The sequence below is a fragment of the Scomber japonicus genome, chromosome 17 (genome assembly GCF_027409825.1).
Source record: "Scomber japonicus isolate fScoJap1 chromosome 17, fScoJap1.pri, whole genome shotgun sequence".
Taxonomy (NCBI): Eukaryota; Metazoa; Chordata; class Actinopteri; order Scombriformes; family Scombridae; genus Scomber; species Scomber japonicus.
The window spans coordinates 779,320-851,408 of record NC_070594.1 but is presented as its reverse complement, the minus strand read 5'-3'; the positions used below and the strand labels follow the sequence as shown (position 1 = coordinate 851,408).

Here is a 72,089-nt window from a genome sequence, read left to right as displayed (position 1 = left end):
AAATGAATCTGAATCTGAATCTTCATCACATCTGAGCTCAGCTGCTCTGACCTGTAGATGATCACATGGTTCGTTACCACCATCTAGTGGACAGATAGCACAACTACATGTGATGTGTGATTTCTGACATGAACTTTATATATTTAATAACTTTATATATTTAATATAATAACTTTATATATTTAATAACTTTATATATATATAATATAATAACTTTATATATTTAATAACTTTATATATTTAATACAATAACTTTATAAGGAAGGAAGGAAGGAAAGGAGGGAGTGTGGGAAGGAAGGAGAGAAGGAGGGAGTGAAGGGAGGTGGGAGGGAGGAAGGAAGGAAGGAAGGGAGAAACTAGTCTCATGCATTGCTCAGACACAAACAGTCTTCAAAGGTTCTGTGGAAGGTAGGAGGGAGGGAGGAAGGAAGGAAGGAAGGAAGGAGGGTGGAGGAAGGAAGGGAGAAAGAAGGAAGGAAAGGAGGGAACGAAGGAAGGAAGGAAGGAGGGAGGGTGGTAGGGAAGGAAGGAAGGCAGAAAAAAGGAGGGAAGGAAGGAGGGAGGGTGGGAGGGAAGGAAGGAAGGTAGGTGGGAGTGAAGGAAGGAAGGAAGGAAGGGAGAAAGAAGGAAGGAAAGGAAGGAAGGAAGGAAGGAGTGAAGGAAGGAGCTTCTTCTATGAACTCTGACCTTTAGAGGAGGAAATGCTCTCATATGGGGGGGTTAGGGAGGGAGGATGGAAGGAAGGTAGGAACATGGTGAGGAAGGATTACACAGAGGAAACGCTCTCATATGTTGTTTTTATTTCACTCTCTTCTTCACAGCACCACGGGCGAGGGTGGGGGGGGGGGTTAGGGAGGAAGGAAGGAAGGAAGGAAGGAAGGGAGGGAGAAAGAAGGAAGGAAGGAAAGGAGGGAAAGAAGGAAGGAAGGAAGGAGGGAGGGTGGTAGGGAAGGAAGGAAGGGAGAAAAAAGGAGGGAAGGAAGGAAGGAGGGAGGGAAGGAAGGAAGGAAGGAAGGAGGGTGGGAGGGAAGGAAGGAAGGTAGGAGGGAGAGAGGAGGAAGGAAGGAAGGAGGGAGGGTGGGAGGGAAGGAAGGAAGGTAGGAGCGAGAGAGGAGGAAAGAAGGAAGGAGGGAGTGTGGGAAGGAAGGAAGGAGAGAAGGAGGGAGTGAAGGAAGGAAGGAATGAGGGTGGAGGAAGGAAGGAAGGAAGGAGGGATGAGGAAGGAAGGGAAGGAAGGAAGGAAAGGAAGGAGGGAAGGAAGGAAGGAAGGAAGGAAGGAAGGAAGGAGCTTGCACACAGAGAGCAAACTTTGTGATCCAGCTGATAAAGATTTGTAACGTAAGCAACAGTTTCATCATGTTTGTGTCAGCAGCTGTTAAAATGATCTGATAACAGTACAGATGGAAGTTATACTGATGACTTATGTTCATTTCTTAACTGTATTCTTAAAAAGTCTCCAATCATCTGAATTTTATGCTTTAAAATGCTTGAAACACGATTTTTCGACAAATTGATTCAATTATAAAGAAAACGTTACTATAAAGTACTATAAAGTTATTTTAAGTTCAATTTCTCTTTTAAATTTATGACGCAGGTACAAAACACAGCAAATAATTCTCTCATCAGAAGTGACAGTTAGGAAGAGGAAGTGAACAAGAAGACATGACTCCATATGTGGTGGTGAAACGTGTCTGCAGACAGTGATACGTGACTTTACATCAATGTGTACGTGACAGGCTGAACTCTTGTGGTAGCTGCTGTTTGTGGAGACTGAAAGTATGAAATGTTTGTGTGAGCTGTTTCCAGACTGCAGGACAGAAAAGAGTCTTAACTGGCTCCAGCAGTCTGCAACCTGCTTCCATTTTAAGCTTTGTAATGTTTTTATGAATATAATTTAAATATGAAATCTCCATTGTTTGATAATGACTTCCTGTCCTGATCCACAGTTCTGTTCTCAGCAGTGTAACTCATCTAGACTAGAGCAGCAGGCTGTTTGTGACTTCATCAGCAGGTCAGGTGGTTCAGAGATGCTCAGAGTTGATCAGTGTACAGCCAGCCAGTGTGTCTCAGTTCAGGAGTCACAGCCTCCAAAAACTGTGAGGTGTTCATGTTTTTTTGTCCCTTTGTCCTCCAGCTGCTGATCAACACTCTGTTAAACACATGATAGAAATAACAGGCTGACTCTGATAGTAAATACATCATCCTTCATTATTTAGAGTAAAATAAGTCTGCATTCAAAATAAAATAAAGTGGATGGATCATATTGGGCTCTTAGATGGTTCCTGTTTTCTGAGCCAAACTGTTTGTGCACTCTTGACCTTATGTATGTTTTATAGGCTGTAAGCACATTGTTCTGGTTTAAGTCAGATGTCTCACTAAGTTCAGAATAAACATGATGAGTTTAATAAGTGGTTGTTAGAAGGAGGAACTGAATGTGAGAACAGAAAGCTGAACAGAGACACATGACTCTGTATGTGGAGGTGAAACGTGTCTGCAGACAGTGATACATGACTTTACATCAATGTGTATGTGACAGGTTAAACTCTTGTGGTAGCTGCTGTTTGTGGAGACTGAAAGTATGAAATGTTTGTGTGAGCTGTTTCCAGACTGCAGAACAGAAAAGAGTCTTAACTGGCTCCAAAGGGACCAAAGGAGGTCCAGGTTGTTGGTGCTTTGGTCTGTGGCTTTAAAGATTCCCTCCAGATCAGATTTAAGAGGTATGTAAAATACTTAGAATAAGAATTTTGTGTCTGATGTGATTTTTATACAAAACAAAGTTAAATCATCTTATTGAAATCATTAAAATAACATCTAGTCATTCTCCATCAGTAAAAACTCTAAAATCTATCAATATGTACATTTCTCCATTTCATTAGTTTAACAGCTGGACTCAGTGAAGTAGGAGATGAGACAAACAGATAACATCACTTTTATAAAGTTATTTTAACTTCAGTTTCTCTTTTAAATGTGTTTTTGAAATATTTGTATGACGCAGAAACAAAAGTAGAAAACCTGATAAACTTGTCATCATCCAGCTGAGCATATTTCTTCAGACTATATCAATGATCATTTATTATACTAACATTGTAATGTCTGAGCTGTGCATTAAAATGCTCCTTGATGTGAGATAATGTGTTCATGCTTCTGGCATCAAATTCTCCAAGGACTTTTTTTTAAATATGTTGTTGTTGTTATTATTATTATCTATAATACAGCATGTAGATAAAATGTCCCCATTGAAACCCATTATTACTTCATTTTTGACCCTCCAGCCAAGAAATGAGTCTCTCATACATTCCTGTGTTCTGGTCATTTTAGAGACAGATATCATGATTTAACTGTAATCTACAGTGCTGTGTTCCTCAGTCCTGCTCGTCCTATTTCATGAAGCACAGGATCTGAGAGGAAGTTGTTTTTCAATGTGACACTGCACAAAAAATAATGATAAATTATAATAAATAATAATTATACACATCACATTGTGATGTGTTTTAAGGATGTTTCATTTATATATAAATTGTTTGTCCTTGTTCAAATTTTGTATGTTAATCCTATATATATATCTGTGTAGCTGTTGCATGCAGTACACTGTGGTTGCCCAACGAGAGAAGACAGTGATGAGTAAAGGAGGCAGTGATGAGTAAAGGAGACAGTGATGAGTAAAGGAGGCAGTGATGAGTAAAGGAGGCAGTGATGAGTAAAGGAGGCAGTGATGAGTAAAGGAGGCAGTGAGGGGCTTTCTCAGCAGTGACAGTGAAATGTTTCTGAAAGCTAACTGATGATGGTCCGACTGGGTTTTCACCCTCGTGTGCAATGGTTGGTTAATTGTGGGTATGAAGACCCACAGAGGAGGAATTATATGATGTTGTAAAAGGTTCATTCTGGTAAAAAGTTAAGGAACAGAGAGTATGTGCAGTAATACACCTAAGAACAGGACATCACATGGGCGTAGCGTGGGAGTGCAGGACATGGAGGACAGGTTTGGGAGCGTATGCTAGGTGTGTGGGCTAAAAGCCAAATCAATACACAGTCACAGGTGCAGACGAACTGTGGATCACAGTGCCCTAGTTAATCCAGCCAGGTCAGTTAACCCCAAACCTCACATCAGCAATTTAAACTTTGGGTTATTTAACATCCGTTCGCTGACTAACAAGGGACCTCTGCTATACGATCTCCTGAATGATCGTAAGTTTGATTTCTTTTGTTTGACCGAGACATGGCAGCAGCCTAATGACTTCTCACACCTTAATCAAACTGTTCCTCCTGGGTTTGTCTACACATCACAACCCCGTTTCTCTGGTAGAGGGGGTGGCCTGGCAATACTCTACAGTGAAAAGTGGAAAGTGTCCTCTATTACCGTACCTGTGTACCCTTCATTTGAGTCCATTGCTCTCCAAATCAAGGGCCCTACTCCTACCATCCTCGCCACTATTTATCGTCCACCCAAGCCGAACAAGCCTTCCTGCAGGAATTCTCTGCCTTCTTAACAACCTTATGTTCTGTGTCCCCAAATCTACAATTGCTGGGTGATTTTAATATTCACTTGGATAGCATCAACAATGCTTTTACAAGGGACTTTACTTCATGCCTTGACAGCTTTGAACTAGCTGGCAGCTCATTTGTTCACCTCATCATGTTAGAATCATGTTTGAGTATCAGGTTACTTGTTCCATGGAAACATCATCATATTCTCCACATAGATAATAATCAGAACCAGGATATGGATGATATGTGTCCTCAACTCCATAAAAGAGCCTGATGATAAACAAACATCTACATCCTGAAATTAAAGGGAAATAATGTATTTACTGAGCCAATCAAATCAAAGCATTTTGATGATGTCAGCATTTGAGATTCTGCAAAAATGTTTGTATCATAGTTTTATAAAAAGTTTCAGCCTTATTTTAATAACATAGTGTGAAGTGTTGATGTGAAAACTGTGAAAGACATTTGTTCAGTGTGTGTTCAGTTCTTTGGGGTTCTGTTTCCATCAGACAGACAACAGTGACATTAGTTTGTGGACAGATGAACATGAGTTTCCAGTGAAATCGGTCAGATTGGTTCATGTCCTCACAGAGAGTCTTGACAGGTTCCTCCTCTGTGTTTGGAGCTGAACTCTGCTGCAAGCTTCACTGCTTTAATATCATCTTGATGCTTTTGGACTTTGACTGTGAAGTTATGAGAGTGTGACCGCGTCCTCAGATTGATGATGAAGGACTGATGAAGGAGAATCAGCTGCAGCTTCTCTCTGTGTTTCCTCTACAGGTGAAGGTAGAACCACTCTGTGACCACATGTGGATCTGAATTCACCTGGTGAGTATTTTCTTCTTTCTGACACACAGCTGGATGAAAATAGATGCATGTCATCAGTTTTTAAACACAAGTGAACTATAACTTGCTGCATATGAGCTCTGTAGTGGACAAAAACACAACTGTATGAAAAGGAATCTAGTTAATGCAGTTTCTTCAACATGTATCCACAGTGGAAATCTTACAGTAATGACTGTGGTGCCATCTGGTGGTAGAATAAAGAATGACAGTGTGATAGACAGCAGTGTGTGTGTGATGTGCAGCTGGTTGTAATGAATGAGCATGTTGTTGTGTTTGTGTGAAGGTGTTTCTCTGCTATGGATCAGAGTGAGGACAGAGAGGAGGGAGTCCCTCCCTCTAAAAGCTCTCTGTGTGGGGAACATGACAGCCAGACCAAAGCTCAGAGGTGAGATGAGGATCTCTAACTGTCCATCACTGTTCTCCACTCACATCACTCCACCATCATTATTCACACTCAAAGCTCTGTGTGTGTTGTGTTGAAGGACAGAGAAGCAGCACAGACCAGACTCTGATGAACTCAGCCAGGTGTCTGTCAAGAATCTGCAGTTGATGTTTGAACCTAAGAAGTTCAGTGATGAACATAATTCTGCTGATCAGAGGTAAGAATGTAAAATCTTTGTTTCTGTTAGTTTCCATCACACCTCAGAAAATGTTGAAGTCTTTGTCATGAAGTCATGAACCACTTCTCATTCTTTCTCTGTAGTGTTAAAAACATGAAATACAGCACCACATCATCAGATCTCAGGATGTTTTAAGGTTGATATGATCGTTCTGACTGATTGTCTGACTGCAGGTTTCTTCTTACTGATGTCACTGTGGTCCCACATTTCAGAGTTAATTTAATGAGCCCAGTGTTGTGCTCTCTAAGCTAGTTAGCCAAGCTAACAATGTCAGTTAGTTGTAGCTGTGTGGATCAGTTTCTTACTGCAGGTTTATTTAGAAACACCTGATGTGTCGTAGCTGTCGTCCAACAAAACACACAATCTTCAGGATCAACACTGTAGTTACACTTGTTTTATCTCTTCTCTGTTTCCATCAGGATCCATCAGCAGAGACCAGATTCTCCTGAACCCAGCTGTGTGTCCATTAAGAGTGACTGGTCTAATGATCGAACTGTTAAATTCAAACATGGACATCAGTCAGCTGATCAGAGGTCAGACTGTAAAATGTTTGTCTGTTATTATCCAACTCTCATAAGAAGAAGTGTCATGACATGCGTGTGTGTATTGATTCATAATGTGGTTAACGAGTGGTTTAGAAGAACGGTTCCCAGACTGACTTCTGGGGGCCACCAGGGGTCTTTGAGAGGACTGCACAGGGTTCCCAGCAAAAAGAGATTCATTTAACTTTTATAACTCTAGCTTTCAGTGAATGGGTCTTCTTTGAGGAGATTCTTTCAGGCAAATTCCTCTCAAACACATGTCTGTGGTCTGTTGTGAATCTATTCTAGAGTCCTTGACATGAAAATGTTTGATTCTGCCTGTTTCTCAAAATCACAACAGTGCTGGATAGGGATGCTCGATATTGACTTTTCTGCCGATATCCGATATTCCGATATTCCCCAACTCTCGGGAGCAGGGCCTTCATTGTGGTAGCTCCTACACTGTGGAACTCTCTCCCTCCTAACATTCACCTAGCACCAACTCTGGACAATTTTAAATCATTGTTGAAAAGGCTAAATGTGTGTTTTTGTCTGTGTTTCTTGTTATTGTGAAGCGACCTTGGGTTTCATGAAAGGCGCTTGTTACGACCCCGATTGTGTCTAGGGGTAGGGACGTAACAAATAAAACAACACAACAAAAATATGTACTCAAACACAAGGGATCCAAAACAAAAACTCAATTTATTAACAAGCAAACTAAAGACGAGCTTCCAAAAAACAAGGGAAACCGATCGATGAGTGGCAGACAAACCACACCGCTGGTCAGGAACACCAGGAACACCGGGAACTAGCACACAGCTCAGTTCAGCACACAGCTCAGTTCAGCACACAGCCAGAAGTCAACTGCCAGGGACTGGCATCAGCTCCACAGGGTTCTTAAGGTGTTAGCCTGATGAGCCACAGCTGATGCCAATCACCAATCAGTGGGGAGAAAAGGGGGCGGTACCTGCAGAAAAGGATAAGGAAGCAAGAAACCACAGAAACCACACGGCACGTAACACCCCCACCCATAAAAATCAACCCCACCTCCCATAAAGCAACATCCCACAGGATGCCCTAGCAAAACAACAAACTTGCACGTCTATACCACCACCCACTCTCATCCACGGGACAGCATGTCGGCCACCAGATTCTCAGCCCCCCTCTTATGCCTGATCAAAATGTTGTAACGCTGGGCCAGGAGTGCCCAGCGCATCAACCGCTGGTTGCTGTTGTACATCTGTGCAAGGAAGACAAGTGGGTTATGATCAGTGAAGACAGTTACGGGCATAGAGGTTGAGCCTACATAAACTTCAAAATGCTGTAGGGCAAGTAGCATGGCCAGTGTTTCCTTCTCGATAGTGGAGTAGTTTAACTGGTGTTTTTTAAACTTCACAGAGAAGTAGCACACTGGGTGACACAACGTATCAGCGCCATCCTGGAGCAGCACTGCCCCAGCTCCAAGGGCACTAGCATCCACCTCCAGTTTAAAAGGCTTTGAGAAATTGGGAGCAGCCAGAACTGGAGCGCTGCAGAGCAGAGACTTGGCAGCAGCAAAAGCATGCTCACAATCCTCATTCCAAGTAAAAGGAACAACAGGACTACACAGCTTAGTCAGGGGCGCCACCACTACAGAGAAGTTCCTACAGAAACACCGATAGTAGCCTGCCATTCCCAAGAAACGTCTGAGCTCACGTCTAGTGGTGGGAGTGGGGAGAGTCAACACCGCCTCCACCTTAGCAGTGACAGGGCGGACCTGCCCAAGGCCAACCTGTTTCCCCAGGTACGTGACAGTAGCCTTGCCAAACTCACATTTGGCCACGTTTAACGTCAGCCACGCATCAGCCAGCCGCTGAAACACATCCCTCAGGGTGGACATATGACTCTCCCACTCATCAGAGTAGATGACAACATCATCCAAGTACACACTACAGTTCTCCACATCACCTAGTACATGCTGCATCAGGCGCTGAAACGTGGCGGGGGCATTCCTCATGCCAAAAGCCATAACCGTATACTGCATGAAAGCATCGGGAGTGACGAATGCAGATATATTAGATGCGCAGGGAGTTAAGGGAACCTGCCAGTATCCCTTCAGCAGATCTAGTTTGGTGATACAGGCAGCCGGGCCAACACTGTCAATGCAATCATCCATGCGGGGCAAAGGGAACGAGTCAGGTACCGTGACAGCGTTCACCTTCCGGAAATCTGTGCAGAACCGCGGAGTTCCGTCAGATTTGGGAGCTAACAAACATGGAGAACTCCACGGACTACAGCTAGGCTGGGCAAGACCATGTTCCACCGGGTAGGCAACCTCCCTTTTCATTGCCACCCTCTTTTCCAAAGGACAGCGGTAAGCATGCTGCTTGATGGGAGTAGCACTGCCTACATTAATATCATGCTCCACCACATTGGTGCGGGTTGGCACATCACCAAACAAGGTGGGAAAAACCTCAAGCAGGTTAAGCACATCTTGTCTATGAGCAGGACAAAGGTAAGACAGATGGTGCTCAGCGCTAGACAAAAATACTGAGTTAGACAGCCTGCCACACTGCTGTCCATCAGAGGGCAACATCACATCATCCTCCTCAGATTTCACACACACAAGTGAAGGGGCAATGGCGATTTTCTCCTCTGCAGGTCTCTCAACTGGTTCCTGTTTGGCCTCACGAGTATGGTATGCCTTGAGCATGTTTATATGGCACAAACGTGTCTTTCTCTTGCGCTCAGGGGTACGGACGACATAATCTTACTTAACACTGAGTAGGGACCTGAGAAACGGGCAGTGAGAGCAGAACCGGGCGTAGGTAATAACACCAACACCTGATCGCCTGGCTGGAACTGCCGCTCAACTGCCTTCCTGTCAAACCTCACTTTCATGGTTTCCTGTGAATTAAGGAGCGCCTCTTTCGCCAGCAGGGAAGCACGGTGCAGACGCTCTCTACACTGGGAAACAAAATCCAAGATGTTCTGTCTAGGTGGGGAGCTACCCACCAATTGCTCCTTCAGAGATGTCAACGGGCCACGCACATTGTAGCCAAACACAAGCTCTGCCGGGCTGAAACCAAGAGACTCCTGTTTAGCACCCCGAATAGCAAACACCACAAATGGTACACCCTCATCCCAATCCTGACCACTATCATGACAGAATTTACTCAGCATAGACTTTAGAGTCTGATGCCAACGTTCAAGAGCTCCCTGGGACTCTGGGTGATAAGCACTAGCCATTGAATGAGAGATATTTAGTGACTGTAAGGTCTGGTTAAAGACTCTAGAGAGGAAATTTGTACCCTGGTCAGTCTGCACAACTCTTGGAAGACCAAAGGTGGCAAAAAACTTCAACAATGCCCTGGTGACCGCTGGGGCTGTGATTTTCCGCAGCGGGATAGCCTCTGGAAAACGGGTGGAAACACACATTATGGTTAACAAAAACTGATTACCAGCTTTAGTCCTAGGCAAAGGGCCAACACAGTCCACAATCACATGTTCAAAAGGCTCACCAACAGCAGGGACAGGTTGCAGGGGAGCAGGCGACACAGGCTGATTGGGCTTCCCCACAAGTTGACAGGTGCTACAGGTTCTGCAGAATGACACAACATCAGATTTCAACCCTGGCCAAAAGAAATGCTTGAGGATCCGATGGTAAGTTTTGGTAACCCCTAAGTGACCTGACCACAAGTGCTCATGAGCCAATGCCAGAACATGCTTCCGGCAGTCAACAGGGAGAACCCTCTGATAGACCACACTCCAATCTTCACCTGCATCAGCTGCTGCACTATCCAACTGTGAAACCCACCTGCGCATTAAGACACCCTCATCAAAGAAGAAAGGCTGTTTAACATCACATTTCTCAAGCTTCTCAACAGCAACTGCTCTACACTTAGCTAATGAAGGATCTGCTGCCTGTGCAGCAATGAGCGCCTCACGATTCAGGGGCAAGGGGGTTGCAGAAGTAACCCCAGGCTCAGTCACCTTCTCTGGCTCCTTCAACCTGCAGTTCGCTGAATCGTCACCAGAGGGCAACACATCCTGGGACAGAGCAGACACAAACAATGAGTCCGACAACTCAACCTCCGGTGCCTGCTTGCGGGCCTGAGCTCTAGTTAACACGCTAACTACAAAGACATCAGGGTGCTGTTTACCCACATCATCCGGCTCAGACTCAGGTATCGGTTCACTAACAACCTCAGGCACAGGATAACCTTTACCGCCAGCAATGTCATTTCCCATGATGAAGTCTATGCCATCGATGGGAAAACAGGAGCGGACACCTACAGGGAAGAAACCCGTGGCTAGACCAGATTTTACATGCACCCGATGTAGGGGTGCAGGAACAAAACCCATCGATCCCTCTTACGACCACAGCACTCACCTCAGGCCTGACAGCCGCAGGTAGGACACTGTCAAGAATAAGAGACTGCGAACATGTGTCACGCAAGACTCTAATCAGACGCTGGTCCTCCGGCTTTCCTGTGGCGGACACGTAACAGGAGAAAATAAATGGTCTGAAACAGTCATCGGGTACCCCAGACAGGTTGGAGGTGTTACTGAGGGAGGTTTTAATCAGCCCCACCCCTTTTGGTTTTAATGGTGCTCCCTGATTATGTTTCCAGGCAGTGCAGTTAGCAATTAAGTGACCGGTTTTATGGCAGAAAAAACACTGTCTCTCAGACTTGGAGGAGGTGGAAACCTCAGCACCGGGCACCGGTGAGCTAGGCCTTGGAGACCACTCACGATGGACCGGTTCACGCATAACAAACATGTTCTTATGTGTTAACATGAATTCGTCTGCCAGAGTGGCAGCCTGCTGCAGAGTGGTCACCTTCTGTTCGTTCAAATATATCGCGGTGCGCTCTGAGACACAGTTTTTAAACTCTTCTAGCAGCATTAACTCATGTACTGAAACATTATCATTTGCTTTACATGCAGCACACCACCTGTCAAACAACATCCCCTTCTCTCTGGCAAAGTCAATATGAGTCTGGTTCTGGGCTTTTCTGAGACCGCGGAAACGCTGTCTGTAGGCTTCCGGCACAAGCTCATATGCACGCAGAATAGCGCTTTTAACCTGCTCATAGTCTAGCCCATCTTCCACTGACAAAGAAGAACAAGCCTCCTGAGCCCTGCCTGTCAATTTACACTGCAGCAAAATAGCCCACGCATCTGCTGGCCAGTGTAACGCAGCGGCAATACGCTCAAATGCGCCAAAGTAGGATTCTACTTCTGCTTCGCGAAATGTACGAACTAAGGAAATGTGTTTGCTTACGTCAAAGGTGAAAGTAGGGCCCGATGAAGCTTGGACCTCCGAGGACAGAGCTGCACGGGCCTGCACCTCCACCTGTCGCAGCCTGACAGCAGTGTCTGCCTCCAGCCTCTTCAGCTCTATCTCCCTCCGAAGCTGATACTCGCGCTCACGCTCCTCCTTTTCCAACTGCAGTCGGGCTAGTCGGATTTTTAATCTGGCATCCAATTTGGAGCCAGGGCTAGACTCAGCAGAGAAAGGAACAAAGGTCGGCAACGTCACTGGCTTCACGATAACCTGATCCCCCTTCATGCCCGGAGTAAAACTAACCGGCTGTCTGGCAGTCCCTTCAGTCGGATGACCTGAGCAGACCGCCGCCGAAAGCTCATCCGCTTCCTGGTGACTTACACCCGGGGAAGCTTCTGCCTCGACCGCAACCTGGGACACAACCTGGGACGCAACCTCAGGGGCCGGCAAACTCACCACTCCCCTAGCCAACAAACCCTCCAGAACAACGGCTCTGAGCTCCGCTTTCGGGAGAGACCGTGACACATCAATCTCATAGTAACCTGCAATCTCATGTAAGTCACTCTTCCTGCATTTATCCAACGCAGTCAGAGACGGGTTGGAGACAAACACCTGTATGTCAAAAGTTGCCATGCTTCCCACACAACTTGGGAAAAGCAGGACACACACACAGTAACCACACAGCAACCCACCACCGGAGACAACCACGGCAAATATGACACCGGAGACCAAACAGCAATGGTGCAATAACCAAACCAAACCTCCCCAGAACCTGCCTAACACAAACTTACCTAACTATCTTCTGAGGCGTGCCGGGCTCAAGGCGTCTTACAGGCCTAAACATCAGCGGCCGAAACCCTGACAAGCCAGCCCCCTCTGGAGAATAAAATCCCCGCCCGGAATTAACCCCGAAAATAAAAAAGACAAAACAACAAAAGAGTGCCCGTTGGAAAGGCCGATTACTCAGCCCAGCTGGACACTCACCTGACTTAACTGGGGAAGCCACACACCACACACCACAGGCTGATGGCACTCAGACACCACTACTCACCGTTATACACACCGGACCACTATCCCGGACGAGCCCCCAAATCTGTTACGACCCCGATTGTGTCTAGGGGTAGGGACGTAACAAATAAAACAACACAACAAAAATATGTACTCAAACACAAGGGATCCAAAACAAAAACTCAATTTATTAACTAGCAAACTAAAGACGAGCTTCCAAAAAACAAGGGAAACCGATCGATGAGTGGCAGACAAACCACACCGCTGGTCAGGAACACCAGGAACACCGGGAACTAGCACACAGCTCAGTTCAGCACACAGCTCAGTTCAGCACACAGCTCAGTTCAGCACACAGCTCAGTTCAGCACACAGCCAGAAGTCAACTGCCAGGGACTGGCATCAGCTCCACAGGGTTCTTAAGGTGTTAGCCTGATGAGCCACAGCTGATGCCAATCACCAATCAGTGGGGAGAAAAGGGGACGGTACCTGCAGAAAAGGATAAGGAAGCAAGAAACCACAGAAACCACACGGCATGTAACAGCGCTATACAAAATAAAGTAATTATTATTAACTCTTAATTTCTGATACCAATATCACCCGATACCGATATATGCAGGCTTTTTACACCAAAACTGTTGCGTAACAACATCACATATCTCCTACTGTTGAATTAACATATTACACCTCATTTTATTGTGATGCCCCACTGGAAACACTGTCTGTGCAAAATAAGAGAACAACTTCAACTTAAGTTGTGGGAAAACGTGCCAATATGGTAATATTTACAGTCAATGCAAATTACAAATTTAGTATAGTTCCAAACCACAGACATAAGCCCCGTTTCCAGGAAGTCGTCTCACTCGCTCCTCTCAGCTGTTGCGTCTCCATTAGAGTAGGACCCAGATAGGACCCACCGGACTCTGACGGTGACGTCACAGAGGCAACTGGCCGAAAATATAACAGAGAAAACTACAACGAGGACATAAACCTTGTTTCTGTTTGTGTGTTCATGTACATGGCGTTGGACGCTATGAATTTCTTAGCCACGGTTAGTGACCCGCGAGTCTAGCGTGTTGTTTTACGTCATCAAGTGCGCGCCGGTAAACGTCCCATGCTGCGTTCAGACAGGCTCGTAAATGCTGAAGCCTACAGAACAAACATCGGTTATATAAAAACCTGATACCAATACTTCCCGATATTACATTTTTAAGTAAATCTTGGCCGATAAAATCGGACATCCCTATGCTGGATTTTTTAAGCTTCCATTTTATGTCCATTCTTCATTTTTGCTCCTTTTGAGAAGCAGAGCAAAAAAGTTTTATTATGTTAAATGATGTTATGTTATGTTCCTGGTGTCATTAACTTCTTTGGTTAATACGTTAGTCACCTTCAGTCCAAAATGACAGAGGTGTAGCTCTGCTTTTGTTCACAGATGTTTCAATGGAACAAGCAATTAGCTTTCACTTCTTCTCAATGTGAGTTCTTTGGTGAAAGCAAACATTAAACAAAAAGGCTTCCCACACAGAAAGCATTTCAGTACTACGGTGTCCTGTATGGGACAAACAGCAATATTTGCTGAATTCTTAGACAGCACAACAGTGACACCCTGTGGCTAACGTAGGCTCTGCCTTATATCTGATTCAGATTCAGATGACTTTATTTGTCCCAGAGGACAAACTGATATTTGTAGCATAAAGAAATTGATAAAAACATTGTAAGATATATTGCACAATGACTCCAGCAGCCTTGTAGAAAAGGTAGAAACACAATACAACCCACCATTTTGTTTAAATGATGAACATAAATCTGCTGATCAGAGGTAAGAATGTAAAATCTTTGTTTCTGTTAGTTTCCATCACACCTCAGAAAATGTTGAAGTCTTTGTCATGAAGTCATGAACCACTTCTCATTCTTTCTCTGTAGTGTTAAAAAGATGAAGTACAGCACCACATCATCAGATCTCAGTATGTTTTAAGGTTGATATGATCGTTCTGACTGATTGTCTGACTGCAGGTTTCTTCTTACTGATGTCACTGTGGTCCCACATTTCAGAGTTAATTTAATGAGCCCAGTGTTGTTAGTTCTGATAGAAATGAGACCAAAGTCAGAGATAAGACCAAACTTGTAATAAACTAGAGTTATCCTTGATTTACAAACTACAGAGTCTCACAGGGGTCAATAAGTGGAAGAAGAACATTGAGGAGGAAATCCTCACAAACAGATAAACTGTTCCTGTTTTACACCGAGACATTAAACTTCTGTTCTGGCTCGTCCTGATCTCTGTGATCAAAACTGTGTTTTAACAAAGCTCATCATAGAAGTAAACAAAGGTGTGTGAACTTTGATAGGAGTCTGTTGTAGGACATAAAAATGGTTCAAAAATAGAGATTACCTGGATGTTCCAGCAATGTAAAATATATTCTTACCATCATCAACTGGAATATTTAACTATCTGTTGATGTTTCTGTAAACAGTGTTCATTCTGATATATGCTGAGATTAACAACATTAATATGTTCTGCTTTCTAAAATGGTCCAGCTGACGTCCTGGTCTGAACCAGACGTCTGTTATATGTTTTAAAAACGTGTCACTTTCTAGATCTTCCTGATAATAACCAAACACACAGCAAACACATGAAGTATCTGAATGAATACAAGATTAACAGAAACACACTGAGTCAATACTGATGTGTAACAAAATGTTATTAGGATCAACTAAACAGTAAAAGATGATGATCAGAAGTTCAGCTTCTTGTAAATAATCAGTCTGAATAGTTGAACTCTTAAGTTAGGAAGGCAGCTGTGGAAGACACTGAATCTGGATTGAGTCTCAGGTGGGGACAGTAGTGATAGGTCAGACAGGATCAGGTACCTTTCTTACCTTTAGCTATGACGAGGCCCAGGGCAGGACAGATAGCAGATAGTCCAGGAGAAGCTGCAGGCAGGCATCAATGAGGCTCACAGCAACAGGAAGCAACTCACTAACAGCTGGATGTGATTCTGACACAAAACTACACAGCTAACACAACAAGTCCTCCACATTCAATTAAAGCAGTGTTTTGATCATGTGACTCCAGGTTTCTAATGTGGTGCCTCTATCAGCAGTAATCAGCAGGATGACATCATCATGTGTCTGTTCCTCATCACTGTTAATCAATAATGATGTTTGATGATGTGACAGCGCTGTAGGGATGACAACAGAAGTTGAATTTAGAGTATTTACCACAGAAGAGCCATGAGAATAATTATGACTGGGTTTTTATTTCCATCAGGATCCATCAGCAGAGACCAGATTCTCCTGAACCCAGCTGTGTGTCCATGAAGAGTGACTGGTCTAATGGTGGATTTATTACCTTCAAACATGGACATCAGTCTGCTGATCAGAGGTCAGACTGTAAAATGTTTGTCTGTTATTATCCAACTCTCATAAGAAGAAGTTTGATTGACTGAAACAGTTTTTACACACAATGTCCTCATAAACACAAACACACACACTCCTCCTACAAACACTTTTCTAGAAACCACAAACTTTATGTGTATAATAGTTTTTAAACAGAGGTACAAAGTCTTTACAGAGACAAATGATCAGAGGTCAGACAGAACAGCCGAGTGTTTTACCTGGATCCACTGTGATAGAACACAACACCTTTAACACTGAGTGTCATTATTTATTCTGAGACTTCATCTTTTCTTCACAGAGTTCATCAGCAGAGCTCAGAGGTTCTCAGTGGTCAGTCTGTCCAGCAGCATCAAACACAGCTGGACTCCATATTTATGGTGTGTAAATGTAAAGCACAGCTACTACTGCTAACTACAACAGCCACAGACTAAATACTAAACTACCATTCTGGTCCTAACAGTCTCCATGCTGCACTCTGTAGACCAGCAGCTTTTCAGTCTGTCACTGATCATCTGATGTTGACTTCTACCAGTTACATTTACATTTGATTCTGTTCCAGCTGCTGGAGGAGAACATCAGCAGGTTTGTGAAGAACGAGCTGAAGAAGATGCAGAAGGATCTGAGTCCAGATTACCCAGAATGCTTAGAGAGTCAGAGTGAGGATGAGGAGGTGTTGGATGGTGAGGAGGAAGAGCAGAGGAGGAGCAGCAGAGAGGCATTTCTGAAGATCACAGTGCACTTCCTGAGGAGAATGAAGCAAGAGGAGCTGGCTGAGTGTCTGCAGAGCAGTAAGAGGTTTTTAACAGATTTAACATGATGGAGAGGAAATGGAGGCAACATGGGAGAGGTTTATATTTCAAACACTGCTGTTATTTCAATTAATTTAAATCCAATGCCTTTATTGTCATTGCACAGCAGTACAACTAATTGTGTGTCCCCATAGCTAATACACATATAAACAGCAACAGACAATAAATATAAAAGAACAGACAATAAGACACTATGGATAAAAAAGAGAATATAAAATAGCACTAATAAATATAGAAGCAGTAATTAATAAGAACAGTTGTTACTTAATTGTACACCCGAGGTGCATATGGAGGGTGTTAAGATTTCTGATAGCTTTGGGGGAAAACTTTTGCAGAATCATGTAGAGCTTGTATTTATACTCTGGAGCCTCTGTCAGATGGCAAGGTGGTGAGAAATATTGGATGGGTCCGTTATTTTTGTGGCCTTTCAGATACACCAGTCTGTGTAGATGTCTACTATGTAGAGAAAAGAGACATCTATGATCTTTCCAGCTGCTCTCACTGTTTGGTCAGCAGCTGTACAGTTCCTGTACTACTGTACCAGACAGTGATGCAGTGACTTAAGATGCTCTTGATGGTTCCTCTGTAGAACATTGTCATGATGGATGGAGGGGAGTTCACAGGAAGTGGAGGCACTGCTGGACTTCCTTAGTTAGGGGCCCTAACTTAGGGCTGTGGTGTTGATGGACCAGTTCAGATGGTCTGCCATGTGCACTCCCTGAAACTTGGTGCTGCTGTCTCGTTTGACAGTGGCCCCATTGATGGTCAGCAGGGCCTGGACATGACGGCCTTTTCTGAAATCAACAACCATCTGATTGATTTAATTTGTTGTTTGTTCATTCAGGAACTGCTGAAAAGTGTCAACGTAAACTCAAGTCTAACCTGGAGAAGAAGTTCCAGTGTCTGTTTGAGGGGATCGCTAAAGCAGGAAACCCAACCCTTCTGAATCAGATCTACACACCGCTCTACATCACAGAGGGAGGGACTGCAGAGGTCAATGATGAACATGAGGTCAGACAGATTGAAACAGCATCCAGGAAACCAGACAGACCAGAAACATCAATCAGACATGAAGACATCTTTAAAGTCCCACCTGGAGGAGATAAACCAATCAGAACAGTGATGACAAAGGGAGTGGCTGGCATTGGGAAAACAGTCTTAACACAGAAGTTCACTCTGGACTGGGCTGAAGACAAAGCCAACCAGGACATACACTTCACATTTCCATTCACTTTCAGAGAGCTGAATGTGCTGAAAAAGAAAAAGTACAGCTTGGTGGAACTTGTTCATCACTTCTTTACTGAAACCAAAGAAGCAGGAATCTGCAGGTTTGAAGAGTTCCAGGTTGTGTTCATCTTTGACGGTCTGGATGAGTGTCGACTTCCTCTGGACTTCCACAACACTGAGATCCTGACTGATGTTACAGAGTCCACCTCAGTGGATGTGCTGCTGACAAACCTCATCAGGGGGAAACTGCTTCCCTCTGCTCGCCTCTGGATAACCACACGACCTGCAGCAGCCAATCAGATCCCTCCTGAGTGTGTCGGCATGGTGACAGAGGTCAGAGGGTTCACTGACCCACAGAAGGAGGAGTACTTCAGCAGGAGATTGATAGATGAGGAGCAGGCCAGAACCATCATCTCCCACATCAAGACATCACGAAGCCTCCACATCATGTGCCACATCCCAGTCTTCTGCTGGATCACTGCTACAGTTCTGCAGGATGTGTTTAAAAGAAGAAAGAGAAGAGAGCTGCCCAAGACCCTGACTGAGATGTACATCCACTTCCTGGTGGTTCAGTCCAAACTGAAGAACGTCAAGTATGATGGAGGAGCTGAGACAGATCCACACTGGAGTTCAGAGAGCAGGAAGATGATTGAGTCTCTGGGAAAACTGGCTTTTGAGCAGCTGCAGAAAGGCAACCTGATCTTCTATGAATCAGACCTGACAGAGTGTGGCATCGATATCAGAGCAGCGTCAGTGTACTCAGGAGTGTTCACACAGGTCTTTAAAGAGGAGAGAGGGCTGTACCAGGACAAGGTGTTCTCCTTCGTCCATCTGAGTGTTCAGGAGTTTCTGGCTGCTCTTCATGTCCATCTGACATTCATCAAGTCTGCAGTCAATCTGCTGGCAGTAGAACAAACAACATCCTGGTCTGAAGTGTTCAAAGGCAAATCAACACGTTTCTACCAGAGTGCTGTGGACGAGGCCTTAAAGAGTCCAAATGGACACCTGGACTTGTTCCTCCGCTTCCTCCTCGGTCTTTCACTGAAGACCAATCAGATGCTCATACGAGGTCTGCTGACACAGACAGGAAGTAGCTCACAGACCAATCAGGACGCAGTCGAGTACATCAAGAAGAAGATCAGTGAGAATGTGTCTGCAGAGAGAAGCATCAATCTGTTCCACTGTCTGAATGAACTAAATGATCGTTCTCTAGTGGAGGAGATCCAACAGTACCTGAGATCAGGAAGTCTCTCCACAGATAAATTGTCTCCTGCTCAGTGGTCAGCTCTGGTCCTCATCTTACTGTCATCAGGAAAAGATCTGGACGTGTTTGACCTGAAGAAATACTCTGCTTCAGAGGAGGCTCTTCTGAGGCTGCTGCCTGTGTTCAAAGCTTCAAGTAAAGCTGTGTAAGTGGATGAAACACTGGATATTTGAAGTTCAAAATATGTTTAATTTAAAATATGTTGAATAAAACATTTTGTGTTTGTTACTACTGTAACCCTTTCTTCAGGCTGAGTGGCTGTCACCTCTCAGAGAGAAGCTGTGCAGCTCTGTCCTCAGTTCTCAGCTCCCAGTCCTCTAGTCTGAGAGATTTGGACCTGAGTAACAACAACCTGCAGGATTCAGGAGTGAAGCAGCTTTCTGCTGGACTGGAGAGTCCACACTGTGAACTGAAGACTCTCAGGTCAGGATAGAGCAGCTATAATCCTGATGTACTGAACAATGACAATAAATATTAATGTTAATTATTCTGCATATCTGTAGGATTCTGGTACATATGTGATTAAAAACATTGTGTTATCAACCTTTTATATGTCCAGTCTGTCAAGATGTCTGATCACAGAGGAAGGCTGTGCTTCTCTGGCCTCATCTCTGAGCTGCAACCCCTCCCATCTGAGAGATCTGGACCTGAGTAACAACAACCTGCAGGATTCAGGAGTTAAGCAGCTTTCTGCTGGACTGGAGGGTCCACACTGTGGACTGGAAACTCTCAGGTCAGAATAGAGCAGCTATAATCCTGATGTACTGAACAATGACAATAAATATTAATGTTAATTATTCTGCATATCTGTAGGATTCTGGTACATATGTGATTAAAAACATTGTGTTATCAACCTTTTATATGTCCAGTCTGTCAGGATGTCTGATCACAGAGGAAGGCTGTGCTTCTCTGGCCTCATCTCTGAGCTGCAACCCCTCCCATCTGAGAGATCTGGACCTGAGTAACAACAACCTGCAGGATTCAGGAGTGAAGCAGCTTTCTGCTGGACTGGAGAGTCCAAACTGTGGACTGGAAACTCTCAGGTCAGGATAGAGCATCTATAATTTTGTTCTACTGAACAATGACAAGAAAATTGGTTCTGATTTTTCATACAGTTACTGTTTTACATTAAAATTAAAGACAAATATTCTGCACATCATCTGTAGGATTCTGGTACATATGTGATTATAAACATTGTGTTATCAACCTTTTTATATTTCCAGTGTGTCAGGATGTCTGATCACAGAGGAAGGCTGTGCTTCTCTGGCCTCAGCTCTGAGCTGCAACCCCTCCCATCTGAGAGAGCTGGACCTGAGTGACAACAACCTGCAGGATTCAGGAGTGAAGCAGCTTTCTGCTGGACTGGAGAGTCGAAACTGTGGACTGGAAAGTCTCAGGTCAGAATAGAGCAGCTATAATTTTGTTGTCCTGAACAATGACAATAAATCTGATTCTGAGAATCTCTTTTCTATACTTACATTTTTATTACATCTTTTTTGACAGAGAATCACAAAGAATAAACATCACAGTAGAAAAAGAAAACATCATGGCCATATGTCTGGATTTTGGACGGGGGTTTCTACACAGTACTACTTCATTTGTAGAACATATATCATAAGGAAGACAAATTACATATTTAAACACCCTTTTAATCAGAGTTCCCCCAACCACCTTCCTTACTCCAACAAAAACATCGTCCATTTCGTCCATGTTGCATTATACAAGTCTTTTCTCAGTCTAAGTAAAAAGGTCAATGTTTCCATCTCATGGATCTCTTTTACAATTTCTAGCCAACTGTTGACTGTAGATGAGTCTAACTATTTACGACTATTTATTCCTTCTGGTAGATCACCGAGATAAAGAGTCGTACATGTCAGTGGGATCTGGTGTCCAAGAATACACTGCATGGTTCTCGGGGTTATTTTGTTCTTTAGTTGTCCTTACCATTTGGTTTAAAATCAGTATCATGTTTAGCCCATCTAAAAAAATGTAATTGAGTCCGCAGGTTTAATTTTTTCAAGACATCAAACCAGGTGTGTAATGTAAATGAGATGAGAAGGTTCAAGTGTTTCTGTTAAGTTATCATTAGTTTGTGATCTCCAATCATTGCTTGTATCAGGATACCCTTACATTCCCTTTCCATGTCCTTTCATTTTGCCTCATATTTACTATCACACCAGAGGATTACGGTTTTTAATTGGGCAGAATGGTAATAATCCCAAAGATTGGGGACTGACAAACCACCTTTTCCTTACTGATGGTTAACGTACTGTATCTAATCCTAATCCCTTAATTTCCCACTGTGTGAATCCCTTGTCATACCTGGAAGGTTTGAAATTACTGTCAGACGCAACCCATATATACCATAATTCCAGAGTGAACAGTGTAATTGAGTCAATTTTATTTTTAATTTTATTGTATGTTTCTTTATCTCCAATCACATTCTGAATTGGGCCTGGTTTACACCAGCAGGGTAAATATCTCAGCTGGGCTGCAGAGTAGTATTCCTTCAGTCTTGGTAGACCCATTCCCCCTCTGTCCTTTGGTAGCTGGAGAGTTTCAAACCTAATTCTAGGTTTTTTACCTGCCTCAAATAAACCTTGATATTGTTCTGTTCCAGGTCTTAAACTGGGTTTGAGGGACCTCTACTGGTAGAGAATGGAATAAATAGAGGAGCCTAGGAAGCACATTAATTTTGAATATTTCAATTCTCGAGTTAAAATCTAGTGGCAGAGTGGCCCATCTTCCAATGTCTTTTTGTATCTCTTGGCTTATTTTGTTGTAGTCTTCTTTATATAGTTTAGATAGTCCTTTAGTGATGGAGACCCTCAGATTTTTTATTTTAGCTTCCTATTAAGATGATATGAATCCTGGATCTCTTTTGATGGAGTGTAGTTAAGTAGTAGTATCTCTGTTTTTGAAATATTTCTAAAAGTTTCATCAGCTCAGGGAGTGATTTGTTCGGTTGTTCTAAGAAGGCTATGACATCATCCGCAAAAGGTCCTATTTTATGTTCTGCTACGTTCTCCATTACTCCGTCTAGTTCTACATTCTGACGAACTGCTTGCGCCAACGGTTCTACGAAAAGAGCGAACAAAGTGGGTGATAGGCAACAACCCTGCCTAGTAGGCCTCTGCAAGTTCATTTTATCAGACTTCCATTTATTTTATTTTTCTTTATGCATTGTACTGATTTACTGTTAAACATTTGATACAAAAATTTCCAATTGACACAATCAAATGCTTTCTTCGCGTCGATGCTTACTAATATAATGCTTTGTTTTTTCTGTTGTGCTTCGTCTACGATATGCAAAGTTCTTCTGGTATTATCCTGCGTTTGCCGTCTGCTTATAAATCCTGTTTGATCTTCCTCTATAATTTCTGTTATGAAAGTATTCAATCATTTTGAAATAATTGTTGTGTATATTTTTTATCCACGTTTAGCAATGAGATTGGTCTGTAATTCCCACAGTGCTCTTTGTCTCGTCCTTGTTTGTGGATGACTGTAATGATCGCTCCAAGACTAAAAATAAATATTTACAACTAACACAATCAAAAGCACAATCACAGCACTCGTTTTTGTATTTTTAATGTTCTGTATTATATGAAGAGATCACCTAATATTGTCCTGTGTTTGCCTTCCCTGGACAAGTCTAGTCTCCTGGACACGATGATTCTGAGACTTTTTATACAGTCAATCATTTGCATGCTGTTTTACATTCAGTTTATTATTCTGTACATCATCTGTAGGATTCTGGTATTTATATAATTAAAAAACATTGTGTTGTCAACCTTTTTATATTTCCAGTCTGTCAGGATGTCTGATCACAGAGGAAGGCTGTGCTTCTCTGGCCTCAGCTCTGCGTGCCAACCCCTCCCATCTGAGAGAGCTGGACCTGAGCTACAATCATCCAGGAGACTCAGGAGAGAAGTTACTGTCTGCTGGACTGGAGGATCCACACTGGAGACTGGACACTCTCTGGTAGGTGTAGAGTATGTTCAGTATGTTATGAGTGATGTAATCTAAACCAATCAGAGATCACTTTGGGGGAGGCAGACTGTAGCCACATGTGTGTGAGGAGAGTTGTGTGTGTGTGTGAAGTAGAAAACTAAGAGTGAGGCATTCTCTAAATGCTAAGGAACCATGATTCAGTGCTTCCTCTCTAACCTCCTTTAGCACAAAGTACACCTGACCATCCTTTATGAAAGGAGAGAAGATAATACTGTCCCACAATTCCTTGTGGCAGCAATATTTAACACGACCAAGTGACGCAGCATTCACAAACTCAAACCATTAAACCCACATTAAATGTCCACAGTGGTCTCTGTGTGTCCTCTGTCCAAAGCTGTGTTCAACATGTTTAATAACTGGATTAACTAATATTAGGGGAGGGGAAATATATCCATTATACGATGCATCACGATGCAGACGTAGTCGACTCTGCATCAATTCACAAAAGTCAAGAATCAATTATTTAAACATTAGTTAATAACTTTATGACTTTTGATTCTTGACAAATCTTGACTGTAATCGATTAATTGAGTAATAATGAGAAAAAGGACAAAAAAGACAATCAAGTGCGTTTTATTCAGTACCTTCTTAAACAAATACATGAACTTACTTTTACCTTGACTGATTTTAATTTTTGTAAGACCCAGATATAGAAAAAAATTAGGAAAACATTTTTTGACCCCTCAGATATTGTTTTAGGAGGCATCTGATGTAGAAATGAAAGAGTTTTCACATTTTTTACATTTTAGGAAGTTTTTTAGGGAAATGTTGGGAGCAGGATTTCTGTATTTGTCACTTTGTCTGAACAGATATACAGAACATTTAAGCATTCATTTGCAGGGTTGATTGCTTACTTAGCCCCATAACAGTATATATCATCAGTAATAATCACACATCAATTATAATTTATTAATAAACAGTTATTGATAAAAATACTGGAAAATTTGTATTTACAAAACTTTTTCTTTTTGCCACTTCTTAGCCATGTTCACTTTGAATGTGGTTTGAATGAAGGTTGTCTCAGTCCCAGTCTATGTTGACTAGCAGTGATAGTATTCTGCTCTCTACTTATCATACTAAAAGGAACACATGCATCCCCCCAGAGCACTTACAGGTTCACATTCAGGACCATTGGCAAGGTGCTACTTCAGCAAACCCTCAGAAAAATAGCTCAGGATCATTTAGAAGTTAAAAAACTGAAAATCACATTTAAAACTTGAATCATGAATCATCTAACACTTTAAATTTCTACTATAATTAGTTTCAATTAGTGAACGTGTGAGAAGTGTCCTTATGTAATGTGTAAGGAGCACAGGCTAGTTTGACTACCACAACATAGACATAACAAGCTCTAATATTATGTGGAATAAAATACCAGATGGAGTTTGGTGCTTAATCCACTTTATTTTGAAAGTATTGTTTAAGTCAATAAAATGTAATAATTCAAATCCTTCTTTTTTAGGTGATGGTGTCATCTCTTTAAAAATAGAAATATCTTGTATGTTGCTGTTCAAAACCTGAAATGATATTAACTCTTCAACTCTCAAGCTAATTATTCCTTGTTTCATCGTTGTTGACATTTCTTCCTTATCGATACATTCAAGTAAAACTCAGTTAAACCATCAATCTCAGGTATGAACACACAGGTGGACACTCTCAGGTCACATTTAAGGGTTCATTTTAACAGTAAATGTAGTTTTAGTCATAATTGAGTCATGTACATTGTTTTAGTTTTAGTGGACTAAATATCATTAGATTATAGATTATAGTCGATATAATATAATAAAGTTTAAAGGATAATGCTTTTTTAAAGTTAGTGTTGAATGAGTGAAGTCATTATTCCTACTAGATGAAATGAATGTTATATTTATCTGTTATTGAATGGTAGGAAGGTTTGAATGGTTCATACACACAGACATATCTTTATTTACCTGGCTTGGCCATAAAAGAGCATCTCAATAACAATAATCAGCTGCTAATGTTGCTTCAAGTTTGAAGTGGAGACAGATGACAGAATAAAGTCCAGTGTGTCTCTCTGTTATATTTAGTTTTCTGATTCATCATCTAGTTAAAAATCTGTTAATTATCCGTCTGATCAACAAAAGAAACAGAAACAACTTTCTTCATTTATCAGACACATTTTTCTTTTCATGTTATTTCCTCCATTAACTGTTATTATGGATGGATATTATATGTTGTTATGGATCAAATGAACATAAGGAAGAGTTTATCTGTCACATTTTAAACATATTTATATTTGACATAATGTGTCATCATTTCCATGTGAGCGTCTGGTTTGATATGAGTTTACTTAGTTTATTGAGTTACATCATATCAATTATTCCTCAAACATTCAACCTAATAAAACAAATCACTATTTAAAAACACTCTGGTCATATTCAGAGTTATTAAATAATTAATTCACAATCAGAATATCAATAAATAACCTTCAGATACAAATAATGAATAAATAACATTCTGCCAGTAGTAATGTTTCATATGTTTCTGAGCAGCACACAGTAGATACACAGCAGGAATGTTTGTTAAATAGATATAATATAATATAATATAATATAATATAAACGTTCATGATCTCCTGATGTCCCTGAACTCATCAGAGTCCATCTGTTATTTTATTATTGATGTATTTACTGTTTATTATAAAGAAGTTCACTTGTATCATGAACTTTATTTAGAACTTTCTAACTTGTGGTTGTTTCTTCTTATTGTGTCTTTCAACTATTATTATTATTATATATTCAAACCAAATGAATGAACACATGGAATAATTACAGTCAAATGTTTTGCTGTCTTATAGCTGCATTTATTCTCTGATCACTTCAAAAATGCTCCTTTTGTCTCCTTTTGATATTGAAGTGATGACTGGCTCTATCCTCAGGACAACATGCAGAGATCAATATTTAATCTAGTGATTTATCATGTGGGAGGACATATTTGTTCATCACATCTTCTTCTTCAGGTCTTTTCCTCTCAGACTTCAGTGAAAGAATCCAGCAGACAGTTGAGACAGATGAGTTTCAGCCTGTTTCTGTGTCACTCTGACAAACTGAGGAACACTGCTTCATGTTGAACAGCAGTTAGGACTCATGTTGGATAGAAAATCATTCTGACTGTGTTTCTTCCTCCAGGGTGGACCATGGTGGAGAGCACAGGTTAAAACCTGGTCTGAAGAAGTGTAAGTGTGGATTGAATTTGATTCATGACAACTAAACAGCACACAGTCAGTTTCTCTTTAAATACAAAGTTGGTCTTTGTGGTATTTATTCATTAAAACATTACTGACAAAATGTGTCATCATGAAACTTTATAGAAATGAACAACAGATCAGAAGTTAAACAGAGAATAAATCCATCAGGTGTGTCAGATGATAAACTGCTGCTGTGTTGTTTCTTCTTCTCTTCATCAGATTTCTGTGAACTCACGCTGGACGCAAACACAATGAACAGACTCCTCAAACTGTCTGATAACAACAGGAAGGTGACACGTGTGGAGGAGGTTCAGTTATATCCTGATCATCCAGACAGATTTGACCCCTACCGTCAGCTGCTGTGTAGAAATGTTCTGACTGGTCGCTGTTACTGGGAGGTTGAGTGGAGAGGAAGAGTTTATATATCAGTGAGTTACAGAAGAATCAACAGAAAAGGAAACAGTGATGACTGTTGGTTTGGAATGAACGATCAGTCCTGGAGTCTGTACTGCACTAAAGATGGTCATTACTCTGTCCAACACAATAAGAGAGAAACATCCATCTCCTCCTCCTCCTCCTCTGTCTCTAACAGAGTAGCAGTGTATGTGGACTGTCCTGCTGGCACTCTGTCCTTCTACAGAGTCTCCTCTGACACACTGATCCACCTCCACACCTTCAACACCACATTCACTGAACCTCTGTATGCTGGGTTTGGGTTCTGGTCTCCTCGTTCCTCAGTGTCTCTGTGTCCTCTGTCTGAGTGAGAGTCTCTTCCTGTGTGTGAAGATGTAAATAAATAACTTTGAGAAGTTTGAGTAACATTATTTTCATTGCTGGTTAAAATTCAAGCAGAAGCAAACACAACGAGCTTCTGTAACATTGATCTGATTATTAAAATAAAAACCAGTTTGAACTTGAAGCTTTTGGTTTTCTGTTTGTTTTTGACACCAACAGGACTCCGTACATCTCAGCTCTCTGTTTTTACTTTATTGAACAACAGCAGAATATACAAACATACAGGTAAACATTAATATCAGTTAAATATGTAATAATATGAGGAAATGAACAACATGAGAGGAAATATTAAAACAATGCAAACACACACACACACACACAGGCTAACAAACAAGCTAACAAACAAGCTAACAGCAGACAGAACCAAGAACAACATGAAGCAGATTAGCAATAAGAAGCTAGCAGGACAAAGACAATAAACACTTTATAAAAAGCCACAAAGCAACAATAAGGCTTCTGTGGCTTCAAATTAAAATCTGTGAGCTGTAGAAAAACTTGTGTTTTATTCTTTCTTTGAAAAGTTTGTGTAATATTCTTCTTGTTAAACTTTTGATCTGTTAGTTCAGGTCCATCTAACATCAGTGAAGGCTGATTCTTCTTTTCATCTTTACTTCTGTGACTTTTCACAAGTTGAATGAATTCATGGTTACAGCAGAAGTGAAAGAGTTCATATTACTGAATCATCACTCACATTATGAAACTATAAGAGACACAATAAACATCATCCATGACGTCATGTTTACTATTTAAAGTGTGGGTGACGTCACTCAGCGCGCCTGTGGGCGGGGCGTCGGGTTTCTCTTCCTGTGTGTGAGCAGGTGAGACACACCTGAGCAGCAGCAGACAGCAGCAGACGCTTTCATCACTTTGTCTTTTAAACTTTACTTCATAGTTTACATTAAAGTGATCCGCGCGGAGCGGCAGCGCGAGACCGGAAACCGGAGCTACATCCGAGAGTCCGTGCACGCGCAGCAGCTGACGGCAGGTGAGTCCAAGTTCTGAGAATGTTTTAAAAAGACGAGTGAAGCAGTTATTAGATGTTTGGACTGAGCGCCCCCCCCCCAATTAATATAAAATAATATGATATAACTTAATAGAGCTGTCTCAGATGGGAGGGGTTGGACCTCAGAGCTGAGGCCAGAGAATTCTGACACGAAGCACAGCAGGCACTGATGAGCTCAGCCCCCCCCCCCCCTCCTTCCATCCTTATTTCGTTCCTTCCTTCCTACCTTCTGTCCTTCCTCCTCCCTCCCTCCTTCCTTCCTTCTTTCCTTCTTTCCTTCTGTCCTTCTTTCCTCCCTCCCACCTACCTTCCTTCCTTCCCATTCATTATATTACATTCATTATATTATATTAATATATTATATTATATTTATTATATTATATTTATTATATTCATTATATTATATTATATTTATTATAATCAGTATTTATTGTACAGGCAGTGTTATATGATTATTTTCTTTCCTTCATGTTTCTCCAGACAGCTGCTGGTTGTTTTCTTCAGGATGTAATATTTGATATGACTGTACTGCAGTGTTTTCACTCTATTATTGTGATGTATTTATGAGACATACTGTAAGGAGGGAAGGAAGGAAGGAAGGACATACTGTATATTTATGTGTTTTATGTTGTTTGTCTGGAATCATCTGTGTTGCTGCCACTCTGAGCCAGGACTCTCTGAAAAAGAGCTTTTTCATTTCAGTGAGGTTTTCCTGCTTAAATAGAGTTTAATGTTTGTCTGCAGTGTGTATGAGGACACATGATATAATAATGCATCATAATTGTTGAGTTTCACTTTCATCAGCCATGGTGAGGAAGGATTACACGGAGGAAACACTCTCATATGGGGGGGTTAGGGAGGAAGGAAGGAAAGAAGGAAGGAAGGAAGGAGGGAGTGTGGGAAGGAAGGAAGGAGAGAAGGACAGAAGGAGGGAGGGAGGTGGGACGGAGGAAAGAAAGACAGAAGGAAGGAAGGACGGAGGGAAGGAAGAAAGGTAGGTGGGAGGGAGGAAGGAAAAATCCACCAGTAGCCGTGATCTCATGATAAGTTAGTGCACAGTGCAGCGCTCCCACTCATTACTGCCACCTGCTGGCACAAAACGTAAAGTGCATCAAAGTAACGTAAAATGGCCAAACATAGAAAACAAGGTGCCAACAGTCAGGTCGTATGTCTTACAATACAGATTCAAACAAAACCAGACTAATCCTAAAGGAAGGAAGGAAGGAAGGAAGAAAGGAAGGAAGGAAGGAAGGAGCTTGAACTCAGAGCCTCAGAGACTAATCCTTACAATATGGGAGCATATCAAAACTAATGATGATAGAAGTTAAATGTGATGTCAATAATATGTTTGATGAGAGCACATAACTTAACAATCATAATGAACACAAAGAACTATTTATTCATCATGTTTTGCACACAGAGACCAAACTTTATGAGGAGGTGGGAGAGAGGAAGAAAGGAAGGGAGAAACTAGTCTCATGCATTGCTCAGACACAAACAGTCTTCAAAGGTTCTGTGGGCCTCTTCTATGAACTCTGACCTTTAGAGGAGGAAACACTCTCATATGGGGGTTTAGGGAGGAAGGAAGTCTTCAAAGGTTGTGTGGGCCTCTTCTATGAACTGTGACCTATAGTTCTTTCCATAGATTTTCTATTGGATTGAAGTCAGGTGATTGGCCTGGTCATGGCTGGTTTATGAGTTCTTCCTCATCAGTATGTTTGGCAACAATAAGGTTGTGAAGGTCTTGAGAAAGCTCTTTGACTTTACCCATCATGAGTTGTTTGTAGTGTGACACCTTGATAATGACACTCCTTTTTATTGGCCATCAGTTGGGACTGAACCAGCTGGTATTAATTTGCCAGTGTTAGGATTGCTGTCTTTTCTGTTCTATTACTGATAGATTTGAACTGGTGCTTTGGCTTTCTATGCCTTTTTGCACCTTCCTGTCTTCATGTGTTCAATACTTTTTCCCTGTGTCATTTCACATTATTACACATAACTTCATTTATACACATCTATGGGTTGATTTTTCTGTGTATATGTGGATTACCCATGTCAATATCACCTTTAGAAATATATTTACTGACAAAAATGGTGACAAAAAGGAAAGAAGGAAAGGAGGGAAGGAAGGAAGGAGAGAAGGAGGGAGTGAAGGAAGGAGGGAGGTGGAAGGAAGGGAGAAAAAAGGAGGGAAGGAAGGAAGGAAGGAGGGAGGGAGGGAGGAAAGAAGGAGGGAGGAGGAAGGAAGGGAGAAAAAAGGAGGGAAGGAAGGAAGGAAGGAGGGAGGGAGGGAGGAAAGAAGGAAGGAGGGAGTGTGGGAAGGAAGGAAGGAGAGAAGGAGGGAGTGAAGGAAGGAAGGAAGGAATGAGGGTGGAGGAAGGAAAGGAGGGAAGGAACGAACGAAATAAGGAAGGAAGGAAGGAGGGAGGAGGAAGGAAGGGAGAAAAAAGGAGGGAAGGAAGGAAGAAAGGAGGGAGGGTGGAAGGGAAGGTGGGAGGGAAGGAAGGAGAGAAGGAGGGAGTGAAGGGAGGTGGGAGGGAGGAAGGAAGGAAGGAATGAGGGTGGAGGAACGAAGGGAGAAAGAAGGAAGGAAAGGAGGGAAGGAAGGAGGGAGGGTGGGAGGGGAGGAAGAGAGAAAGAAGGAAGGAAAGGAAGGAAGGAAGGAAGGAAGGAAGGAAGGAGGGAGGGTGGGAGGGAGGGAAGGAAGGGAGAAAAAAGGAGGGAAGGAAGGAGGGAACGAGGGAGGGAGGGTGTGAGGGAAGGAAGGTAGGTGGGAGGGAGGAGGAAGGAAGGGAGAAAAAAGGAGGGGAGAAAAGAAGGAAAGGAAGGAGGGAAGGAAGAAAGGAAGGAAGGAAGGAGGGAGTGAAGGAAGGAAGGGAGGTGGGAGGGTGGTAGGGAAGGAAGGGAGAAAAAAAAAGGAGGGAAGGAAGGAAGGAACGAGGGAGGGAGGGTGTGAGGGAAGGAAGGTAGGTGGGAGGGAGGAGGAAGGAAGGGAGAAAAAAGGAGGGGAGGAAAGAAGGAAAAGAAGGAGGGAAGGAAGGAAGGAAGGAAGGAAGGAGGGAGTGAAGGAAGGAAGGAAGGGAGGTGGGAGGGAGGGAGGAAGGAAGGAAGGAAGGAGGGAGGGTGGGAGGGAAGAAGGAGGGTGGGAGGGAGGGAAGAAGGAAGGAGGCAGGGAGGGAGGGCTGGAGGGAAGAAAGGAAGGAATGAGGGTGGAGGAAGGAAGGAAAGGAGGGAAGGAAGGAAGGAGAGAAGGAGGGAGTGAAGGAAGGAAGGGAGGTGCGAAGGAAGGAGGGAAGGAGGGAAGGAAGGAATGAGGGTGGAGGAAAGAAGGAAGGAAAGGAGGGAAGGAAGGAGGGAGGGTGGGAGGGGAGGAAGGAAGGAAGGAAGGAAGGAAGGAAGGAAGGAAGGAAGGAAGGAAGGAAGGAAGGAAGGAAGGAAGGAAGGAGCTTGCACACAGAGAGCAAACTTTGTGATCCAGCTGATAAAGATTTGTAGTGTCTGTTAATGTTTGACTCTTGTTCCAGATTGTTGGTTCCAGAGTTCAGAGCTGCTGTTCTGTGATCAGATTCCCTTAAAGAAGACTTCAGGTTAAAGATGAATACAGAGAGTTGACACCTTAAAAAGCTCCTGCTGTCACTTCCATGTTTGTTCTTCTTCTGGTTGGTTTCCTGCTTGAAGCTGCTCATTCATTTCACCTTCACTCATCAGCTAAAGGTAACGTCCTCCATCCTCCCTCCTTTCCTTCCCTCCTTTCCTTCCCTCCTTTACTTCCTCCATCCTCCCTCCTTTCCTTCCTTCTTCCTTCCTCCTTCCTTCCCTCCTTTACTTCCTTCTCCTTCCCTCCTTTCCTTCCTTCTTCCTTCCCTCCTTACTCCCTCCTTTCCTTCTCTCCTTTCCTTCCTTTACTTCCTTCTCCTTCCTTCTTCCTTCCTCCTTCCTTCTTCCTACCTCCTTTCCTTCCCTCCTTCCTCCCTCCTTTCCTTCCTTCTTGCTTCTCTTACTCCCTCCTTTCCTTCCTTCTTCCTTCCCTCCTTACTGCCTCCTTTCCTTCCTTCTTCCTTCTCTCTTTCTTTCCTCCTTCCCTCCTTCCTTCCCTCCTTCCTCCTTCCTCCCTCTTTTCCCTCCTTCCTTCCTCCCTCCTTTCCTTGCTTGAAGCTGCTGATTCATTTCACCTTCACTCATCAGCTTGATTCAGATGATTTTCAGCATCTAAAGGTAACGTCCTCCATCCTCCCTCCTTTCCTTCCCTCCTTTCCTTCCCTCCTTCCCTCCTTCCTGCATCTAAAGGTAACGTAAGCAACAGTTTCATCATGTTTGTGTCAGCAGCTGTTAAAATGATGTGATAACAGTACAGATGGAAGTTATACTGATGACTTATGTTCATTTGTTGATGCATTGATGGAATGAACTAAACTACAGAAGAAATAAGAAAAGCTGAAATCAAACATCTTTATTTCACATGTCAAAGTTTGATGTGAAATAAAGTCATGTTCTGTTTCTATAAATCGTGTCTCAGTGAGTCTGAGAAGTTTCTGCTCTTTATATTTCTGATGGAGACGATGTTCTACACATGCAATGATCCCTTCACTAAACTGAAGACATACTGCAAAGTGTTGGAGTTGCTGCTGTGTTGTAGTAGGAAGGAAGGAAGGAAGGAAGGAAGGAAGGAAGGTAGGAAGGAAAGGAGGGAGGAAGGTAGGAAGGAAGGAAGGAAGGAAGGAAGGTAGGAAGGAAAGGCCCATCAGGAAGGAAAGGAAAGGAAAGGAAGGAAGGTAGGAAGGAAAGGAGGGAGGGAGGAAGGAAGGTAGGAAGGAAAGGCCCATCAGTGTCTTGAAGAAACTCAATAATTTCTTTTCCAATGAAAGTTTTCACATGTTATGAACCAGATGTTTAAAATTCCTCATACCTCCAAAAACAAAAGAAATCCTTTTTAAAATAATAAATGGTGTTTATCCATCCAGTGACTGGTTAAGAAATTGTGTTTCATGATGAAACTACTGATCATTTATTTTTCCATTGTTTGTATTCTGATGTCTACTTGATTCACAAGTTCAAACATATGAAGGTTTAATGTTTCTCTCTTATATTAAAGCTCTGAAACTCATTAAAAATCAAACTGCAGTGCAACTATTTAGCATAATAGAAGAATATGATTTAAAGAATAAACCCAAGCCCTTTTCATTTATTCACTTTTAACTTCATTTTATTTAATTGTCATTTATCATTTATTTTTTATTAGTCTTTTCTGTATTTCAGCTGTTCCTTTATAACAACTTAATAATCTTGGTGTCATGATGTTTGTATGAATAAAAACTGTTGAATAAAAAAACTCCAGAGACTTGCTGGTTAAATAAAGATTTAAAAAAAACATAAACCCCTCCCACTGTCAGTCTCATGTTTGTTCCTCTTTTGTTCGGTTTCCTGTTTGAAGCTGTTGATTCATTTCTGTTAATGTTTGACTCTTGTTCCAGATTGTTGGTTCCAGAGTTCAGAGCTGCTGTTCTGTGATCAGATTCCCTTAAAGAAGACTTCAGGTTAAAGATGAATACAGAGAGTTGAGACCTTAAAAAGCTCCTGCTGTCACTTCCATGTTTGTTCTTCTTCTGGTTGGTTTCCTGCTTGAAGCTGCTCATTCATTTCACCTTCACTCATCAGCTAAAGGTAACGTCCTCCATCCTCCCTCCTTTCCTTCCCTCCTTCCCTCCTTCCTGCATCTAAAGGTAACGTAAGCAACAATTTCATCATGTTTGTGTCAGCAGCTGTTAAAATGATCTGATAACAGTACAGATGGAAGTTATACTGATGACTTATGTTCATTTCTTAACTGTATTCTTAAAAAGTCTCCAATCATCTGAATTTTATGCTTTAAAATGTTTTGACAGATTGATTCGATATGAAGATAACGTTACTTCTATAAAGTTATTTTAACTTCAGTTTCTCTTTTAAATGTGCGACGCAGAAGTGACTGTTAGAAAGAGGAAGTGAACAGGAAGACATGACTCCATATATGGGGGTGAAACATGTGACTTTACATGAATGTGTACGTGACAGGCTGAACTCTTGTGGTCGCTGCTGTTTGTGGAGACTGAAAGTATGAAATGTTTGTGTGAGCTGTTTCCAGACTGCAGGACAGAAAATAGTCTTAACTGGCTCCAAAGGGACCAAAGGAGGTCCAGGTTGTTGGTGCTTTGGTCTGTGGCTTTAAAGATTCCCTCCAGATCAGATTTAAGATGTAAAACACTTAGAATAAGAATTTGTGTCTGATGTGATTTTTATACAAAACAAAGTTAAGTCATCTTATTAAAGTCATGAATATGTATGTATATGGGCTCTTAGATGGTTCCTTTTTTCGGAGCCAAACTGGTTGTGCACTCTTGACCTCATGTCTTCTATGCTGTAACCACATTGTTGTGGTTTGAGTCAGATGTCAGAAGGATGCATCTCTGCAGCCAGTGATACGTGACTTTACATCAATGTGTACGTGACAGGCTGAACTCTTGTGGTATAAAATGAGAGTCTTTATGTGTATTCAGTAAATGATTGTTTGAAGCCGTCATATCTCTGAGTGTAACATGTAGAGTCAGGACTGCTTTCTTTTATGGAGCCCCAGTTGACTCCACATTCAAATAATGAATAAGTTAATTAATATGAAACATAACCTTATCATAATTTCATCTTCCTTATTTTGACAGTAACATTTTATTTAGTAACAGAACTTTTCAGACTTGTCTTTTATTTCATGGTTTTAAGCAAACATCACATCAGGCATACAGCTCAAACATCAGTTACATATGAGGAAATAAAGAATATGACATAATAAATCAATATAAACATCATTAAAGTCAAAGTAAATTAAAGGTGGTGTTCATATTCTAGTCAGAGGTTTCAGGGAGCAAAGTTTCATTGTTGTTTATCATTTATAGCTTTTTTATTATTTACTAGCTTGAGTGATTTTAATAGTTCACTTCTAGGAGGAAAGGTGCAATTTTCTCTTTATTAAGATTTCATATGTTTTCAGATGAGAAAGTAACGATGTAGATTCCCAATATGTGATGAGTTTATCCAGATAACACCTGTTTGTAAATCAGCTGTTAGCCTCTCATGTGACTCTGAGATGATGAGCGGTTATCTGAGGGAGAACATGACCAAATGAACTGATCAGTGCAGCTTCTTGGTGATTTTCCCCTGAGCTCTAATGTGAAGCGTTTTGATGGATGATATTATTCCCTTGAGTCTCACAGATTAAATCTAACTGTTGTAGCTGCCACATGTTGGTCTGAAGAGAAGCTTCATGTTTTACTGGACAGAACAACAGCACTGCTTCTCTATATACAGATATCACCAGATTTGCAATGAATATAAATGTATTCATTTATTAGACAAAGACAAGCTGGTTGTTTAGCAGCTGGAAGACACCAAAGAGGAGGAAATATTTAATATTAACGTAATTCAACCATATAACCTTCTGAAATAACATCCTTATTGTCCAACACTGACTAAAGGCCACAAACATGATATGATTATAGAAACTCTGTTTAATGTGTTTATGGCTCAGTTTAGACTCACAGCTCACAGTTAAGTGGAAAAAGTTCAGTGACTTATTTTATGGCTTTACATCCACCTGACCTGTGGTCAATAAGATTAATAAGATATCATAAATATAACTGATAACTTTTATCTACAGTAAATGATTGTCTGAAGCTGTCATGTCCCTGTCAGTCTTTATGTGTATTCAGTAAATGATTGTGAGTGTAACATGTAGAGTCAGGACTGGTTGTTTAGCAGCTGGAAGACACCAAAGAGGAGGAAATATTTAATATTAATGTCAGACGTCCAGTCTGCTGTTAAAGTCAGTCACTGATGTCCAATGTAAAGCTGCTCACTGCTCCCTGCAGTAAACAGCTGATACTGAGACTAAAGGCTCACTGTCCCATCATTCACTGAACCTGCTGATACTTAATAAACTAGCTGGCAGCTCATTTGTTCACCTCATCATGTTAGAATCATGTTTGAGTATCAGGTTACTTGTTCCATGGAAACATCATCATATTCTCCACATAGATAATAATCAGAACCAGGATATGGATGATATGTGTCCTCAACTCCATAAAAGAGCCTGATGATAAACAAACATCTATGAGCTGAACTCTGCTGCAAGCTTCACTGCTTTAATATCATCTTGATGCTTTTGGACTTTGACTGTGAAGTTATGAGAGTGTGACAGCGTCCTCAGATTGATGATGAAGGACTGATGAAGGAGAATCAGCTGCAGCTTCTCTCTGTGTTTCCTCTACAGGTGAAGGTAGAACCACTCTGTGACCACATGTGGATCTGAATTCACCTGGTGAGTATTTTCTTCTTTCTGACACACAGCTGGATGAAAATAGATGCATGTCATCAGTTTTTAAACACAAGTGAACTATAACTTGCTGCATATGAGCTCTGTAGTGGACAAAAATACAACTGTATGAAAAGGAATCTAGTTAATGCAGTTTCTTCAACATGTATCCACAGTGTAAATCTTACAGTAATGACTAACTGTGGCGCCATCTGGTGGTAGAATAAAGAATGACAGTGTGGTAGACAGCAGTGTGTGTGTGATGTGCAGCTGGTTGTAATGAATGAGCATGTTGTTGTGTTTGTGTGAAGGTGTTTCTCTGCTATGGATCAGAGTGAGGACAGAGAGGAGGGAGTCCCTCCCTCTAAAAGCTCTCTGTGTGGGGAACATGACAGCCAGACCAAAGCTCAGAGGTGAGATGAGGATCTCTAACTGTCCATCACTGTTCTCCACTCACATCACTCCACCATCATTATTCACACTCAAAGCTCTGTGTGTGTTGTGTTGAAGGACAGAGAAACAGCACAGACCAGACTCTGATGAACTCAGCCTACCTGAACCTCAGAAGTTCAGTGATGGACATAAATCAGCTGATCAGAGGTAAGAATGTAAAATCTTTGTTTCTGTTAGTTTCCATCACACCTCAGAAAATGTTGAAGTCTTTGTCATGAAGTCATGAACCACTTCTCATTCTTTCTCTGTAGTGTTGAAAACATGAAGTACAGCACCACATCATCAGATCTCAGTATGTTTTAAGGTTGATATGATCGTTCTGACTGATTGTCTGAATGCAGGTTTCTTCTTACTGATGTCACTGTGGTCCCACATTTCAGAGTTAATTTAATGAGCCCAGTGTTGTTAGTTCTGATAGAAATGAGATCAAACTCATAGCAGGAGATCATGTTTGAGCAGACTGTGTCCTGGAAGATCAGAGATGCATCTGTGCTCTCTAAGCTAGTTAGTCAAGCTAACAATGTCAGTTTGTTGTAGCTGTGTGGATCAGTTTCTTACTGCAGGTTTATGTAGAAACACCTGATGTGTCGTAGCTGTCGTCCAACAAAACACACAATCTTCAGGATCAACACTGTAGTTACACTTGTTTTTTCTCTTCTCTGTTTCCATCAGGATCCATCAGCAGAGACCAGATTCTCCTGAACCCAGCTGTGTGTCCATGAAGAGTGACTGGTCTAATGATCGACCTATTCACTTCAAACATGAACATCAGTCAGCTGATCAGAGGTCAGACTTTAAAATGTTTGTCTGTTATTATCCAACTCTCATAAGAAGAAGTTTGATTGACTGAAACAGTTTTTACACACAATGTCCTCATGAACACGAACACACACACTCCTCCTACAAACACTTTTCTAGAAACCACAAACTTTATGTGTATAACAGTTTTTAAACAGAGGTACAAAGTCTTTACAGAGACAAATGATCAGAGGTCAGACAGAACAGCCTGTGAGTGTTTTACCTGGATCCACTGTGATAGAACACAACACCTTTAACACTGAGTGTCATTATTTATTCTGAGACTTCATCTTTTCTTCACAGAGTTCATCAGCAGAGCTCAGAGGTTCTCAGTGGTCAGTCTGTCCAGCAGCATCAAACACAGCTGGACTCCATATTTATGGTGTGTAAATGTAAAGCACAGCTACTACTGCTAACTACAACAGCCACAGACTAAATACTAAACTACCATTCTGGTCCTAACAGTCTCCATGCTGCACTCTGTAGACCAGCAGCTTTTCAGTCTGTCACTGATCATCTGATGTTGACTTCTACCAGTTACATTTACATTTGATTGTGTTCCAGCTGCTGGAGGAGAACATCAGCAGGTTTGTGAAGAACGAACTGAAGAAGATGCAGAAGGCTCTGAGTCCAGATTACCCAGAATGCTTAGAGAGTCAGAGTGAGGATGAGGAGGTGTTGGACAGTGAGGAGGAAGAGCAGAGGAGGAGCAGCAGAGAGGCATTTCTGAAGATCACAGTGCACTTCCTGAGGAGAATGAAGCAGGAGGAGCTGGCTGAGCGTCTGCAGAGCAGTAAGAGGATTTTAACAGATTTAACATGATGGAGAGGAAATGGAGGCAACATGGGAGAGGTTTATATTTCAAACTCTGCTGTTAATATGATGCACACATCTGCATCAGATCTATGAATTCTTCTGAGCTGAAAACAGTCAGAAACTGTTCGTCATCAACTGATGAGCTGAATAGATTTCATAGTGGAGGAAAATATAAACATCTGCAGTTTAATGTTGACATTCTACCAATTTACTGTAGAATCATCTGATTGATTTCATTTGTTGTTTGTTCATTCAGGAACATTCAGACCTGCAGATTGTCGACATAAACTCAAGTCTAACCTGCAGAAGAAGTTCCAGTGTGTGTTTGAGGGGATCGCTAAAGCAGGAAACCCAACCCTTCTGAATCAGATCTACACACCGCTCTACATCACAGAGGGAGGAACTGCAGAGGTCAATGATGAACATGAGGTCAGACAGATTGAAACAGCATCCAGGAAACCAGACAGACCAGAAACAACAATCAGACATGAAGACTTCTTTAAAGCCTCACCTGGAAGAGATGAACCAATCAGAACAGTGATGACAAAGGGAGTGGCTGGCATTGGGAAAACAGTCTTAACACAGAAGTTCACTCTGGACTGGGCTGAAGACAAAGCCAACCAGGACATACACTTCACATTTCCATTCACTTTCAGAGAGCTGAATGGGCTGAAAGAGAAAAAGTACAGCTTGGTGGAACTTGTTCATCACTTCTTTACTGAAACCAAAGAAGCAGGAATCTGCAGGTTTGAAGAGTTCCAGGTTGTGTTCATCTTTGACGGTCTGGATGAGTGTCGACTTCCTCTGGACTTCCACAACACTGAGATCCTGACTGATGTTACAGAGTCCACCTCAGTGGATGTGCTGCTGACAAACCTGATCAGGGGGAAACTGCTTCCCTCTGCTCGCCTCTGGATAACCACACGACCTGCAGCAGCCAATCAGATCCCTCTTGAGTGTGTCGGCATGGTGACAGAGGTCAGAGGGTTCACTGACCCACAGAAGGAGGAGTACTTCAGGAAGAGATTCAGAGATGAGGAGCAGACCAGCACCATCATCTCCCACATCAAGACATCACGAAGCCTCCACATCATGTGCCACATCCCAGTCTTCTGCTGGATCACTGCTACAGTTCTGGAGAATGTGTTGAAAAGAAGAAAGAGAAGAGAGCTGCCCAAGACCCTGACTGAGATGTACATCCACTTCCTTGTGGTCCAGTCCAAACTGAAGAACATCAAGTATGATGGAGGAGCTGAGACAGATCCACACTGGAGTCCAGAGAGCAGGAAGATGATTGAGTCTCTGGGAAAACTGGCTTTTGAGCAGCTGCAGAAAGGCAACCTGATCTTCTATGAATCAGACCTGACAGAGTGTGGCATCGATATCAGAGCAGCCTCAGTGTACTCAGGAGTGTTCACACAGGTCTTTAAAGAGGAGAGAGGGCTGTACCAGGACAAGGTGTTCTGCTTCATCCATCTGAGTGTTCAGGAGTTTCTGGCTGCTCTTCATGTCCATCTGACATTCATCAACTCTGGAGTCAATCTGCTGGCAGAAAAACAAACATCCTGGGCTGAAGCGTTCAGAGGCGAATCAATACGTCTCTACCAGAGAGCTGTGGACGAGGCCTTAAAGAGTCCAAATGGACACCTGGACTTGTTCCTCCGCTTCCTCCTGGGTCTTTCACTGCAGACCAATCAGACTCTCCTACGAGGTCTGCTGACACAGACAGGAAGTAGCTCAAAGAGCAATCAGAAAACAGTTGAGTACATCAAGAAGAAGATCAGTAAGAATGTGTCTGCAGAGAGAAACATCAATCTGTTCCACTGTTTGAATGAACTGAATGATCGTTCTCTAGTGGAGGAGATCCAACGGTACTTGAGATCAGGAAGTCTCTCCACAGATAAACTGTCTCCTGCTCAGTGGTCAGCTCTGGGCTTCATCTTAATGTCATCAGAAAAAGATCTGGATGTGTTTGACCTGAGGAAGTACTCTGCTTCAGAGGAGGCTCTTCTGAGGCTGCTGCCAGTGGTCAAAGCTTCACATAAAGCTCTGTAAGTGGATGAAACACTGGATATTTGAACAAGTTCAAAAATGTTTAATTTAAAATATGATGAATAAAATATTTTGTGTTCATTACTAATCCTTTCTTCAGGCTGAATGGCTGTAACCTCTCAGAGAGAAGCTGTGCAGCTCTGTCCTCAGTTCTCAGCTCCCAGTCCTCTAGTCTGAGAGATCTGGACCTGAGTAACAACAACCTGCAGGATTCAGGAGTGAAGCAGCTTTCTGCTGGACTGGAGAGTCCACACTGTGGGCTGGAAACTCTCAGGTCAGCATAGAACAGCTATAATCCTGTTGTACTGAACAATGAAAATAAATATTAATGTTAATTATTCTGCACATCTGTAGGATTCTGGTACTTACAGTATATGATTAAAACAATATGTTATCAACCTTTTTATATTTCCAGTCTGTCAGGATGTCTGATCACAGAGGAAGGCTGTGCTTCTCTGGCCTCCTCTCTGAGCTGCAACCCCTCCCATCTGAGAGATCTGGACCTGAGTAACAACAACCTACAGGATTCAGGAGTGAAGGAGCTTTCCACTGGACTGAAGAGTCCAAACTGTACACTAGAAGCTCTCAGGTCAGAATGACAAAAAAACTGGTTCTACGTGTTGTTTTACATTCAGATTAATGCAATTATTTTGTACGTCATCTGTAGGATTCAGGTATTTATATGATCAAAAACATTGTGTTATCAACCGTTTTATATTTCCAGTCTGTCAGGATGTCTGATCACAGAGGAAGGATGTGCTTCTCTGGCCTCAGCTCTGAGCTGCAACCCCTCCCATCTGAGAGATCTGGACCTGAGTTACAACAACCTGCAGGATTCAGGAGTGAAGCAGCTTTCTGCTGGACTGGAGAGTACAAACTGTGAACTGGAAACTCTCAGGTCAGAATAGAGCAGCAATAATCCGGTTGTACTGGACAATGACAATGAATATTAATGTTAATTATTCTGCACATCTGTAGGATTCTGGTACATATGTGATTAAAAACATTGTGTTATCAACATTTTTATGTATCCAGTCTGTCAGGATGTCTGATCACAGAGGAAGGCTGTGCTTCTCTGGCCTCAGCTCTGAGCTGCAACCCCTCCCATCTGAGAGAGCTGGACCTGAGCTACAATCATCCAGGAGACTCAGGAGAGAAGTTACTATCTGCTGGACTGGAGGATCCACACTGGAGACTGGACACTCTCAGGTAGGTGTAGAGTATGTTCAGTATGGTATGAGTGATGTAATCTAAACCAATCAGAGATCACTTTGGGGGAGGCAGACTGTAGCCACATTCGGTGAGGAGAGCTGTGTGTGGGTGTGAAGTAGAAAACTAAGGGTGAGGCTGAATAGTGTTTTTTGTTTAGGAAGCTTCCTAACCGAGTGAAATGACCCAGAAGTATCTAAATGGCATCTATGACAAGAGCTGGTTGAATTCTCTAAATGCTCAGGAACGATGATTCAGTGCTTCCTTTCTAACCTCCTTTAGCACAGAGTACACCTGACCATCCTTTATGAAAGGAGAGGAGATAATACTGTCCCACAATTCCTTGTGGCAGCAATATTTAACACGACCAAGTGACGTAGCATTCACAAACTCAAACCATTAAACCCACATTAAATGTCCACAGTGGTCTCTGTGTGTCCTCTGTCCAAAGCTGTGTTCAACATGTTTAATAACTGGATAAACTAATATTAGGGGAGGGGAAATATATCCATTATACGATATACATCGATTCACAAAAGTCAAGAATCAATTATTTAAACGTTAGTTAATAACTTTATGTTGACGGCATGGACAGACGGGTCTCAGGTACGGACTAGGGCTGCAGCTATCCATTATCTTTGTAATCGATTATTCTATCAATTATTTCATCGATTAACCGAGAAAACTTATAAATGATTTTGCCTCATTAAATAGCAAACCTAAAAATGAGAAAAAGGACAAAAAAGACAATCAAGTGGGTTTTATTCCAAACTAAACCCATTTATTGCATTTAACTTCAGTACCTTCTGAAACAAATACATGAACTTACTTTTAGTGGGACTGATTTTAATTTTTGCATCATTAGGCCACCGTACATTTTAACCCTGTAAGACCCAGATATAGAAAAAAACGAGTAAAAACATTTTGACCCCTCAGATATTGTTTTAGGAGGCATCTGATGTAGAAATGAAAGAGTTTTCAAATTTATACATTTTAGTAAGTTTTTAGGGAAATGTTGGGAGCAGGATTTCTGTATTTGTCACTTTGTCTGAACAGATATACAGAACATTTAAGCATTCATTTGCAGGGTTGATTGCTTACTTAGCCCCATAACAGTATATATCATCAGTAATAATCACACATCAATCATAATTTATTAATAAACAGTTATTGATAAAAATACTTGAAAAATTGTATTTACAAAACTTTTTCTTTTTGCCACTTCTTAGCCATGTTCACTTTCAATGTGGTTTGAATGAAGGTTGTCTCAGTCCCAGTCTATGTTGACTAGCAGTGATAGTATTCTGCTCTCTACTTATCATACTAAAAGGAACACATGCATCCCCCCAGAGCACTTACAGGTTCACATTCAGGACCATTGGCAAGGTGCTACTTCAGCAAACCCTCAGAAAAATAGCTCAGGATCATTTAGAAGTTAAAAAATTGAAAATCACATTTAAAACTTGAGTCATGAATCATCTAACACTTTAAATTTCTACTATAATTAGTTTCAATTAGTGAACGTGTGAGAAGTGCAGTGTCCTTATGTAATGTGTAAGGAGCACAGGCTAGTTTGACTACCACAACATAGACATAACAAGCTCTAATATTATGTGGAATAAAATACCAGATGGAGGTTGGTGCTTAATCCACTTTATTTTGAAAGTATTGTTGAAGTCAATAAAATGTAATAATTCAAATCCTTCTTTTTTAGGTGATGGTGTCATCTCTTTAAAAATAGAAATATCTTGTATGTTGCTGTTTAAAACCTGAAATGATATTAACTCTTCAACTCTCAAGCTAATTATTCCTTGTTTCATCGTTGTTGACATTTCTTCCTTATCGATACATTCAAGTAAAATTCAGTTAAACCATCAATCTCAGGTATGAACACACAGGTGGACACTCTCAGGTCACATTTAAGGGTTCATTTTAACAGTAAATGTAGTTTTAGTCATAATTGAGTCATGTACATTGTTTTAGTTTTAGTGGACTAAATATCATTAGATTATAGATTATAGTCTATATAATATAATAAAGTTTAAAGGATAATGCTTTTTTAAAGTTAGTGTTGAATGAGTGAAGTCATTATTCCTACTAGATGAAATGAATGTTATATTTATCTGTTATTGAATGGTAGGAAGGTTTGAATGGTTCATACACACAGACATATCTTTATTTACCTGGCTTGGCCATAAAAGAGCATCTCAATAGCAATAATCAGCTGCTAATGTTACTTCAAGTTTGAAGTGGAGACAGATGACAGAATAAAGTCCAGTGTGTCTCTCTGTTATATTTAGTTTTCTGATTCATCATCTAGTTAAAAATCTGTTAATTATCCGTCTGATCAACAAAAGAAACAGAAACAACTTTCTTCATTTATCAGACACATTTTTCTTTTCATGTTATTTCCTCCATTAACTGTTATTATGGATGGATATTATATGTTGTTATGGATCAAATGAACATAAGGAAGAGTTTGTCTGTCACATTTTAAACATATTTATATTTGACATAATGTGTCATCATTTCCATGTGAGCGTCTGGTTTGATATGAGTTTACTTAGTTTATTGAGTTACATCATATCAATTATTCCTCAAACATTCAACCTAATAAAACAAATCAGTATTTAAAAACACTCTGGTCATATTCAGAGTTATTAAATAATTAATTCACAATCAGAATATCAATAAATAGCCTTCAGATACAAATAATGAATAAATAACATTCTGCCAGTAGTAATGTTTCATATGTTTCTGAGCAGCACACAGTAGATACACAGCAGGAATGTTTGTTAAATAGATATAATATGATATAATATAATATAATATAACATAATATAATATAATATAATATCAAGGTTCATGATCTCCTGATGTCCCTGAACTCATCAGAGTCCATCTGTTATTTTATTATTGATGTATTTACTGTTTATTATAAAGAAGTTCACTTGTATCATGAACTTTATTTAGAACTTTCTAACTTGTGGTTGTTTCTTCTTATTGTGTCTTTCAACTATTATTATTATTATATATTCAAACCAAATGAATGAACACATGGAATAATTACAGTCAAATGTTTTGCTGTCTTATAGCTGCATTTATTCTCTGATCACTTCAAAAATGCTCCTTTTGTCTCCTTTTGATATTGAAGTGATGACTGGCTCTATCCTCAGGACAACATGCAGAGATCAATATTTAATCTAGTGATTTATCATGTGGGAGGACATATTTGTTCATCACATCTTCTTCTTCAGGTCTTTTCCTCTCAGACTTCAGTGAAAGAATCCAGCAGACAGTTGAGACAGATGAGTTTCAGCCTGTTTCTGTGTCACTCTGACAAACTGAGGAACACTGCTTCATGTTGAACAGCAGTTAGGACTCATGTTGGATAGAAAATCATTCTGACTGTGTTTCTTCCTCCAGGGTGGACCATGGTGGAGAGCACAGGTTAAAACCTGGTCTGAAGAAGTGTAAGTGTGGATTGAATTTGATTCATGACAACTAAACAGCACACAGTCAGTTTCTCTTTAAATACAAAGTTGGTCTTTGTGGTATTTATTCATTAAAACATTACTGACAAAATGTGTCATCATGAAACTTTATAGAAATGAACAACAGATCAGAAGTTAAACAGAGAATAAATCCATCAGGTGTGTCAGATGATAAACTGCTGCTGTGTTGTTTCTTCTTCTCTTCATCAGATTTCTGTGAACTCACACTGGACACAAACACAGTGAACAAAGGACTCAAACTGTCTGATAACAACAGGAAGGTGACAGAGGTGGAGGAGGATCAGTCATATCCTGATCATCCAGACAGATTTGATGTCTGGACTCAGCTGCTGTGTAGTAATGTTCTGACTGGTCGCTGTTACTGGGAGGTCGAGTGGAGAGGAGGAGTTAAAATATCAGTGAGTTACAGAAGAATCAACAGGAAAGGAGACAGTGATGACTGTATGTTTGGATGGAACGATAAGTCCTGGAGACTGAAGTGCTCTGATGATGATGGTTACTCTGTCTGTCACAATAAGACAGTAACATCCATCTCCTCCTCCTCCTCCTCCTCCTCCTCCTCCTCCTCTGTCTCTAACAGAGTAGCAGTGTATGTGGACTGTCCTGCTGGCACTCTGTCCTTCTACAGAGTCTCCTCTGACACACTGATCCACCTCCACACCTTCAACACCACATTCACTGAACCTCTGTATGCTGGGTTTGGGTTCTTGTCTGATTCCTCAGTGTCTCTGTGTCCCCTGTGAGTGAGAGTCTCTTCCTGTGTGTGAAGATGTAAATAAATAACTTTGAGAAGTTTGAGTAACATTATTTTCATTGCTGGTTAAAATTCAAGCCGAAGCAAACACAACGAGCTTCTGTAACATTGATCTGATTATTAAAATAAAAAGCAGTTTGAACTTGAAGCTTTTGGTTTTCTGTTTGTTTTTGACACCAGCAGGACTCCGTACATCTCAGCTCTCTGTTTTTACTTTATTGAACAACAGCAGAATATACAAACATACGGGTAAACATTAATATCAGTTAAATATGTAATAATATGAGGAAATGAACAACATGAGAGCAAATCTTAAAACAATTTAAACATCCACACACACACACACACACACACACACACAAGCTAACAAACAAGCTAACAGCAGACAGAAGCAAGAACAACATGAAGCAGATTAGCAATAAGAAGCTAGCAGGACAAAGACAATAAACACTTTATAAAAAGCCACAAAGCAACAATAAGGCTTCTGTGGCTTCAAATTAAAATCATCTGTGAGCTGTAGAAAAACTTGTGTTTTATTCTTTCTTTGAAAAGTTTGTGTAATATTCTTCTTGTTAAACTTTTGATCTGTTAGTTCAGGTCCATCTAACATCAGTGAAGGCTGATTCTTCTTTTCATCTTTACTTCTGTGACTTTTCACAAGTTTAATGAATTCATGGTTACAGCAGAAGTGAAAGAGTTCATATTACTGAATCATCACTCACATTATGAAACTATAAGAGACACAATAAACATCATCCATGACGTCATGTTTACTATTTAAAGTGTGGGTGACGTCACTCAGCGCGCCTGTGGGCGGGGCGTCGGGTTTCTCTTCCTGTGTGTGAGCAGGTGAGACACACCTGATGGTTTGATGAGAGACTCACATGGGTGGTGCATATTCAAAATGTGGTGGATAAATGTAAAAAAGTCTTAAATGTGATGAGGTGTTTGGTGGGGTATGCCTGGGGGGCAGACAGGAGTGCGCTAAAAGCCATATATTGTGGGTTGATTAGGTCTATTTTAGATTATGGGGCAGGCACATCCCTGAGAAAGCTAGACATTATTCAATATCAGGTATTGAGGCTATGTACAGGGGCTTTTAAAACAACTCCAGACCATCCAACAAAATGCACTTTAGAACCGTGTTGGGAAAAGGGAAAAAGGGACAGTAAAAGTTTTGGTTGGACAACACAGGAAACAGAAGAGATTGAAATAGCACATTTAGATGTAAGTCAGACAGTACCATTATCAATCGTTCCACCTTGGGTTTTGCCAAATGTCACAGTAGATTTTACACTACTAAAGCAGAAGATATGTATGAAGATGAAAGGCAGAGGTGGATTAGAAAACTTACAAAAAATAAGATACAGTATGATCTCAGAACAATGTTACAGGAACACGCTGGGAGTAGGTGTTGGCAATTAATGTTAGAGTTTATTAGAGTGAGTGGTTTAATGGGAGGGATATAAGTTCTTTGTTTTTTGTTTGTTTGTTTTTTTAATGTATTATTTATTTATTCATTTATTTATTTTTATTTTTATTGTAGTATTTATTTAGTTATTTTGTGAGGGTGTTATGGCCATTTTGATCCACACTCCATACCAGTAGGTGGCGGTAATGCACCAATTCGTTGTTTGCCAACCGCCATTAAACAGCAGACGAAGAAGAAGCAGCGACACACCTGAGCAGCAACAGACAGCAGCAGACGCTTTCATCACTTTGTCTTTTAAACTTTACTTCATATTTTACATTAAAGTGATCCGCGCGGAGCGGCAGCGCGAGACCGGAAACCAGAGCTACATCCGAGAGTCCGTGCACGCGCAGCAGCTGACGGCAGGTAAGTCAGAGTTTCAGTTACCATGGTGACTGACTCAGAGTTTCAGTTAGCTCTCTTTCCTCATCTCAGGGTTAAGAGCTGATAAAAGTCCTCACATTGTGTACTTTAGGAGAAGTTGTGATAATGTTTTAAAAAGACGAGTGAAGCAGTTATTAGATGTTTGGACTGAGCGCATCACTTCCTGCTGTGCTTTGTGTCGGCCAGCAGGTGTCAGTAGTGGAGCAGCTGAAGTCTGGAGAGGTGAACTCCATCTCAACACGACGGCTTTAAAAAGCTTCATCCAAAACTCGTCCAAACCTCAGACTGACTGATCAGAGACTCACATGTGATCAAACTGCTGCTGCTTCAAAAGTCGCCCCCTGCATGGAGAGTAGACGCTTTTACCATCTGGGAGGCGCTTCAGTACTCCCACAGCTTTTAAACAGCGCTACAAAAATTCCTTTATCCCTCTTTCCATCCAAGCACTGAACGCACTTTACAGAGGGAGATAGTCCTCGTCCATCCTAGTCCCCCCCTCCCTGGCTTGGACCTATTTATTTATTCATATTTATTAGTTTTTTCTTTTCTAAATTCATGTTTTTAATTCCAATCAATGAATGTAGTTGTTGTGTTTTAATGTGTTGTGTGATCTGTGTTGTCTTTTCTGTATTCCTGCTGCAAACTAAGTGGACAAAGAATCAAATGAATCTGAATCTGAATCTTCATCACATCTGAGCTCAGCTGCTCTGACCTGTAGATGATCACATGGTTCGTTACCACCATCTAGTGGACAGATAGCACAACTACATGTGATGTGTGATTTCTGACATGAACTTTATATATTTAATAACTTTATATATTTAATAACTTTATATATTTAATATAATAACTTTATATATTTAATATAATAACTTTATATATTTAATAACTTTATATATTTAATAACTTTATATATTTAATACAATAACTTTATATATTTAAAACAATAACTAAAGTACTGAAGGAAGGAGGGAAGGAAGGAAGGGAAGAAGGAAAGGAAAGGAGGGAGGAAGGAAGGAAGGTAGGAAGGAAAGGAGGGAAGAAGGAAGGAAAGGAGGGAGGAAGGGAAGGAAAGGAGGGAAGAAGGAAGGAAGGTAGGAAGGAAAGGAGGGAAGAAGGAAGGGAAGTAGGGAAGAAGGAAGGAAAGGAGGGAAGGTAGGAAGGAAAGGAGGGAAGAAGGAAGGAAAGGAGGGAGGAAGGGAAGGAAAGGAGGGAGGAAGGGAAGGGAAGGAAAGGAGGGAAGAAGGAAGGAGGGAAGAAGGAAGGAAAGGAGGGAGGTAGGAAGGAAAGGAGGGAAGAAGGAAGGAAAGGAGGGAAGAAGGAAGGAAAGGAGGGAAGAAGGAAGGAAGGAAGGAAGGAAGGAAGGAAGGGAAGGAAAGGAGGGAGGAAGGTAGGAAGGAAAAGGGGGAGGAAGGGAAGGAAAGGAGGGAAGAAGGAAGGAAGGTAGGAAGGAAAGGAGGAAAGAAGGAAGGAAAGAAGGAAAGGAAAGGAGGGAAGAAGGAAGGGAAGGAAGGAAGGAAGGGAAGAAGGAAAGGAAAGGAGGGAGGAAGGAAGGAAGGTAGGAAAGAAAGGAGGGAAGAAGGAAGGAAAGAAGGAAGGTAGGAAGGAAAGGAGGGAAGAAGGAAGGAAAGGAGGGAGGAAGGAAGGAAGGTAGGAAGGAAAGGCCCATCAGTGTCTTGAAGAAACTCAATAATTTCTTTTCCAATGAAAGTTTTCACATGTTATGAACCAGATGTTTAAAATTCCTCATACCTCCAAAAACAAAAGAAATCCTTTTTAAAATAATAAATGGTGTTTATCCATCCAGTGACTGGTTAAGAAATTGTGTTTCATGATGAAACTACTGATCATTTATTTTTCCATTGTTTGTATTCTGATGTCTACTTTATTCACAAGTTCAAACATATGAAGGTTTAATGTTTCTCTCTTATATTAAAGCTCTGAAACTCATTAAAAATCAAACTGCAGTGCAACTATTTAGCATAATAGAAGAATATGATTTAAAGAATAAACCCAAGCCCTTTTCATTTATTCACTTTGTGGCGATCACTCCCACAAAATGGTTTAATGATGATCTGTACGTTTTGTATTTCTTTGCCTTCTGTGTTATATTCCTGATTATGCAAAGTTTTTAAATATCATCTTAAAAAAAACCTTGATTATGTTATGGTATGTGATTGCCCATATTGTTTTTCTACTCACTTCCACCCCCGACCAGTCGAGCCAGCCAGTGGTTTAGCCCCATTAATACCACTCCCTCACAGTCCAGCCTCGCGCGGTTTTCATGTCGGGAGACTTAAGTCTGTATGGCGGGAGTTACAGATGAGTGAGCAGCAGGAGAGACGTGCTCTTCATGTCGTCCATGTCCGCAGCCTACCTCTGGCAAACAGCGCGTGTTGCAGTCCGCGTGTGTGTTCGCGTCCACTTTGGTTGCCCTCGTACGGTTTGGATACCGTGTCCTCTCCTCTCCTCAGGAAACCACCGAGCCACCGCCGTCCAAAGACCTCCGGACATCACTCTCCACTTTCCCCACTTACTCCGAAACCGTGAGTCGGCTGAAGCCGGGTGACCAAGTGTGTTTTTTCCGCTTATATTTTTCTTTTGTTTTGACTGGGTTTTTGGGGATGACTGGACTGTGCTAAACGGAGCTACTTCCTTATTTTGATTTTCGTTTGGGATTCCGGGAAAACCCGAGGTGGATTATTTTGCTTTATAAACTGAACTGTTTGAACTGAACTGGACTGATAACCGGAAAAACCCGGAACGGAGCACCCGGTACCATTATTCTTTTGTTTGGACCAGGACTGAGTTGTGAAGAGTTTTGTTTTGCTTGTGTGCTCTAATATTATTTTTGTGGAAATTCAAATGGTGGTGTGGTTGGCATTATTTAAGTGTTCCTTTTGTGTTGCATATCTATATAAAATGTGTTGTGGAACATTTCTTTTCTGGGGTCATGGTTTTAACATGTATCCTTTGTGGGGTTGAAGAATTAAATCTGCTTAAACCGCTACATAAATAAATGGCGCCCAATGTTAAAGGAACCTTGAAATACTAACTAAAAAAATTAATTAATTAATTAATTAATTAAGAAAAAAAAAAAAAAAAAAAAAAATCAAATACTCCAACAACAAATTGTGGTGGACATTAAGGACTGAACAAACACAGAACTGTGTTTGGGGAAATACAAAGTGTTTTATTGCGTGGAGACAAACTAAAAAGACTGCAAATAGCCAGTACTGGTTGCGGGCTATTAACTTCATTTTATTTAATTGTCATTTATAATTTATTTTTTATTTGTCTTTTCTGTATTTCAGCTGTTCCTTTATAACAACTTAATAATCTTGGTGTCATGATGTTTGTATGAATAAAAACTGTTGAATAAAAAAACTCCAGAGACTTCCTGTTTAAATAAAGATTTAAAAAACCATAAACCCTCCCACTGTCAGTCTCATGTTTGTTCCTCTTCTGGTTGGTTTCCTGCTTGAAGCTGCTCATTCATTTCACCTTCACTCATCAGCTAAAGGTAACGTCCTCCATCCTCCCTCCTTTCCTTCCCTCCTTCCCTCCTTCCTGCATCTAAAGGTAACGTAAGCAACAGTTTCATCATGTTTGTGTCAGCAGCTGTTAAAATGATCTGATAACAGTACAGATGGAAGTTATACTGATGACTTATGTTCATTTCTTAACTGTATTCTTAAAAAGTCTCCAATCATCTGAATTTTATGCTTTAAAATGTTTTAACAGATTGATTCGATATGAAGAAAACGTTACTTGTATAAAGTTATTATAACTTCAGTTCCTCTTTTAAATGTGTGACGCAGTTACAAAACGCAGCAAATAGACTTTTCATCAGAAGTGACAGTTAGAAAGAGGAAGTGAACAGGAAGACATGACTTCATATATGGGGGTGAAACATGTGACTACATGAATGTGTACGTGACAGGCTGAACTCTTGTGGTAGCTGCTGTTTGTGGAGACTGAAAGTATGAAATGTTTGTGTGAGCTGTTTCCAGACTGCAGGACAGAAAAGAGTCTTAACTGGCTCCAAAGGGACTAAAGGAGGTCCAGGTTGTTGGTGCTTTGGTCTGTGGCTTTAAAGATTCCCTCCAGATCAGATTTAAGATGTAAATAACCCAGAATACAGGAAATGACATATACTCTGTTAAAAGTCTTGTGGGGGAGGGGCATTGGCTTTTTCAGTGCTTTTGCAAAGAGAGCATTTATAATTAAAAGGGAAGAGCAGCTGTATGATTAGAATTAACAGAAAAGAGGAAAACTGTTGAAAGGCATTTCAAAGACCGGCTGTAAAAAACTAAGAGGCTGCAGTTGCTGTTTTCTCCGGACTAGAGATGCAACGGTATGTGTCCTCAACTCCATAAAACCTTAAATTAAAGGGAGGAGGAAATGTCAGCATTTGACATCCTGCAAAAATGTTTGTATCATAGTTTTATAAAAAGTTTCAGCCTTATTTTAATAACATAGTGTGAAGTGTTGATGTGAAAACTGTGAAAGACATTTGTTCAGTGTGTGTTCAGTTCTTTGGGGTTCTGTTTCCATCAGACAGACAACAGTGACATTAGTTTGTGGACAGATGAACATGAGTTTCCAGTGAAATCTGTCAGATTGGTTCATGTCCTCACAGAGAGTCTTGGCAGGTTCCTCCTGTGTGTTTGGAGCTGAACTCTGCTGCAAGCTTCACTGCTTTAATATCATCTTGATGCTTTTGGACTTTGACTGTGAAGTTATGAGAGTGTGACAGCGTCCTCAGATTGATGATGAAGGACTGATGAAGGAGAATCAGCTGCAGCTTCTCTCTGTGTTTCCTCTACAGGTGAAGGTAGAACCACTCTGTGACCACATGTGGATCTGAATTCACCTGGTGAGTATTTTCTTCTTTCTGACACACAGCTGGATGAAAATAGATGCATGTCATCAGTTTTTAAACACAAGTGAACTATAACTTGCTGCATATGAGCTCTGTAGTGGACAAAAATACAACTGTATGAAAAGGAATCTAGTTAATGCAGTTTCTTCAACATGTATCCACAGTGGAAATCTCACAGTAATGACTAACTGTGGTGCCATCTGGTGGTAGAATAAAGAATGACAGTGTGATAGACAGCAGTGTGTGTGTGATGTGCAGCTGGTTGTAATGAATGAGCATGTTGTTGTGTTTGTGTGAAGGTGTTTCTCTGCTATGGATCAGAGTGAGGACAGAGAGGAGGGAGTCCCTCCCTCTAAAAGCTCTCTGTGTGGGGAACATGACAGCCAGACCAAAGCTCAGAGGTGAGATGAGGATCTCTAACTGTCCATCACTGTTCTCCACTCACATCACTCCACCATCATTATTCACACTCAAAGCTCTGTGTGTGTTGTGTTGAAGGACAGAGAAGCAGCACAGACCAGACTCTGATGAACTCAGTCGGCCGTCTGTCAAGAATCTGCGGTCAATGTTTGAACATAAGAAGTTCAGTGATGAACATAAATCTGCTGATCAGAGGTAAGAATGTAAAATCTTTGTTTCTGTTAGTTTCCATCACACCTCAGAAAATGTTGAAGTCTTTGTCATGAAGTCATGAACCACTTCTCATTCTTTCTCTGTAGTGTTAAAAACATGAAGTACAGCACCACATCATCAGATCTCAGTATGTTTTAAGGTTGATATGATCGTTCTGACTGATTGTCTGACTGCAGGTTTCTTCTTACTGATGTCACTGTGGTCCCACATTTCAGAGTTAATTTAATGAGCCCAGTGTTGTTAGTTCTGATAGAAATGAGACCAAACTCATAGCAGGAGATGATGTTTGAGCAGACTGTGTCCTGGAAGATCAGAGATGCATCTGTGCTCTCTAAGCTAGTTAGCCAAGCTAACAATGTCAGTTTGTTGTAGCTGTGTGGATCAGTTTCTTACTGCAGGTTTATGTAGAAACACCTGATGTGTCGTAGCTGTCGTCCAACAAAACACACAATCTTCAGGATCAACACTGTAGTTACACTTGTTTTATCTCTTCTCTGTTTCCATCAGGATCCATCAGCAGAGACCAGATTCTCCTGAACCCAGCTGTGTGTCCATGAAGAGTGACTGGTCTAATGATCAACCTTATAACTTCAAACATGGACATCAGTCAGCTGATCAGAGGTCAGACTGTAAAATGTTTGTCTGTTATTATCCAACTCTCATAAGAAGAAGTTTGATTGATGTAGAAATGAATTCTTGACCTCAGTGATACATAACTGCAGTAAAAACTCTAAACAGTTTTACTAACTAAGTTCATTTCAGAACTTTCTGTTGTATCCCATGGTCTTCCTCAGTGAATGAGACTTACTCAGGTATCATCAAGTCAGATGTGAATGTCCTCTTTGATCTTTCTCTGACTGTCCATTGACTGCAGGTCAATGACCTTTGACCTCTTCCCAGTGGATACTGTGGAGTATTGTGTGTATTAAAGTCTCATATATCTTATTATTCTGATGTTGTTCAAAAACTATTAAAACAGGTCAGTGAGCCACAACTTCCCAATGCAGCTTTCAGCTTCACCAGCTCGTTGTGGCTCTGCACGAGATTTCTTGACAATGGAAAAATATAGAAAATAATGACCATACCTGAACAAATCCATTATCTGATGAAGGCTATGGGATACAGTTGAGAGCTGTAGGAATGACAACAGATGTTGAACTTAGAGTATTTACCACAGAAGAGGCATGAGAATAATTATGAGTGGGTTTTTATTTCCATCAGGATCCATCAGCAGAGACCAGATTCTCCTGAACCCAGCTGTGTGTCCATGAAGAGTGACCGGTCTAAGGGTGGACTTATTACCTTCAAACATGGACATCAGTCAGCTGATCAGAGGTCAGACTGTAAAATGTTTGTCTGTTATTATCCAACTCTCATAAGAAGAAGTTTGATTGACTGAAACAGTTTTTACACACAATGTCCTCATAAACACAAACACACACACTCCTCCTACAAACACTTTTCTAGAAACCACAAACTTTATGTGTATAACAGTTTTTAAACAGAGGTACAAAGTCTTTACAGAGACAAATGATCAGAGGTCAGACAGAACAGCCTGTGAGTGTTTTACCTGGATCCACTGTGATAGAACACAACACCTTTAACACTGAGTGTCATTATTTATTCTGAGACTTCATCTTTTCTTCACAGAGTTCATCAGCAGAGCTCAGAGGTTCTCAGTGGTCGGTCTGTCCAGCAGCATCAAACACAGCTGGACTCCATATTTATGGTGTGTAAATGTAAAGCACAGCTACTACTGCTAACTACAACAGCCACAGACTAAATACTAAACTACCATTCTGGTCCTAACAGTCTCCATGCTGCACTCTGTAGACCAGCAGCTTTTCAGTCTGTCACTGATCATCTGATGTTGACTTCTACCAGTTACATTTACATTTGATTCTGTTCCAGCTGCTGGAGGAGAACATCAGCAGGTTTGTGAAGAACGAGCTGAAGAAGATGCAGAAGGCTCTGAGCCCAGATTACCCAGAATGCTTAGAGAGTCAGAGTGAGGATGAGGAGGTGTTGGACGGTGAGGAGGAAGAGCAGAGGAGGAGCAGCAGAGAGGCATTTCTGAAGATCACAGTGCACTTCCTGAGGAGAATGAAGCAGGAGGAGCTGGCTGAGCGTCTGCAGAGCAGTAAGAGGATTTTAACAGATTTAACATGATGGAGAGGAAATGGAGGCAACATGGGAGAGGTTTATATTTCAAACTCTGCTGTTAATATGATGCACACATCTGCATCAGATCTATGAACTCTTCTGAGCTGCAAACAGTCAGAAACTGTTTGTCATCAACTGATGAGCTGAATAGATTTCATAGTGGAGGAAAATATAAACATCTGCAGTTTAATGTTTACATTCTACCAATTTACTGTAGAATTATCTGATTGGCTTCATTTGTTGTTTGTTCATTCAGGAACATTCAGACCTGCAGATTGTCGACATAAACTCAAGTCTAACCTGGGGAAGAAGTTCCAGTGTCTGTTTGAGGGGATTGCTAAAGCAGGAAACCCAACCCTTCTGAATCAGATCTACACACCGCTCTACATCACAGAGGGGGGGACTGCAGAGGTTAATGATGAACATGAGGTCAGACAGATTGAAACAGCATCCAGGAAACCAGTCAGACCAGAAACAACAATCAGACATGAAGACATCTTTAAAGCCTCACCTGGAAGAGATGAACCAATCAGAACAGTGATGACAAAGGGAGTGGCTGGCATTGGGAAAACCGTCTTAACACAGAAGTTCACTCTGGACTGGGCTGAAGACAAAGCCAACCAGGACATACACTTCACATTTCCATTCACTTTCAGAGAGCTGAATGGGCTGAAAAAGAAAAAGTACAGCTTGGTGGAACTTGTTCATCACTTCTTTACTGAAACCAAAGAAGCAGGAATCTGCAGGTTTGAAGAGTTCCAGGTTGTGTTCATCTTTGACGGTCTGGATGAGTGTCGACTTCCTCTGGACTTCCACAACACTGAGATCCTGACTGATGTTACAGAGTCCACCTCAGTGGATGTGCTGCTGACAAACCTCATCAGGGGGAAACTGCTTCCCTCTGCTCGCCTCTGGATAACCACACGACCTGCAGCAGCCAATCAGATCCCTCCTGAGTGTGTCGGCATGATGACAGAGATCAGAGGGTTCACTGACCCACAGAAGGAGGAGTACTTCAGCAGGAAATTCAGAGATGAGGAGCAGGCCAGCACCATCATCTCCCACATCAAGACATCACGAAGCCTCCACATCATGTGCCACATCCCAGTCTTCTGCTGGATCACTGCTACAGTTCTGGAGAATGTGTTGAAAAGAAGAAGGAGAAGAGAGCTGCCCAAGACCCTGACTGAGATGTACATCCACTTCCTGGTGGTTCAGTCCAAACTGAAGAACATCAAGTATGATGGAGGAGCTGAGACAGATCCACACTGGAGTTCAGAGAGCAAGAAGATGATTGAGTCTCTGGGAAAACTGGCTTTTGAGCAGCTGCAGAAAGGCAACCTGATCTTCTATGAATCAGACCTAACAGAGTGTGGCATCGATATCAGAGCAGCCTCAGTCTGCTCAGGAGTGTTCACACAGGTCTTTAAAGAGGAGAGAGGGCTGTACCAGGACAAGGTGTTCTGCTTCATCCATCTGAGTGTTCAGGAGTTTCTGGCTGCTCTTCATGTCCATCTGACATTCATCAAGTCTGGAGTCAATCTGCTGGAAGAAGAACAAACAACATCCCAGATACGTTTCTACCAGGGAGCTGTGGACGAGGCCTTAAAGAGTCCAAATGGACACCTGGACTTGTTCCTCCGCTTCCTCTTGGGTCTTTCACTGCAGACCAATCAGACTCTCCTACGACACCTGCTGACACAGACAGGAAGTAGCTCACAGACCAATCAGAAAACAGTCGAGTACATCAAGAAGAAAATCAGTGAGAATGTGTCTGCAGAGAGAAGCATCAATCTGTTCCACTGTCTGAATGAATTGAATGATCGTTCTCTAGTGGAGGAGATCCAACAGTCCCTGAGATCAGGAAGTCTCTCCACAGATAAACTGTCTCCTGCTCAGTGGTCAGCTCTGGGCTTCATCTTAATGTCATCAGAAAAAGATCTGGACGTGTTTGACCTGAAGAAATACTCTGCTTCAGAGGAGGTTCTTCTGAGGCTGCTGCCAGTGGTCAAAGCTTCACATAAAGCTCTGTAAGTGGATGAAACACTGGATATTTGAACCATTTATAAATACATTCAAGATAGATATAATAAATACATTATTTTGTGTTCATTACTAATCCTTTCTCCAGACTGAATGGCTGTAACCTCTCACAGAGAAGCTGTGCAGCTCTGTCCTCAGTTCTCAGCTCCCAGTCCTCTAGTCTGAGAGAGCTGGACCTGAGTAACAACAACATGCAAGATTCAGGAGTGAAGCAGCTTTCTGCTGGACTGGAAAGTCCACACTGCACACTGGAAACTCTCAGGTCAGGACATAGCAGCTATAATCCTGTTGTACTGAACACTGACAATAAATATTAATGTTAATTATTCTGCATATCTGTAGGATTCTGGTACAAATGTGATCAAAAGCATTGTGTTATCAACATTTTTATGTTTCCAGTCTGTCAGGATGTCTGATCACAGGGGCAGGCTGTGCTTCTCTGGCCTCAGCTCTGAGGTCCAACCCCTCCCATCTGAGAGATCTGGACCTGAGTAACAACAACCTGCAGGATTCAGGAGTGAAGCAGCTTTCTGCTGGACTGGAGAGTCCACACTGTACACTGGAAGCTCTCAGGTCAGAATAGAGCATCACCAGTTTCCCTGTCCTGAACAATGACAATAAAACTGGTTCTACATGCTGTTTTACATTCAGATTAATGTCAATTATTCTGTACATCATCTGTAGGATTCAGGTATTTATATGATCAAAAACATTGTGTTATCATCCTTTTTATATTTCCAGTCTGTCAGGATGTCTGATCACAGAGGAAGGCTGTGCTTCTCTGGCCTCAGCTCTGCGCCACAACCCCTCCCATCTGAGAGAGCTGGACCTGAGCTACAATCATCCAGGAGACTCAGGGGAGAAGTTACTGTATGCCAGACTGGCACACTGTACACTGGACACTCTCTGGTAGGTGTAGAGACTTTTAAAATGTAGATAAATGAATGGAAATTTTTTTTCTGTAAACTACAGATAAATTAATTCAATCAGTCGCCCCCCTCATGGCTTCATTGTTGAAAAAATGCACGCTAAAGTGCCCTCTTTGGAGCCAAAACATGTGCTAAGGTGCCCTCTTGGGAGCCAAAACACGTCCTAAGATGCCCTCTTGGGAGCCAAAAACACGTCCTAAGGTGCCCTCTTGGGAGCCAAAACACGTCCTAAGTTGCCCTCTTGGGAGCCAAAACACGTCCTAAGGTGCCCTCTTGGGAGCCAAAAACAGGTGCTAAGCTGCCCTCTTTGGAGCCAAAACAGGTGCTAAAGTGCCCTCTTGAGAGCCAAAACGCGTGCTAAGCTGCCCTCTTGAGAGCCAAAATGCGTGCTAAAGTACCCTCGTGAGAGCCAAAAGGTGTGCTAAGCTGCCCTCCTGCTTGGCAAAACACACGAAACTGCCCTCTTGGGTGGCAAAAACACGCACTAAAGTGCCCTCTTCAGTGGCCAGAACGTGCTGTATCTAAGGCTCTACGGTTGCTACGGCGTTTTGTCAATCTGCTTGGAAATTCTCAAAATGCCAAAATGTCCAAAAACCGAAAACACCGTGAGAGACACATAAGCCGGCAGATTCTGACAGTGTTTATTTTATTCAGATATTCCTTAAAATGAGCGAGTAAGCTCAGTGTGAACACAGAGTGAGATTCTTTTTTTAAAAAAAAAGACAATTACATTAGGGTCAATGGGGAGTGACAGGTGTTGCTGCCGGTCTCGGCCCCCTGTTTATATTTTGTGCAGACCCCGCCTGTCAACGTCACATTTTATGAATCCCAACACCTATGTCTACATTTTGACCAAAAATAATTTGTCTCCTTTTTACGGTTTGGCCGTGAGCTCGAGTTAAAAATAAAAATTAAGTTTATTTTTTACTGCTTCTCTCACTCAAGCTAACTGACGCTTCCACTCTAACTTTGAAGAAAAAGTGATTTCCACTCCTCGTTTGACTGCTCATAGTTTGAAAAGTTTACATGTTATGTAAAAACAGTTTGGTATTTTTCCAGAGAGCACAAGTTTTCCTCCGTTTTAAAGTTTGAATCACATTTCTACGTGCAGGTATGAGAGAGCTGCTGTAGAGGAGTGCGCACCGTGGCACTAATAATCATCTGCTAATGTTGCTTCAAGTTTGAAGTGGAGACAGATGACAGAATAAAGTCCAGTGTGTCTCTCTGTTATATTTAGTTTTCTGATTCATCATCTAGTTAAAAATCTGTTAATTATCCGTCTGATCAACAAAAGAAACAGAAACAACTTTCTTCATTTATCAGACACATTTTTCTTTTCATGTTATTTCCTCCATTAACTGTTATTATGGATGGATATTATATGTTGTTATGGATCAAATGAACATAAGGAAGAGTTTGTCTGTCACATTTTAAACATATTTATATTTGACATAATGTGTCATCATTTCCATGTGAGCGTCTGGTTTGATATGAGTTTACTTAGTTTATTGAGTTACATCATATCAATTATTCCTCAAACATTCAACCTAATAAAACAAATCACTATTTAAAAACACTCTGGTCATATTCAGAGTTATTAAATAATTAATTCACAATCAGAATATCAATAAATAGCCTTCAGATACAAATAATGAATAAATAACATTCTGCCAGTAGTAATGTTTCATATGTTTCTGAGCAGCACACAGTAGATACACAGCAGGAATGTTTGTTAAATAGATATAATATAATATAATATAATATAATATAATATAATATAATATAAACGTTCATGATCTCCTGATGTCCCTGAACTCATCAGAGTCCATCTGTTATTTTATTATTGTTGTATTTACTGTTTATTATAAAGAAGTTCACTTGTATCATGAACTTTATTTAGAACTTTCTAACTTGTGGTTGTTTCTTCTTATTGTGTCTTTCAACTATTATTATTATTATTATATATTCAAACCAAATGAATGAACACATGGAATAATTACAGTCAAATGTTTTGCTGTCTTATAGCTGCATTTATTCTCTGATCACTTCAAAAATGCTCCTTTTGTCTCCTTTTGATATTGAAGTGATGACTGGCTCTATCCTCAGGACAACATGCAGAGATCAATATTTAATCTAGTGATTTATCATGTGGGAGGACATATTTGTTCATCACATCTTCTTCTTCAGGTCTTTTCCTCTCAGACTTCAGTGAAAGAATCCAGCAGACAGTTGAGACAGATGAGTTTCAGCCTGTTTCTGTGTCACTCTGACAAACTGAGGAACACTGCTTCATGTTGAACAGCAGTTAAGACTCATGTTGGATAGAAAATCATTCTGACTGTGTTTCTTCCTCCAGGGTGGACCATGGTGGAGAGCACAGGTTAAAACCTGGTCTGAAGAAGTGTAAGTGTGGATTGAATTTGATTCATGACAACTAAACAGCACACAGTCAGTTTCTCTTTAAATACAAAGTTGGTCTTTGTGGTATTTATTCATTAAAACATTACTGACAAAATGTGTCATCATGAAACTTTATAGAAATGAACAACAGATCAGAAGTTAAACAGAGAATAAATCCATCAGGTGTGTCAGATGATAAACTGCTGCTGTGTTGTTTCTTCTTCTCTTCATCAGATTTCTGTGAACTCACACTGGACACAAACACAGTGAACAGAAACCTCAAACTGTCTGATAACAACAGGAAGGTGACACATGTGGAGGAGGATCAGTCATATCCTGATCATCCAGACAGATTTGACCGCTTGGCTCAGCTGCTGTGTAGTAATGGTCTGACTGGTCGCTGTTACTGGGAGGTCGAGAGGAGAGGAAGGGTTCATATATCAGTGAGTTACAGAAGAATCAGCAGGAAAGGAGAGAGTGAAGACTGTTTATTTGGATGGAACGATCAGTCCTGGAATCTGTTCTGCTCTGATGAAAAAGGTTACCATGTCTGGCACAATAACGAAGGAACACCCATCTCCTCTTCCTCCTCCTCCTCCTCCTCCTCCTCCTCTGTCTCTAACAGAGTAGCAGTGTATGTGGACTGTCCTGCTGGCACTCTGTCCTTCTACAGAGTCTCCTCTGACACACTGATCCACCTCCACACCTTCAACACCACATTCACTGAACCTCTGTATGCTGGGTTTGGGGTCAACCCTGATTCCTCAGTGTCTGTGTGTCCTCTGTCTGAGTGAGAGTCTCTTCCTGTGTGTGAAGATGTAAATAAATAACTTTGAGAAGTTTGAGTAACATTATTTTCATTGCTGGTTAAAATTCAAGCAGAAGCAAACACAACGAGCTTCTGTAACATTGATCTGATTATTAAAATAAAAACCAGTTTGAACTTGAAGCTTTTGGTTTTCTGTTTGTTTTTGACACCAGCAGGACTCCGTACATCTCAGCTCTCTGTTTTTACTTTATTGAACAACAGCAGAATATACAAACATACAGGTAAACATTAATATCAGTTAAATATGTAATAATATGAGGAAATGAACAACATGAGAGCAAATATTAAAGTAATTACATTAAAATAAATAGATGAATAAAATAAATAATCAGCATTCAGATATATTTAGTCAGTATAGCCGATAATATATTTATTCTTTTTTTATTATTAACTTGAGAGTTCAGTTTAGGATTAAAGATGAGATCTTACATGAAGATTTAGACAATTTTGTTGTGAATAAAAAACTTTTATTCCTCTGGGTTACCATGGTTACCACGGTAGCAAACGATAGCGATACTGGTTGAGACCAGATCAGTCCAAACAGTTTTAGATATTTAAAACAATCAGTGAGAAATAGTTTGTGTATGTTTTATGTTAGATTTTAAAGTGGACTTATTATTATTTATTAAAGGTTTAATGATCAGGGACAATGCACATGAATAAAACATTTGAACACATGTAAACATGAATTAGCCAAAAGGCTATTTTACATCTGCTGTCCCTGGACTGATGTTAAGTATTCAGCCTCAAAGAATATAAAAAGATTTAGTTTGAAGCATAAAAGTTATACATTAAAAAATAAGAAGACTAAATCTGAATAAAGATGAAAAAGCAGAAAGCAATGCATTCATATTACTGAATCATCACTCACATTATGAAACTATCAGTGGTGGACAGTAACAAAGTACATTTACTTGAGTATTATTTTGGGAGATACTTTTACTTTCACTACATTTGAAGGACAAATATTGTACTTTTTACTCCACTACATTTCTATTGATGATTGATTTACGTATGGTTTGTCTTAGTCGTATTGCCGTACCTGTACTACGTCGTATTGCCGTACCTGTACTACGTCATATATCCGTACCTGTACTACGTCATATAGCCGTACCTGTACTACGTCATATAGCCGTACCTGTACTACGTCATATATCCGTACTACGTCATATATCCGTACCTGTACTACGTCATATATCCGTACTACGTCATATATCCGTACTACGTCATATATCCGTACCTGTACTACGTCGTATTGCCGTACCTGTACTACGTCATATATCCGTACCTGTACTACGTCATATAGCCGTACCTGTACTACGTCATATAGCCGTACCTGTACTACGTCATATAGCCGTACCTGTACTACGTCCTATAGCCGTACCTGTACTACGTCATATATCCGTACCTGTACTACGTCGTATAGCTGTACCTGTACTACGTCGTATAGCCGTACCTGTACTACGTCATATATCCGTACCTGTACTACGTCATATAGCCGTACCTGTACTACGTCGTATAGCCGTACCTGTACTACGTCGTATAGCCGTACCTGTACTACGTCATATTGCCGTACCTGTACTACGTCGTATAGCCGTACCTGTACTACGTCGTATAGCCGTACCTGTACTACGTCATATATCCGTACTACGTCATATATCCGTACCTGTACTACGTCCTATAGCCGTACCTGTACTACGTCATATATCCGTACCTGTACTACGTCGTATAGCCGTACCTGTACTACGTCGTATAGCCGTACCTGTACTACGTCATATTGCCGTACCTGTACTACGTCATATAGCCGTACCTGTACTACGTCATATAGCCGTACCTGTACTACGTCATATAGCCGTACCTGTACTACGTCATGCCATATGAAGACATGGAGGAAGAAACTGGAGAAACTCCCACCGAGCACCCGTGGCCTTATCTCAAACCCATTTTTGTCACAAAAACTGATTCGTTTCGGTTTAAATGTTTGTTGTACTTACCACAAACAAATTATATCACAGCCTACAAAAACTCATCTTCCAACCTGAAAAAGTACTTAATGTTACTAATGTTAATTTTAAACGTAATCGTATGTGCTTTAGTATCATAGCTGCCATTTTTAAATGGTTTAAAAATATGAGAACTGTTGCAGTGCAGTTGAATGATGAAGTTGACTTCCTGTTCATGTTTTTTATACAATTTGTATCAAAGAGTCCAAGGTAGGGGTTAGGGGTTGGGGTTAGGGGTTAGGGTTAGGGTGGGGGGGGGGGGTCATGGTTGGGGGTTAGAGTCCAAGGTAGGGGTTAGGTGTGTTGAAATATAAATACTGTACAGTATGAAAACATTTCATTTGTTGTTGAATGCAGCTGAGTCTTTTTGAGCTATAAACAGTCTGGAGCAGAATCACATCAGTGTATTGTATAATGACAATAAAACTACTTTCCTGTATTTCCTGAGATATTTTAAAAATACTTTTACTTCAGTAATATTTTGACTAAGCTACTTTTACTTGTATTGGAGTAATATTTGACAATGAGTATATGTACTTTTACTAAGTAGTGAAGTTGTGTACTTTGTCCACCTCTGGAAACTATAAGAGACACAATAAACATCATCCATGACGTCATGTTTACTATTTAAAGTGTGGGTGACGTCACTCAGCGCGCCTGTGGGCGGGGCGTCGGGTTTCTCTTCCTGTGTGTGAGCAGGTGAGACACACCTGATGGTTTGATGAGAGACTCACATTGGCGGTGCATATTCAAAATGTGTTGGATAAATGTAAAAAAGTCTTAAATGTGATGAGGTGTTTGGTGGGGTATGCCTGGGGGGCAGACAGGAGTGCGCTAAAAGCCATATATTGTGGGTTGATTAGGTCTATTTTAGATTATGGGGCAGGCACATCCCTGAGAAAGCTAGACATTATTCAATATCAGGCATTGAGGCTATGTACAGTGGCTTTTAAAACAACTCCAACAGCAGTATTACAGATGGAAATGGGGGAAATGCCATTAGATATGAGGAGGTTGCAATTATCGCTGGTGTATTGGGTTAATTTGCAGGGTCATGTGACAGACCATCCAACAAAATGCACTTTAGAACCGTGTTGGGAAAAGGGAAAAAGGGACAGTAAAAGTTTTGGTTGGACAATAACACAGGAAACAAAAGAGATTGAAATAGCACATTTAGAGGTAAGTCAGACAGTACCATTATTTGTTTGTTTAATGTATTATTTATTTATTCATTTATTTATTTTTATTTTTATTGTAGTATTTATTTAGTTATTTTGTGAGGGTGTTATGGCCATTTTGAGCCACATTCCATACCAGTAGGTGGCGGTAATGCACCAATTCGTTGTTTGCCAACCGTCATTAAACAACAGAAGAAGAAGAAGAAGCAGCGACACACCTGAGCAGCAGCAGACAGCAGCAGACGCTTTCATCACTTTGTCTTTTAAACTTTACTTCATATTTTACATTAAAGTGATCCGCGCGGAGCGGCAGCGCGAGACTGGAAACCGGAGCTACATCCGAGAGTCCGTGCACGCGCAGCAGCTGACGGCAGGTAAGTCAGAGTTTCAGTTACCATGGTGACTGACTCAGAGTTTCAGTTACCTCTCTTTCCTCATCTCAGGGTTAAGAGCTGATAACAGTCCTCACATTGTGTACTTTAGGAGAAGTTGTGATAATGTTTTAAAAAGACGAGTGAAGCAGTTATTAGATGTTTGGACTGAGCGCATCACTTCCTGCTGTGCTTTGTGTCGGCCAGCAGGTGTCAGTAGTGGAGCAGCTGAAGTCTGGAGAGGTGAACTCCATCTCAACACGACGGCTTTAAAAACCTTCATCCAAAACTCGTCCAAACCTCAGACTGACTGATCAGAGACTCACATGTGATCAAACTGCTGCTGCTTCAAAAGTCGCCCCCTGCATGGAGAGTAGACGCTTTTACCATCTGGGAGGCGCTTCAGTACTCCCACAGCTTTTAAACAGCGCTACAAAAATTCCTTTATCCCTCTTTCCATCCAAGCACTGAACGCACTTTACAGAGGGAGATAGTCCTCGTCCATCCTAGTCCCCCCCTCCCTGGCTTGGACCTATTTATTTATTCATATTTATTAGTTTTTTCTTTTCTAAATTCATGTTTTTAATTCCAATCAATGAATGTAGTTGTTGTGTTTTAATGTGTTGTGTGATCTGTGTTGTCTTTTCTGTATTCCTGCTGCAAACTAAGTGGACAAAGAATCAAATGAATCTGAATCTGAATCTTCATCACATCTGAGCTCAGCTGCTCTGACCTGTAGATGATCACATGGTTCGTTACCACCATCTAGTGGACAGATAGCGGAACTACATGTGATGTGTGCTTTCTGACATGAACTTTATATATTTAATAACTTTATATATTTAATATAATAACTTTATATATTTAATACAATAACTTTATATATTTAATAACTTTATATATTTAATAACTTTATATATTTAATAACTTTATATATTTAATAACTTTATATGTTTAATATAATAACTTTATATATTTAATATTAATAACTTTATATATTTAATAACTTTATATATTTAATATAATAACTTTATATATTTAATACAATAACTTTATATATTAAATATAATAACTTTATATATTTAATAACTTTATATATTTAATATAATAACTTTATATATTTAATACAATAACTTTATATATTAAATATAATAACTTTATATATTTAATACAATTATTATTACTGTAAAGCACTTTGGTACACCGCAAGGACTGTTATAAAGGGCTGTATAAATAAACTACATTACATTACAATAACTTTATATATTTAATACAATAACTTAAAGGAGGGAGAAGGAAGGGAAAAAGAAGAAAGGTAGGAAGAAAAGAAGGAGGGAAGGAAGGAAGGAGGGAGGGAAGGAATGAAGGAAGGAGGGAGGGAGGAAAGAAGGAAGGAAGGAAGGAGAGAAGGAGGGAGGGAAGGAAGGAAGGAAGGGAGGTGGGAGGGAGGAAGGAAGGAAGGAGCTTGAAGTCAGAGCCTCAGAGACTAATCCTTACAATATGGGAGCATATCAAAACTAATGATGATAGAAGTTAAATGTGATGTCAATAATATGGTTGATGAGAGCACATAACTTAACAATCATAATGAACACAAAGAACTATTTATTCATCAGGTTTTATACAGCGGGTAGGAAGGAGGGAGGGAGGGAGGGAGGGAGGGAGGGAGGGAGGGAAGGAAGGAAGGAAGGAAGGAGTGACATAACTTAACAATCATAATGAACACAAAGAACTATTTATTCATCAGGTTTTATACAGCGGGTAGGAAGGAGGGAGGGAGGGAGGGAGGGAGGGAGGGAGGGAGGGAGGGAGGGAAGGAAGGAAGGAAGGAAGGAGTGACATAACTTAACAATCATAATGAACACAAAGAACTATTTATTCATCAGGTTTTATACAGCGGGTAGGAGGGAGGAAGGAAGGAGGGAGGGTGGGAGGGAAGGAGGGAGAGAAGGAGGGAGTGAAGGAAGGAAGGAGAGAAGGAAGGAGGGAGTGAAGGAAGGAAGGGAGGTGGGAGGAAGGAAGGGAGAAAGAAGGGAGGGAGGAAAGAAGGAGGGAGTGTGGGAAGGAAGGAAGGTGGGAGGGAGGGTGGGAGGGAAGGAAGGGAGGTGGGAGGGAGGAAGGAAGGAAGGGAGAAAGAAGGAAGTAAAGGAGGGAGGGAGAACGAAGGAGGGAGGGAGGAATGAAGGAAGGTGGGAGGGAGGGAGGGAGGAAAGAAGGAAGGAAGGAAGGAAGGAGAGAAGGACAGAAGGAAGGAAGGAAGGTAGGAAGGAAGGTAAGTGGAAGAGAGGGAGGAAAGAAGGAAGGAGGGAGTGTAGGAAGGAAGGAAGGAAGGAAAGAGAGAAGGAGGGAGGGAGGGAGGGAGGGAGGGAGGGAAGGAAGGAAGGAAGGAAAGAGAGAAGGAGGGAGGGAGGGAAGGAAGGACGGAGGGTGGAAGGGAAGGAAGGAAGGGAGAAAGAAGGGAGGGAGGAAAGAAGGAAGGAGGGAAGGAAGGAAGGAGGGAGGGAGGGAGGAAAGAAGGAAGGAGGGAGTGTGGGAAGGAAGGAAGGTGGGAGGAAGGAAGGGAGAAAGAACGGAGGGAGGAAAGAAGGAAGGAGGGAGGGTGGGAGGGAGGAAGGGAGAAAGAAGGAAGGGAAGGAAGGAAGGAAGGAAGGAGGGGGGGAGGGAGGAAGGAAGGAAGGAATGAGGGTGGAGGAAGGAAGGGAGAAAGAAGGAGGGAAAGGAGGGAAGGGAGGGAGGAAAGAAGGAAGGAAGTGTGTGGGAAGGAAGGAAGGAGAGAAGGAGGGAGTGAAGGAAGGAAGGAGGGAGGGAGTGAAGGAAGGAAGGGAGGTGGGAGGGAGGAAGGAAGGAAAGAATGAGGGTGGAGGAAGGAAGGGAGAAAGAAGGAAGGAAAGGAAGGAAGGAAGGAAGGAAGGAAGGAAGGAAGGAAGGAAGGAAGGAAGGAAAGGAGTAAGCAGGCAGGGAAGGAGGAAAGGAGGAAGGAAGGAAGGAAGGAAAGAAAGGAGTAAGGAGGGAGGGAGGGAGGGAGGGAGGAAGGAAGGACGGAAGTAAAGACAGAGGGTGGAGGAAGGAAGGGAGAAAGAAGGAAGGAAAGGAGGGATGGAGGAAAGAAGGAAGGAGGGAGGGTGGGAGGGAAGGAGAGAAGGAGGGAGGGAAGGTAGGAAAGGAACGAGGGACGGAAGGGAGGAGGAAGGAAGGGAGAAAGAAGGAAGGGAAGGAGGGAGGGAGGATAGAAGGAAGGAGGGAGGGTGGGAGGGAAGGAAGGAAGGTAGGTGGAAGGAAGGAATTAAATAAGGAAGCAAGTAAGGAGGGAGGGAAGGAAGGAAGGAAGGAGAGAAGGAGGGAGTGTGGGAGGGAAGGAAGGAGAGAAGGAGGGAGTGAAGGAAGGAAAGAAGCTGGGAGGGAGGAAGGAAGGAAGGAATGAGGGTGGAGGAAAAAAAGGAGGGAGGGTGGGAGGGAAGGAAGGAAGGAAGGAGGGAGTGTGGGAAGGAAGGAGAGAAGGAGGGAGGGAGGTTGGGAGGAGGAAGGGAGGGAGAAAAAAGGAGGGGAGGAAAGAAGGAAGGAAGGAGTGTGGGAAGGAAGGAAGAAGAGAAGGAGGGAGGTGGGAGGTGGGAGGGAGGGAGGAAGGAAGGAAGGAAGGAGAGAAGGAGGGAGTGAAGGAAGGAAGGGAGTTGGGAAGGAAGGAAGGAACGAAATAAGGGAGGGAGGAGGAAGGAAGGGAGAAGGAAGGAAGGAAGGAAGGAAGGAAAGGAGGGAAGGAAGGAAGGTAGGTGGAAGGAGGGAGTGTGGGAAGGAAGGGAGGTGGGAGGGAGGAAGGAAGGAAGGAATGAGAGTGGAGGAAGGAAGGAAGGAAGGAACGAAATAAGGAAGGAAGGAGGGAGTGTGGGAAGGAAGGAAGGAGAGAAGGAGGGAGTGAAAGAAGGAAGGGAGGTGGGAGGGAGGAAGGAAGGAAGGAAGGAAGGAGGGTGGAGGAAGGAAAGGAGGGAAGGAAGGAAGGACCGAACGAAATAAGGAAGGAAGGAGGGAGGAGGAAGGAAGGGAGAAAAAAGGAGGGAAGGAAGGAAGGAAGGAGGGAGGGTGGGAGGGAGGGAAGGTAGGTGGGAGGGAGGAAGGAAGGAAGGAGGGAGTGTGGGAAGGAAGGAAGAAGAGAAGGAGGGAGTGAAGGAAGGAAGGGAGGTGGGAGGTGGGAGGGTGGAGGAAGGAAGGGAGAAAGAAGGAAGGAAATGAGGGAAGGAAGGAAGGGAGGTGGGAGGGAGGAAGGAAGGAAGGAATGAGGGTGGAGGAAGGAAGGGAGAAAGAAGGAAGGAAAGGAGGGAAGGAAGGAAGGAGCTTGAAATCAGAGCCTCAGAGAAAACTAATGATGATAGAAGTTAAATGTGATGTCAAGGAAGGAGGGAGTGTGGGAAGGAAGGAAGGACAGAAGGAGGGAGGGAGGGAGGGAGGAAGGAAGGAAGGAAGGAAGGAAGGAAGGAAGGAACATTCACAGCACCATGGGAGGTGGGAGGGAGGAAGGAAGGAAGGAAGGAATGAGGGTGGAGGAAGGAAGGGAGAAAGAAGGAAGGAAATGAGGGAAGGAAGGAAGGAAGGAAGGAAAGGAGGGAAGGAAGGGGGGAGGGTGGTAGGGAAGGAAGGAAGGAGAGAAGGAGGGAAGGAAGGAAGGAAGGAAGGAATGAGGGTGGAGGAAGGAAGGGAGGGAGGAAAGAAGGAAGGAGGGAGGGAGGGAGGAAAGAAGGAAGGAGGGAGGAAAGAAGGAAGGAATGAGGGTGGAGGAAGGAAGGGAGAAAGAAGGAAGGAAAGGAGGGAAGGAAGGAAGGAGAGAAGGAAGGAAGGAAGGAAGGGAGTAAGCAGGCAGGGAAGGAGGAAAGGAGGAAGGAAGGAAGGAAGGAAGGAAGGAAGGAAGGAGCTTGCACACAGAGAGCAAACTTTGTGATCCAGCTGATAAAGATTTGTAGTGTCTGTTAATGTTTGACTCTTGTTCCAGATTGTTGGTTCCAGAGTTCAGAGCTGCTGTTCTGTGATCAGATTCCCTTAAAGAAGACTTCAGGTTAAAGATGAATACAGAGAGTTGACACCTTAAAAAGCTCCTGCTGTCACTTCCATGTTTGTTCTTCTTCTGGTTGGTTTCCTGCTTGAAGCTGCTCATTCATTTCACCTTCACTCATCAGCTAAAGGTAACGTCCTCCATCCTCCCTCCTTTCCTTCCCTCCTTTCCTTCCTTCTTCCTTCCCTCCTTTACTTCCTTCTCATTCCCTCCTTTCCTTCCTTCTTCCTTCCCTCCTTACTCCCTCCTTTCCTTCCTTCTTCCTTCCCTCCTTTACTTCCTTCTCCTTCACTCCTTTCCTTCCTTCGTCCTTCCCTCCTTACTGCCTCCTTTCCTTCCTTCGTCCTTCCCTTACTGCCTCCTTTCCTTCCTTCCCTCCTTGTTTTTTCTTTCCTCCCTCCCTCCTTCCTTCTTCCTTCCTCCCTCCTTCCCTCCTTTCCTTCCTTCTTGCTTCCCTTACTCCCTCCTTTCCTTCCTTCTTCCTTCAATCCTTACTCCCTCCTTTCCTTCCTTCCCTCCTTCTCTCTTTCTTTCCTCCCTCCCTCCTTTCCTTCCTTCCTCCTTCCTCCCTCCTTTCCCTGCTTGAAGCTGCTGATTCATTTCACCTTCACTCATCAGCTTGATTCAGATGATTTTCAGCATCTAAAGGTAACGTCCTCCATCCTCCCTCCTTTCCTTCCCTCCTTTCCTTCCCTCCTTCCTGCATCTAAAGGTAACGTAAGCAACAGTTTCATCATGTTTGTGTCAGCAGCTGTTAAAATGATCTGATAACAGTACAGATGGAAGTTATACTTATGACTTATGTTCATTTCTTAACTGTATTCTTAAAAAGTCTCCAATCATCTGAATTTTATGCTTTAAAATGTTTTAAACATGATTTTTTTGACTGATTGATGCGATTATACAGAAAACGTTACTTCTATAAAGTTATTTTAACTTCAGTTTCTCTTTTAAATGTGTGACGCAGTTACAAAACACAGCAAATAAACTTCTCATCAGAAGTGACTGTTAGAAAGAGGAAGTGAACAGGAAGACATGACTCCATATATGGGGGTGAAACATGTGACTACATGAATGTGTACGTGACAGGCTGAACTCTTGTGGTAGCTGCTGTTTGTGGAGACTGAAAGTATGAAATGTTTGTGTGAGCTGTTTCCAGACTGCAGGACAGAAAAGAGTCTTAACTGGCTCCAAAGGGACCAAGGGAGGTCCAGGTTGTTGGTGCTTTGGTCTGTGGCTTTAAAGATTCCCTCCAGATCAGATTTAAGATGTAAATAACCCAGAATACAGGAAATGTCATATACTCTGTTAAAAGTCTTGTGGGGGAGGGGCATTAGAATAAGAATTTGTGTCTGATTTTTA

The 72,089-nt window shown here is 41.6% G+C and overlaps 1 protein-coding gene across 1 annotated transcript; it reads left to right on the top strand.

Moving 5' to 3' along the window:
* Nucleotides 1–17,558: 17,558 nt before the first annotated feature.
* Nucleotides 17,559–62,250, top strand: LOC128377448 (NLR family CARD domain-containing protein 3-like). Its single transcript, XM_053337400.1, has 8 exons — nt 17,559–17,589; nt 17,802–19,593; nt 19,698–19,871; nt 41,023–41,196; nt 58,068–58,241; nt 58,379–58,552; nt 61,265–61,311; nt 61,543–62,250. Exons 1-8 carry the CDS (start codon nt 17,559–17,561, stop codon nt 62,100–62,102), a joined length of 3,126 nt encoding a protein of 1,041 aa, XP_053193375.1. The 3' UTR covers nt 62,103–62,250.
* The last annotated feature ends 9,839 nt before the right edge of the window (nt 62,251–72,089 follow it).

Excerpts from the sequence above, each read along its gene's own strand:
- LOC128377448 (XM_053337400.1), top strand. The coding sequence starts at position 17,559 with ATGGATGGAGGGGAGTTCACAGGAAGTGGAG. Across the intron at positions 19,594-19,697 it reads AAAGCTTCAAGTAAAGCTGT|GCTGAGTGGCTGTCACCTCT; the intron begins GTAAGTGGATGA and ends CCCTTTCTTCAG. Across the intron at positions 58,242-58,378 it reads TGCACACTGGAAACTCTCAG|TCTGTCAGGATGTCTGATCA; the intron begins GTCAGGACATAG and ends TTATGTTTCCAG.